This window comes from Vombatus ursinus, unplaced genomic scaffold (genome assembly GCF_900497805.2).
Source record: "Vombatus ursinus unplaced genomic scaffold, bare-nosed wombat genome assembly UNPS02015066.1, whole genome shotgun sequence".
NCBI classification, from domain to species: domain Eukaryota; kingdom Metazoa; phylum Chordata; class Mammalia; order Diprotodontia; family Vombatidae; genus Vombatus; species Vombatus ursinus.
The window spans coordinates 8,329,304-8,400,648 of NW_020954844.1; the positions used below are offsets into that span (position 1 = coordinate 8,329,304).

The 71,345-nt window shown below is 45.6% G+C and overlaps 2 protein-coding genes and 1 long non-coding RNA gene across 4 annotated transcripts; all 3 read right to left on the minus strand.

Moving 5' to 3' along the window:
• Positions 1-5,015: 5,015 nt before the first annotated feature.
• Positions 5,016-26,099, minus strand: PANK2 (pantothenate kinase 2). Its single transcript, XM_027846110.1, has 7 exons — positions 25,766-26,099; positions 17,235-17,587; positions 12,009-12,262; positions 11,265-11,441; positions 9,992-10,115; positions 6,718-6,901; positions 5,016-5,099 (listed from the first exon to the last, which is right to left on the minus strand). Exons 1-6 carry the CDS (start codon positions 26,097-26,099, stop codon positions 6,881-6,883), a joined length of 1,263 nt encoding a protein of 420 aa, XP_027701911.1. The 3' UTR covers positions 5,016-5,099; positions 6,718-6,880.
• Positions 26,100-49,830: 23,731 nt separating this feature from the next.
• On the minus strand, positions 49,831-50,964 carry LOC114031104. Its single transcript, XR_003567697.1, has 2 exons — positions 50,274-50,964; positions 49,831-49,934 (listed from the first exon to the last, which is right to left on the minus strand). It is a non-coding gene; the product is annotated as an uncharacterized LOC114031104 (long non-coding RNA).
• A 3,987-nt stretch (positions 50,965-54,951) lies between these two features.
• Positions 54,952-70,748, minus strand: MAVS (mitochondrial antiviral signaling protein). Of its 2 annotated transcripts, none has more exons than XM_027846119.1 (8): positions 70,663-70,748; positions 69,592-69,709; positions 68,023-68,152; positions 67,608-67,782; positions 65,955-66,214; positions 64,895-65,045; positions 59,014-59,261; positions 54,952-58,058 (listed from the first exon to the last, which is right to left on the minus strand). In XM_027846119.1, the coding sequence occupies exons 3-8, from the start codon at positions 68,137-68,139 to the stop codon at positions 57,543-57,545; spliced, it is 1,467 nt and encodes a 488-aa protein (XP_027701920.1). In that variant the 5' UTR covers positions 68,140-68,152; positions 69,592-69,709; positions 70,663-70,748; the 3' UTR covers positions 54,952-57,542. The 2 variants fall into 2 exon arrangements, with proteins under 2 accessions (XP_027701920.1, XP_027701918.1); XM_027846117.1 differs by having other exon boundaries at positions 65,955-66,217.
• Positions 70,749-71,345: the final 597 nt, after the last annotated feature.

Below are 71,345 nucleotides of genomic sequence, written 5' to 3' on the forward strand. Positions count from 1 at the left end.
AATCCCTCAAGACTCTGTCTTGGGCCCTCTCTTCTCTAACTATACTCTCACCCAATGACCTCAGCTCCCATCATCCAATCACCTTCATACAGCAGACTATTCCGGGCTATAGATCCATCCCTAATCTCTGCCCTGAGCTGTCGCAAATCACCAAATGCCTTTTAGACATCTCAAACTCAACATGTTCTAAACACAACTCATCATTCACCCAATCCCTTTCACCTTCCCAAGCCACTTCAGTCATCTGAGTTTGCATCCTCAGTCTTATTTTCAACCCTTCACTTACCTCATATATCTAGCCCACTGCTTAATCTTGTTTCTCCCTTTCCAGCTATCCTATGTTCCCTTCTCTCCATTCATACGACGACCACCTAATTCAGGTTCTCATCACCTGGCCTACAGTTAGATCTGTGTGAACAATGAATTACCCTAAACACACTATTTGATGTTATAATTATGCAAAATATGTTGAATGGTTCCAGCCCAGTGAAAACATACAATATGAATTCAAATTATTTGCACCAATCTGGTAACTAGTTGACTCAAGTCTCTCAACCCCGTGCCAGTTCTTTTCCTAAAGTGTTCCTCTAATCATGCCAATCTGCAGTGGCTCTCTATTACCTCCAGGACCAAAGACAAAATTCTGTTTGGCATACTCCCCTTCCTCATCTGCCTCTCGGCTCCCTTCAAGTCAGTCTAGACTCCACCTTTGGCAAGAGGCCTTTCCCAGTTCTCCTTCCATGCCTTGTCCCAGAAGATCAGCTTCCACCCACCTAACTTGCCCCTAACTAGTTATGGTTCATATTTATTTCTAGAAACCCTTGAGGTTGGGATCCTTGGCTTTTCTGCATCTCCCCAGTGCTGGTGCCTGGCAGCCAAGAAGCACTTAGTGCTTTTCTACTGCCGGAGGGTAACTTGCCCCCTTCTCACAGACCTTGTGCCAAAATCAGGATCCATTCCAGCGCAATGGTCTTTCCACTCTAATACACCATGCTATCTTCTCAGTAAAGGCTTTACAATTCCAACTGAAGATGACCACAGCTAGTTAGCTTGAGAAATTATCTTTGGTTTTTTTCCCAGTAACAGTAAATATCCCATGATTGCTCACCCCCACTCCCATGATAATAGCAATCATTCTTTCCCCTCAGAGATACAGATTAATTCAACAACAACTTAAGAGAATATAAAAATAATTATAAGTGTTTCCATAGTAAAATTTTAAAAGCTGCTTTACAAAAACAAAGTTTTTAATACATTATGCATCATAAATTCAATATTCAAAACAAAAAGGCCAAATTCTTGGCCCTCTCCAAAACTTTCCAACATTCCAAGGCTGTGTGTATACAGGTGTACAAACACTGATGAAGCAGGCAAAGTAGAGGAATGAAGGGTAAAAAGGAGATGGAGGGCAGGCTCAGGCTCTGTGACTCTTGCTCAGAACTGCTGTGGTCTGAGTAAAATACACAATTGCACCAGGCCACACTATTTAAGAATTTACATAGGCAACAAGATGGACAGAAAAAAAATAAGGCATATTCCTTGGGGTGTCTGGTCAACTGAAAACACTGCAAGTCACTCTCTGGAATCTTTTTCTGTATGTGTTGTACTAATCTAATGCAAGTGGAAAAGCGTGGACACCAAGCAGCTCATTTCAGCCAACAGCTACCAAGTTTCCTGATCACGGCTCTGCATAATCACTTCCATGAGAAGGCATCATCACTTCTGCTGATCTTTAAAACTTTCTGAAGAGGCCAGGAAAATGGATTTGTGAATGAAACTCTCTCAGCAGTTAGTGCTAAATAGGATGACTGCTTGAGAATAGCACAGATATAGCACCAGAAAATCCTGACGGGGTTTCTAGAGATGAATTACTGTGCTCAATTCAGGGGAAAAGGGAATGGGCTATTTCAGCACACTGTTAAGGAAGCTCATACTCAACTAGTGGTAGGAATCAAACTGATCAATAGCATTATACATTCTCTCTCTCTCTCTCTCTCTCTCTCCAGTATTCCAGAACAGTACTTGGTAACAAAATAGTGACCATGCTTTTTGGTGAGACTCAGATTAAAAACTAATCACAAGAGACTGAAAGATTGTTACCCATTCAAATACAAGCAGAAAGCAGATCTTTGTTCCTTTATAACCCAAAAAATAAAATTAATAACAAAGCTTGGGAAGTCCTGTAGGGGGCAGGGAAAGGAAGGAACAGTGAATGACTTGTTTAAGAAAAGTTTTACTCAAACAATTAATAATTAATAATTGTTTTTTAGAACAAAAGTTCCTAGTCAGGAATATTTGCTTAGACAAAGTCCTCTGGTACCTAAATTGAGTGCCAGAACTTCATCAGCCTGGGCCCTCTTTTGCAACTGATGCATAATTACAGCATCAGCACCAACAAACTAATGCCAAGGTCCCACTCACATGTCAATTCTAGGAAGATCAGTCTTGGACTCAAGTCTTATAGGGCACTGATATGGGAAGTTTCCCTTGATACATATAAAAGAACTTTCCCAATCTCTTCAAAATTCCACCAATCAGCTCTTTTCGACCCCCAACGTGATTTACCTGACTTCCTATTAAGTGCCCAAATGCCTTCCTTTAGAAAGCTTTTCCTCAAGGAGGGGGAGGGAGAAAATGCCACGCACAGAGTCTGAGAAGACAAGATGGAGGAACACAAATCCAAGCAGGACAGCACTTTGTGCTTAGAAGGAACCCATCAATGCCCTACCGGTTCCAGGCTAATAAATGGCAGTAGTGGTCACTGTCAAACAACTCTTATGCAGAGTTGTTAAGTTTTGGGGGCGGAAATTATTGTGATCCTGGAATTTCAGAAAATCCAGTGTTTGAGCTAATTAGCTTGTTTGGTTAGACCCACCAAACCTCCATATAAAGTTGCAAATTCAAATAAGATTTAATATTTTTTCCTCGGCCAGACTCTAAAATAATTTTTCTTCTGATTACTTCTCATTATTCTCCAAAGAACAGCAAAGTATATTTTCCATAGCTTACAAAAAATATTTCTCTGAGGTTAGATTTGCTTTTAGTGAATTTCAAATAAAGCCTCCAATTAATTTTCTACTGAATCTGAAGTAGTCGCCAAGTTCCCACCTCTTGACCACTTGTCAATTTTATTAGTTGTTTGCCTTTTTGGATAACCTAAATAAAGCCTACATCAGACTTTGCTTTAACCATTAGTTCATTCACATATAAACTATACAAACTACATACACGTACACAAACACTGCCACTCTTAAGAAGAAATGCTTTCAAAAAATACTTTAGCGCAAGATTAAGAAACTGTAATGTAATCTGACAAATTGTCTTTGTAAAACATACTAGTTTTTAAAGTTGAGTAAAACGACACACAAACCATTAAACCCCTAGGACTGAGTTACACAGAACCTTTCAGAATAAAACACTTTTTAAAAAGGATACATGTACACACATCATAGTTCTGCCTTGACATTCTCTTCAATACAAAAGCCTAAAACCAACACTTCAGTAATAACATGGATAGAAAAGACTCCCAAGAGCATCTATACAAAAGATGTGATTAAATTAGAATACAGACAAGGTGACTGACGTTTAACATGCTGGATGAGACAACGAATGGCTGCCTGCTTGAAGACAGACCAGCTTTCCAGAAGAGGCTTCGAGTGACACTATTTCCCACATAGCAAGTTTAACGTGACTTTACTGAATTAATTTAAATGGGATACTCAATGAATGGGCAGAGTCTACCCCTCTATATTCATTTCTTTTAGAGATTTCTCTTGGCATAACTCAAGATTTCTCTTCACAACTTAAAAAATACTTCTGTCCTTTCTCACACTCTGATTCAGGTCATAGTCTATTATAAAAGCCACTGGAATACATCTTTTTCTTTTTTTAAGGGAAAAAAAGTCTGCATATTCCATTGTGGTTGTGAAGGGCTCTGGTAGTAACTTCAGACAACAGATCAGGGTAATTTCAACAGCTCCAGGAGAGCGCCCACTGCTCCAAAATAACCCTAGAAAGGCAAAAAAGCCAAGATATTTATTAATAAGGTACACCAAGACTTAAACGCATGTTCCTATAATTACTAAACTGAAAGCATAACTGGAAGAAAGTGAGGGTAGTGGGAATGAGACTATCAAATCTACTTTCAAGAGTAGTATCATGTAGAAAAAACAATGAAACCTTATTTCATATGAAGATTATTTCCAGTTGTTCAGCATGGATTAAGATTTCTTATATCAAAGAATATCCTGCTTTAGACATATAACTTCACGAATGGCAAGGTAACCAAACAGAAAAGAAGAAACCACCATAATGACTGTTTTATTTTAGTGTGGCAAAGCAGGATATTTCCTACATAATTTCTCTATTTCAGCCAAAAATCGGGGATTTTATTTTTCCATGCAGCAAAACAAAAAACTACCATGTTCAGTTTTATAGCTGCATACTTTAGACTATCCATTGTCCCCATGTTGGGGCCCTTCTCTGAAAGAAAAACATTAACGCTCATTATTTTACTTCTACTTTAAACCAATGAAAAACTCAAAAATTAATTTGTGCCTCAAAACATTAACAGAAAAATTTAGGTTATCCTCATCCAGAGAAAGAACTCAGGACTCTGAAAGCAGGTGAAAGCATACTATTTGCTCTCCTTTTCTTTTGTTGTTTTGTTTTGTTTCTTCTTTCTTATGGTTTCTCCCATTAGCTCTAATTCTTCTTTACATTATGACTAATGTGAAAATATGTTTAATATGAATGTATAAGTAGAGCCTACACAAGACTGCACACCATGGGGGGGCACAGAGGGAGGGGGAGAAAATTTAAAACTCAAAATCTTATGAAAGTGAATGTTGAAAACTAAATATAAATAAATTATAAATTAAAAATAAAATATATTATTCCCATATTTAAAAAAAAAGAAAAATATTAGGCATGCACTTTAGTTTATATATTAATGCTTTTTTAAATGGGCTTACCTCATGCTCTGAAAAAAGTGCTTTCAACTGCCCCTTGGACCAATAATCCAAAGCATACGCAAGAAGTCTCATGGAAATGGTATTAACTCGCAAAAAATTTCCAACAAATACCACCTGGTTAATGTTCTGAGCACATTAAAAAAAGGCAGTTAGATTTCAACATGGTTTCCATACCATTTTAAAAACCACACCCAAATGGCATATTTTATTTTTGGTCATCTTTAAGACTATTTAATCAGGTAAACATATTTTTGGGGGGGGAGGTGGGAGGGGAATTTAAAAGAATTTGAAAGAGCCAGGCTGATATTACTGTTCATGAGCTTCTATACTATTTTATGAGGCTTTCCCAGTTCTAAGCCCACACTTCACAGCATGCCAGAAATGAGGAAAGATATCTCTGCATAATGTAGCCTTGTCTAATATATATATCATATACTCAAATTTCCAGGTAGGTATCTCCATCTCCTTTCCCTTATGTATAAAAACAAAGGGTGTCAGACTAAATTATTTTAGATACCTCTCTCAGCTCTTATACTACTTTAAAAACAATAAAAAATTAAAATGAGCAAATTTCAATTTATGGTAGAAGGAAAGAAGAAACACACTGATATACAACGGGTTTGTTTGTTGTTGTTGTTATTGGTATTTTTCTTTTGTTTTGGTGGAGACAATCAGAGTTAAGTGACTTGCCCAGGGTCAACACAGCCACTAAGTGTCTGAGGACCTGATTTCAACTCAGGTCCTCTTGACTCCAGGGCCAGTGCTCTATCCACTTCACCACCTAGGTAACCCCCTAAAATGGAATTCAAAGCTCACATCTTCCTTTAATAAATATTTTGATAAAGCGAGAAAGTCTCATAAAGGCACATCAGGGACATTCTCAAATACAGGGTCCTCATCCTTTTAAAAAATGTCTACTCCTCACTTTCTAAAGTGAAAAGATGCTTGGAGGGGGTGGGCTTCCTATTTCACAGACATAGCCACACACTCCCGAAACTAAACACTGCTAGGTTAGCAGCCACTAAAACTGAAAAGCAATTTGTCCAAAAACACACTGCAACAAAAGTAAAACAGCAGAACTGACTCCCCAATTCACTTTATCTAATAGTTTCTATCCATCATCAGGAAGGACTGATTCTTCCAGTGAAAAAGGGTCTTGGCTTATTAGGATCACAGCATTCGAAGCCAAGAGATCCTTATATGTCAAGTCCTTGCTTTGTAGAGAGAACATTTGCAGAGTGGCTGGAATCAGCACTTCCCATCAATGATTTTACAATTTAAAAGATTTTATACAAATAAAGAAATTTTCATAAACCCTAACCTTTATCTGGTTACAAATTCTTTCTTATCCACAGCTGTCAAAGTTATAGTCTCCCATTCTCTTCTAATTTTATTTTGGTATGACTTGTAATATTTAGGGTATTATCTATTTGGAATTTGTTACAACATATGGTAAAAGATACTGGTCCAAGCCTATTTGCTCTCTCCCAGTTTTAACCAAATAGATTCCCTTGCCTAGTGGACAGAGTTCTTGGGGTTATCAAACACTTGACTGCTATGCTGGTTTGCTTATCTAATTCATTCCACTAATCTACTTTTCTACTCTTAATGAACGTAAAAAATAAGTTTCATGTAGAGGGCAATAGAGAGGTACACTCAATTAAAGATGAAGCCCATTAGAATAGGAAATGTGTCATTCATTGGATTTATACTCCCAGAACCCAGCACAGTACTGAGTACGCACTTAGCAAATGCTTGCTGATTTATGGTAGGCTGCAATGTGTAGCCAGTGAGAAACACCAAACATGTTCCTTGCCTGGAGCACCCCAAGCAAAATTCACACGGCAAGATCAGGAAAGACAGGTAAACTGGCAGAGGGCTCTTACTGGAACAGGAAAGGAAGGCCTTCAGTCCACTAAGTTGATACCCTGTATGCAGTGAAGTTATGGGAGGACATGCCCAGGATGGGCAAGCATGAATTAGACTGTGATCTGCATAGTTAGAGAGAATATAGAAATATCTTCCCCCATTAGAATATAAGCTCCTTGAGGGGAGGGACTGCCTTGCTTTTTCACTTTAGGCGGCACAGTAGATAAAGTTTTGGACCTGGAATCAGGAAAATCTGAGTTCGAATCCAACCTCAGACACTTACTGGGCAAGTCATTTAACCTCATTCATAAAATGTAGATAACAGTAACACCTAACTCCCAAGGTTGTTGTGAAGATCAAATGAAATAATAATTGTAAAGTGCTTAGCACATGGCAAAGCTATATATGAATGTTACTATTATTACAACATAGTAAACACTTAATAAATGCTTGTGGACTTAACTCCCAAATTGACGAGATCATGGATCCATTTTAATATATGTATATGACATTAGTCTCTCAAAGCTTATGTAAGGAAACAGACAACAGTTGAATATTAGCCATGAGGAACACATACAGCATGTAAGCTAGCCCTTTACAAGGGTTTTCCATCACATGTGCAATGGACTCAATAATTTCAAGAAGGCAAAGATTTTCTACACACAACAAGCGACACTGCTTAGAGTTCAACAGCATAATGAAAAGCCAATGGGAAGACAACAAGGACTCTAAGCCTAACCTGATGCTGACCAAGTACGACAGCTGCTTCTGAAGTGAACAAGTAAACTAACAGACACTCTGTCCAAGGCTCACCTAATTTTTCATATAAACATATACTCTTGGGGCAAGACACAACCTCTCCTCACTTTCTTCACCTGGGGTGGGGGAAGGGGAAAGGGAATTTAAGGTGAATGTGAAAATCTCCTTTAAGGTGTCTTCCAATTGTAAAAGTCCATGATGTCAGTAAAAACCTGGGTCCAAACTTCCTTTTTTTCAATTCTAATTTTAACTTTAATTTTAAAGTTGTAAGCAAGAAAGATTATATCATATGAGCAAACTAAAAAGCCAGAGTATACCAAAACAGTCAAATTACTGAAATAAAATTGACATAGTTCATCTGCTACATCTTAACGGGATACGAACTGTCACTTTGCAGCATGTCAAATTGTTTACAAAAATGAAGTTAATACACTGTCAAAGCAAGGATTTCCAAAATTGGCTAGAAGGGGAAGGAAGGGAGAGAAAGTAGAATAGAAAAGGCAGAGAATAGAGATAGCGATTGTTCCGTTCCCCCTTCCCCAAGTTTAAGTTTGGGGTTAAAAGACTGAGCCGCAGTCTACTCTGGTCTTAAACCAATCCAATTTCAGGAGCTGTGTGCCAAACATCTTAGTTCCCAATATTAGGAAGTGGGCATCCCTGTTAACCAGGAACTCTCAAGAACAATGGGGTTTCAGGTACCCTCTTTTCAGTCCTTGATGACAAGAAAATGGATCACTCAACCTGTCCCCAAAGGAGACATTAGGACATCTAGGGCTCATTAAGAAAATAAGGTGACAAATAATATCTCCCTCTAAGATAAGCAGCAAAACGAAAATTTGCATGTAGGGCTATTTTGTTTTGGGGGGGGGGGGGATGCGCAGCACTAGGTAATGGGGTTAAGCAACTTGCCCAGGGTCACATAGCTAGTAAGTATTAAGTGTCTGAGGCCGAATTTGAACTCAGGTCCTCCTGACTCCAGCACCCAGTGCTCTCTCCACTGTGCCACCCAGCTGCCCCACATGGGACTTTTAATTAAAGCCTACAGCTACTTAAAACTATCAACTGGAAGAGAAAGGGAGAATAGGGGTTAGCAAGCCAAAGAGCAGGATACTAAAACAGCAGCACTGTCAGTCCCATGCAATAATGCAATTACATCATCAGACTGCTTTCCTCACATCAAGCACTAAAGGAATAGAAACTCTCCAGGCCTAGGAGAGTGGACAGCACAACACAAGGTCAACTCTGAAACACACAGCACTATGAAGACAGGAAAAACGCCTGAGTGAGGCTATGTAACAGGGATTCTTGGATAGCCAGAAGGGCCTAGACAGAAGAAGTATTAAAATATGGGAAAGAAGTAGAGAAAGTCAAGGTGCCAACAAGAAAAACTTTCCCTGCTTTGACTCAAGCTGGTCATTACTTCTCTACTTTCCACCCTCCTACCCCTGTAGGGCAGTAATCATTTGCCTTTTTAAAGTACAGCTCTCACCTGATCTTACTAATATCATTATCCCCCAAATCTCTTCTCATCTACCCAGATATGTTCTGCTGTAGCACAATCTAGAAGGAACAGGTATGGCTGGTAAGATGAGACCTGTCTGTGAGTGACAGATTCATTATCAATAAGCTGTCAGAGCACTGGTCTCTCCTCTACCCTCTCACAACTTGTCCCGTTGGGAAAAATAAGCTAATGTATGAGAAGAAAATAACTGACATTTATGGAGCACTTTAAGGTTTTTTGATCCTTACAACAGCCCTGTGAGGTGGATACTACAGGTATCACCCCCATTTTACTGATGATAAACTGATGGCTTAAGTGACTCACCCATGGTCACACAGTTAGTATGTCCTGGAATTCAAACCCAGGTCTTCCTGATTCCAAACCCACCCATGATCAGATTACTAAATGCTGACTTCAAACAGAATTCTCAAATGTAGGAGGCACACCCTAAAAGACTAACTCCTTCTTTAACGTTAAGCTACAGAGAACTACTATTGCCCAAATGAAGTGAAGATCCGTCTTGGTTCTTTCATAGCCCTGTACAATGCTGCTTGACATCAATGCAACAAGGCAGCACTGTAAAGAAGCTGAAAGCACCAAGAGAGAGAGGCCATCCAGAGTCTCCCAGGGGTGATTGACCCCGTTTCCATGCTCCCCTTCTTCCTCCACCTCATGACAGCTTCTTACCTTCCCACTTCACTGTCACTCCCCCACTGCCAGCCCGCCCCCAACACCCAGAGCACCTGCTGACTTCTTCCTTCTCCCTCCCCCTTCTCCTAAATGTCACTTTCATCCTCATTAATGCCAGAATCTGAAAAATGCCCCACGGCATGTGGGAAGTCTTCTTTCTTTCCCAAAGTATAATAAAGAGATTAGTTTCTTTTATTACCTCATTGAGAGCACACATTCGTGCTATTGAGCCAATGTTGTTGGTGATGGTGATTAAGGTGGCTCTGGCCAGGTCCTCTTTAGTGACGGCCTCTCTTTTCTCCTTGCTCACCATGTTTCCAAAACTATAATGAGAATATTGAAAACCCAGCACTATATGAGGGGAAAAACAAGGCAGTGCAAAAGGTATTTGAAACTTAGTACAATCAAACTCAATTTTGAAAGAAATAAAATTTTTATTTTAAAACTGCAGGACAAACAGCCAAAGAAAAAAATTTCTGTTAACTAGAACACGAAGGTATTCTAAACAAATAGGCAGCTATATAACACGGTTGCACTGGAATTTTATGATTAGCAGTAGAAAATCAAGATAATTCAACTGGGCCTTTTCTTTGCTTATCAACTCAGTCCACTGAAGTTCATTAGGCCTCCTTAGGCAAGGTCAGAGAAAAAGATTCATTGCCCTGAACCACTTGGGTTCAATTCCCTTTCTTGTTCCTTTACCGTCCCCAATCCCAAAACAGCATATTTCTTGACCAACTCAACTACACAGTTTTTCCATTTGGATCGTTACAGCAAGATGTGTAACACGAATCTGCTGGCCAGAAAGAAGCAAAAATGTCTATTCCCTCATTTCCATAAAGAGGGTTTAATGAATGCAGGAGAATCACAGTTTCTAGTCAATACTTCTGGAATTCCTTGAAGTCAAGGTATTTAAACAAACAATCAGTTTTCTCTGAAAACCTTAAGAGGAATTACGGCTAGTATTATATCTACAACTCTTTTTCCTTTATTATATATATTTTTAAAATGAATTTTTATTGATATATTTTCACATCATCTAAATTTCCTCCTAGTATTCTTCCCTTCTCCGAGATCTAGCCAATAACAAAAAACGTTTTATTCAAGAGAAAAAGACAAGAAAAAAGGAGAAGAAACCAATTAATATACTGAAAATCTGAAAACATACACAATGTTATGTGAACCTCCCACCTCTACAAAGGAATAAGGAGGACATACCTACAATTATCATGGTACTAGAAAAGGTAACGTGGACAACTATGACTAGAGTAATACAAATTCAACACTGCCAAGACAATGAAACCATAATCTATGACGTAATCACATACCAGAAAAATTATCCAAAATTTGTATTTAAAGAAAAGTTACATGGTCACATTTTCAAGTACTTAAGACTAGTCACAAAGTTGACATAAAAAATATTTTATTCCCAAATATTTTGGGGTCCCCATCTCCCCCACACCCAATCTTACCTAGAGGCTACAGCCCAGCCTGGCAATGAAAATCTCTCGTAGTCCCCTCCGTAGATGTCTCGTACTAGTTTATCCACCTTGGTACTATCTCCACGAGACGCCATTTCAAGAGCCTCTTCAAAAGTGGTGCAGCCAGTCAGAAGACAGCAAAGACCAAAAAAGGTTCCTCCCCCAAGACTTTGATTAAAAAACAAAACAAAACAAAAGAATTTCACACGTTGCATCATTCTCTCTATACTTCAAACTGAAATACAGACTGAAGGCTGAAGTAGAATAAGAACTTCTTTATATAACTAAAAACACCTCCCCCCCAGATAGATACCATGAACCCCCACACCTCCGTTTATCCAAAGAATTCAGAAACAGAGATGCCAGTCACATCTAAGAGCAAACCACACAAAAATGTTCATGTTTAAGACAATTCATCTCCATGCTCACCATTTATTCATCCATGCCAACAAGGAAAGGAAGGAGCAAGTGTCCTAGCTGGCGCATCACCTACTACACATTTTGCAACTGAACAATCTTACAACATGCATATCATCTCAGACTCAGACAAAAGAGTGTCAAGAGAATGGGAACTCTGAACTTTTAAGAAAGTTAAAGGAAAAAGTTTGGGTATCAACAAAGAAAAATCTATTAGATGATAAAAACAATTTAAAATGTTCTCGAAAGCATACTTTTCAGTACCTTAAAAAGTGAGCTAACATTATGTTGATGACTGTCTTTATTAACGGACCTTACCTGGTACCAGTAACACGTTTATAATTATCTTTGGAATATACTGCCAAGATGCTAACCCCAGAGCCGATGTTCACCAGCAGAAGAGGATATGGATTTTTCAGATTGAAGGGTAACTTCTGACATTTTTCAGAATCAGCTGGGTTTTCAAAGTAATAGCACTGTGACCGTCCATTGAATCCAACAGAATCAATGTATAAAATTCCTTTAATTAAGCAGTCTAGTTCATCAAGTTTGCAAAGCTGAAGATCACCTATCTGTAACAAAATAAAAAAATTAGCTAGATTTTTTTAAATGCTAAAGGTAAAGTCAAACTCTTTCAACAAGAGTTCCTCCCCTGCCCCCACACTGAAACCAAGACTAGTCATGAAAGTCTATTACTTATGGATATTTTATAGAAGAGAAAGGGCAATCTGTTTGGGGAAGGGAACAGACTAGGCAGTATGATGAAATCTAAACATTCTGCACACCTAAATATATTCTGCAAAATATATTTTTTGCTCAAACAGGTCTGTTAAGCTGTTTTTCTTCAGTCAAAAACAAATGTGTCTTTATCAAGTGGCCAAGTAGAAAACAAGTCATTCCCTCATATGAAAAATAAATTTTAAAAATTACTAAAGCAACATGTCTACTAAAGAATACCCACAAATAATTACACTTATAACAGAATAACTAAATTCCACTATTCAGGTTAGTATATTTTCACTGAAAAGGGCATCGAGAAGCAGAAACCAATGGACAGTTAAAGTACAGTTAAGTTTAATACTGTGAAATCATCCTCAAAGGTCAGGAATGTAGCCTGATGATACTTAGTTTATTTCCAATAATCTAAACAAAATGTTTCCAAGTTTAAAAAACATATACCAAAAGCATCTTCAATAGATGTGCAGAACTAACAAGTGAGAGAAAAACTGACTGAAGTTGTCCTCAGGCCTAAGTCAGATGAGAGCTGAATTAAGGAAATCAGAGGATACAATAAGACAGTTTGAGGAGATGTGAACTTGGCCTATGGACCTACTGCCTTTGAGTAAGCTGGCTGAGAGGACTGGTTTCCTAGTTATGAGCTAACAACTCTGCCAGGCAAGGAGAAGCATACTTAAGGCACGACACTCCTCTGGGGATGACAGACAGAAGTTGAGGTGCCTAAAAAGAGATGAAGAGCTGGAGACCAGCTAAAGCAGAGTCAATGCCTAACAGGGAATAGGGCCAGCAGAGAGCAATGCAATGACACCACCAGAATACACAGGCAGCTATTCGGGATCGGAGGCACAAACTGCCTTCCTCTCCCTCTATGACTGTTCCCTGCCTCACACATGATCCTTACACCCGTCCCCTCTTTGCAAGGAGGCTATGTCTATTTGTGGGAGTGAGCTCAAGGTGCATAAGGAAAATGTTTTGTTGTTGTCACTACTATGCTACTTCAATAAATGCCTCAAGAAAAAAACACAGATGATCTACTACATTCAGAATATCCTAAAAATAAATGAATGGTCATCTGTCCTGTCAAACTTCCTATGGTTCCTTAGTTCCTGACAACTAATTAAATACTTGAGGTTTTTTCTTATACGTGACAGAAATCCATTTTGTTGATGTCTAAACACCTTTATTACTGTTTGTGGAGATGGAAAACTTAAGCAGTGACTTTTTATATTTCTTCACATTCTTTGCTAGACCAAAACCAACTAACTATACTTCATTAGCACCTATAGAGTCATTGTTTTTTGACCCCTCAATAATACCGCAAACTTTTTTTTCTTTAGCTTAATTCTTAGCTACCAAAGAGCAAACATTCCACTGCTCAGAGATTACTCGACTCTCATTCTGCTTAGGGTCCATTATGACTTTTCTGCCATGTTGTGTCTCCCCAGTCTCTCCCTACTTTTTACCTTTCCAGGTTGTTGGGTGTCCTGAAGTGTTCTGCCTTGTACTTATCTCTACTGAACTTGCTCCTATAGTACTATTTTGGGTCATTCTGCCGTCAGGTGAGTGACTCACACTTTGAATTCACTAATCCAAGTTACTGAGAATAATATAGGCACATCCCCCTATTGAGTAAACTCAAGATGGCATACAAACATCTCTATTTACACAAAAGGTATATGAAGATTTATTTATAGTTTCACATTTTAAAAATTTGCTATAACATTTTATTAAATATCTAACTCCCTTTCCATTAACAATTCAGAAGACCCACAACTTCATCAGTTGAGTATCACACCTCAGTAGATGGTCAAAAACTTCAGCCTTGCAGCTAACCTAATGATGAGCCTCAAGCTCCTTTACTGCATTAGACAAGGTTTCATACTCTATTATTACCTCTTGACATTTACTACTATACAGGATATGTCCCAAAAACCTTAGTGCAATTAACTGCACAAAGACTTTTGGAACACCCTACAGTTTTTGAATGACAAATCTGATTTCCCCACAATTCTTCAGGAATGCAGCTATTGTGTAAAATGAGGCATATTTGTTCCAAATAAAATCAGCCCCAGGATGAATCCCTGTGGGGCTGGCTCTATGTAGACTACCCTTTCCAGACTGAGATTTTTTGTAATTTTCCAGATGATTTAGACAGCCACATAACAAACTGTGATGAATGTTATCTTAGAAGTTTCTTGAAAGAAAAAAAGGGTTATGGCAAGCACGTGACATCTGCCCTCCTCATCATCACCTCTCAGTTTAGTAGTCCAACACTCAAGCACTAAGTATTCATGACATTATAAAACAAACAAGAAAAAAAAAAATCACTTTAGAATCATTAATGGGATTCTATCACCTGAAAGAAGGGATGGAGGACCTCTAAGGGTCACTAAATGGGGGGAAGGGGGAATTGGGAACTATGTAATTAAAAGGCAATTTAACTTAGGATTAACCCTTTTAGCTTTTAAAGAGAAAGAGAAATAATTCATTTATAAGGTTAGATGCTGGAGAGCTAAAAATCACAAATCACTTTTCACCAGTAATAGTAGAGATTAAAATGTCAAGGCAAACCATTTTCTTACCCTTAGGTGACTCAGAATGATGGTTAATTAAAAGCAGGCCCTAATAACTTTTACAAATGCCCTAAGTAATCAGACAGCCTAATCTCCCTGCAAAAGGAAAACAAAAATACTCCTCTATTTAAGACAAGTCTGGGCAGCTAGGTGGAGCAGTGGATAGAGCACCAGCCCAAGATTCAGGAGGACCTGAGTTCAAACTTGGCCTCAGACACATAACACTTACTAGCTGTGTGACCCTGGGCAAGTCACTTAACCCCACTGCCTAGCCAAAAAAAAAAAAAAAAAAAGACATGTCACCACTTGGGATGCTTCTTTGTGTCCTTATAGTAATTCAAGGCACTTTGAAACATACACTTATGCTACAGCAGGTTTTTCTTGAATGAAAAGTCTATGTTTTAGCCTTTCAGGGCACAACTACAAAAAAATGACTCTGCTTTGCTCTATTTTCACACCTATGGGCATGAATGGGCCCTTACCAGCACCTGGCCTACAGTTCAAACAGGAGACCAGTGCTGACATGCATAATGTCTGTAAGAGGAAGAAGAGGACAGGAGAAACAGAAGTGGACTCAATCAGCCAGGCCTCAGGCTCAGAGCCCAAAGTCCAAGTCCCTTCCCTTCTTGAAGTCTCTTCTCCTCACCTGTAAAATAAAGAAAATCCCCATAGTCCCCAGCCCACAGTGCTGTCAGGTTCAATGAGAAAAGGATGGAAAGAAACAAGTATTTATTAAGCCCTTGCAATGTTTCAGGTAATGTGCTAATCACTTTACAAATATCATCTCACTGGAATCTCACAAAAACCCTGGGAAGAGGGGAGATATGCTATTATTATCCCCATCTTACAGATGAGGAAACTGAGGCAGCCAGAAATAAAATGACTTGCCTAAGGCCATATGTATCTGAGGTTGGATTTGAACTCAGGTTGTCTTGACGCCAGGCCCTTGGTACATTATCCACTACAGCACAACTGCCTCCAGGTATATAAAGTGTTCGGTGAATGTCACCTATCATCATTGTAATATATTAGAAGGAAATTCAGAGATAATTATAGTCTCCATTTTAAGTCTTTATTTCTCCTCTAGAAAAGCTCAAAAGTTTTAGACCAATACACCAATTCAACCCCAAAATTTTTTGCTCTTCCGGGAGAATGTAAGAGGAAGGGAAGAAGAGGTTATCTAATCCACCTCCACAAACCATTCATCTCCTCATTGCTAACCTCCATTACATTTGTTTTCTATAGAATTAGAATACTGGGAACTTAGAAGGTCCTTAGAAACCATTCAGTCCAATCCTTTCATTTTACAGCTAAGGTGACCAAGTCTGAATAAAATCACAAAAAACCTAAAATCCAGATCTCCTGATTCTTATTCTATCTTCCAACTTTTCTTTCTTTCTCTCTCATACTTGCGCTCTCTCTCTCTCTCTCTCTCTCTCACACACACACACTCTTTACCCAGATAACAGAAAACAAAACAAAAGTAAGTCCTTACAGTCTAGAAAGACTAACATGATCAAACACATTCACTGAAGAACACTGGTCTAGCCCAGTATTTAGACGCACAGTGTTCAATGAACCAAAAAGGAAGGACATATAAATCCCTTTTTCTTTGTGTGCAGTCTATAACTTAAAGGACATTAGTTTCAAGACTTAAAAATGGAAAAGATGTTTCAAATGATAATTAAGTTTGCCACATTCTTTTTAACACCTGACTTAGGTGAGGCTGAGTAGGCTAATGTTATTAAAATACTTGTTTGTTTGAAGACACAGGCAATATTTGTCCTCTTTCAATTACTATTTGCCTGTTTTCATAAACTTTTTAAAATAATATTGAGTCATTTGGTAACAATTCTAGAAATAACCTAGGAAGCATAGATTATCGATTGAGATATATGGTCTAGCTTTAAAAACGGCTTTTCAAGTATTTCCTTCCCTGTTTAATTTTTTTATATGTCCACCATACAGAGACCTATACTTTAACGGCTCTGATTCTTGCCATCATACATGAACAGGAAGCCAAAAAGTTGCATTTATTTAACAATCCTACTTTTGCTATTGGTTTATTGCCAAATCAAATTTTAATTTGAACCTGACTTGAAAAAAAGCTAAATTTAGAAGACTAGGACTTAAACTAATTAAGCAGATGGAAATGCTTCCTCCATTACCTACAGTACTATTTTAAAATAAATTATAAAACTATAAATTGTATATAAGCTAAAAGAATGCATACTGTAAGAAAATCCTGCTCAAATTTGTATGCTCCACCTCCGGTGGCACAAAACACAGTGTGGAGACTTGAGAAGTTTTTATCTCTGCCCATTTGAATAAAAGCAGGCATGTCATGAGTAGGAAAACGTATAAAGTGCAGATTGCCTTTACGTCCACACAAGGTCAGATCCTTCAATTCAAGGTGGACATCCCGAATGCCTGTGGACCCATATGCCTCATTTGAGGTTAGGTATTTCCTAATGCTTTTAAGACTTTCCACTTCCTCTTCCTCTTCTTCAGCAGTGATATCTTTGGGTTCGAAATAAACCAGCTTGACCAGGGTTCCACCAATATCCAAGCCAAACCACGGAAAGACTAAATGGGAAATAAAAGGGAAAAAAAGAAGAAAAAATTCTTATTTTTTTCTGCAGCTGCAATAACCAACAATGATAAACTGTAATTCGTGCCTACCAGTTAAACTAAGCAATCTCTGTTCACTCCCTGCAGTTTACAAGGGGACTGTGGACTGCAAAAAATTTTAATTGCCTTATTTTCAACACAATTGTGAAGAATAATCTTATTATGCTTATTATACTCTTAGCATAGGCAATATTTGGTGAATGCACTATTGAAAAAAGGTCAAAACTTAAAACACTTCATTAAATAGAACCTCTTGACCTATATGTATTTTTACATCTAAATTGGATAGTTCCTCTCATTTTCATATTTAATTGGCAAATCAAGAAAACATCAAATTCAAAAAGTCATATTCAAATCAAACAGAATGTACTTAAAAAAGTCATCTCGAAGGCAGCTTTTCTCTAACTATTGCCTTAATTAACTTTCAACAGTCAAGAAGATATTGTGATGCTGAATAAGATGGTTAAAATTTATCCATCAGGACTGGGTCTAAAAACAACTAAACAGAAATTCACTTCAGAGTACAAGGAAAAGTTCATGGTGAAATGAGACCTCAGAATCACATATGAAAGCAAATAAAACAAGCACAAAGGTCAAATTTAGAAACTAGGGGCAGTTAGGTGGCACAGTGGACAGAGCACTGACCCTGGAGTCAAGAAGACCTGAGCTCAAATCCGGCCTCAGACACATATCACGCACTAGCTGTGTGACCCTGGGCAAGTCATTTAACCCAAATTGCTTCACCAAAAACAATTAAATAAATATAAATTTAGCAACTAAAACTAGCACTCTGTATACCTGTATAGGATGATTTAAACAATGTTATATTTCCAACAGTTTCTATTACGTATCTAAAATAATGAATCACAAATATAAACATTTGGGAAAATGGATTTAGTACAGTTAACTATTGTCCTTCTCCCTCCCTATCAGTCTAAGGGAAGATCTATATAGTTCTAGTTTAACCACAAACTAATGGGGAGTAAGGGTAATAGTAAAATTAAGTTCCAGTGCATTGAATTGTCCTCTCAGGTCACCAGAAGATATCAAAAATGCCATGGCTTAAGTTTGCAGAGTCTAAGCAAAAATTTACTAACAACAGGAACTGAGTTTTGATTGGGCAGGTTCAGTTTACCTAAAAAGAGGATTTCAAATTTGAATGCGAAGACCAGGAAAAGTAGGAGAAAGCTGCCAGCATCTACAATTCACAGGACTGAAGATTTAAAGCTGGAAGAGATCATTTTACAGATGAGGAAACTAAACCCAAAGACATTTGATGTAGTAAAGAACAGACCTGGGTTCCCAGGTCCCCTACGCCAAATCTAGCACTCTTTCTGCTACGTGCAAAGAATATACTTGGAAAAGAGTGAATACGGAAAAGAATCAGCCAAAAGTAACACACCACACACCTTCCCTGGGTCTCCTCCAAGCTTATACAACACTTTGGCCTTACCCTCATTGCTCAGATAATAAAAACAACTAACATTTATATAGCTCTTACCAAGTGTCAGGAACTGTACTAAGTGCTTTACAAATAGTTATCATTCCATCCTCCCAACAACCCTGGGAGCTATTAGTCTCATTTTACAGATGAGGAAACTGAAGCAAATAGCGGTTATGAGACTTGCCAAGGGTCACACTGATAGAGTGTCTAAGGCCAAATTCGAACTCAATTCTTCCTGACTCAAGGCCTGGCACTCTTATCCACTGTGTCACCAATCTGCCTCATTGAAGCCCCACTGATCATAGAATCAGAACAAAATTACCCACATGTGCAATGCAGCATTGCTCCAAAGGATCATGTAAACAGGGGTGATCGTAGTATTATTAAAATACAAATCAATCAATCAACAAACATTCGTTAAACACCTACTATGTGCCAGGAGAAAACAAAAGTGAAACTGTCCCTTCAATTCAAGGATCTTACACTGATATTACGTACAGAAAGGTTAACAATGAACTAAACGACATACTGTTGTTTTATTTGTCAACTTTTAAGGAATATACAAAAGTTTTGTTATTTTCTTCTCCCATCCACTAAAACTCCCTCAAAATCTAGCCAAATTCACACCACAGAACAAAATCTGATATACAACCTCTCCAAAATACTCCATTAATATGGTTCAAGAAAAAAAAAATTCCTACTTGACCTCACAATTTAATTGAGAAACTGGTAATTATTTTAGTTCCAACCCAAAAGAAAGCTGCTATACAAAATAAAATTTGTATGAAAGTATCAGGAGAACTAATAGGAAAGTTAAATCATTTCTAAATGGTAGAAAGGGTTTGGGTCCCTACTTGCATTCCTTTAGGCTTAAGATCATTTTTTATTATGAGTCATTCACCTCTAAAGTCAGTTTTCCCACCCTGGAGTAATAAAGAACATAACTAGTATGTATTTTTAAAAATGCATGTTCTGCAGTCATCACATGAACACATCTTCTGAAAGTACAGAAATATGAAATGCGGAAAGCTCTAACTAGGTTTCCCTTTCGTGACTGGATGTTTACTTTATTCATATATGTAAAATGGAAGACTAGAGATTTAGCATTACTAAGACTCACCCTTGCTAAAATTCCAGAATTTTACTCATTTGACAAGAGTGTGTCCCTACACAAATGGATCTAAAAATCTGAAAGCTATTTACAGCAAACATGTAACTTCTAAAATGTCTGTTTAATAATACAAGGTGTCCTAAAACCATTTTAAGCTTGAATAGCTTAAACTGCACTGACAATTTTGGGACCTCCCATTTTTGTTAATTACATCAATCAAACTAATTCTTCCTACCTTAAGTTTCTATGTCTGTAAACTTTAAAATACATACATTATTAGAACTTGTTAGATTTCTTTATTGTTTGAAAATGGCTACCTACATATACCTGAGAATTCAGAAATACCTGCCCCCTGGCTTTTGACAAATTAAACATCAAAATAATTTCACATGTTGAATTTCTCAGAAAAACTAAAGTAGAAATACTTCAGTATCAAAGAAAAAAGATACTGAAGGGAAGAGGGCGGATAACAGACAAGTTACTATATACGCCTCTTCGTGGTTTCTGATCTTGACAATGGGTCACGCTGTTCATCCTCACAAGAAATGACAAGGTAAAGGGTCTATTAGGAACTAAGCTTCTTGATGGTTAAAATTTATTCTTTGTAACTTATATAGTTCCATTATTTCCTAATGTTTCACCAGTCAAAGGGCTCAAGAAATATTATGACTATTGTTTGCTTTATAAAGTTAAGTCAAAACAGCATTAATGAATCTATTAGATTATTCATATCTCCAAAATCCAAGCCAAAACTGCCTAATTGTCCTTGATAAGCTGTTAGTTGCAAAACTATAAAATAAAAACAATTAGTCTTCACACTTTTATCTCCCTGAAATATTTCCTTTTAACTTATTAAGTATCATAGCTGCCCTTCCACTAATTTTTGTAGAATTTTAGTGTTTCTTCACATTAGAATTTTCCCTTTAGAACAGCTAAGCTTCTGAAATGAACTAAGGCCCTTAATATTCCAAATTGTTTCTCAATGGAAAGTATACAGTTTATCTTACTGATAGTGAGTTAATGTCCCCAGTGTTTTTTAAAAGCATATCCACCATCCTCAGGGAAAAGGTATAATCCATACACATTTCCATTAAGTTTCAATATGCAACACATAAATAATGTAATCAAATAATGAGAGATGGTTATTTCTGCTTTCACAAAAAGGGTAGTAAATCAAGAAATCAACATTTATACAACACTTCATGTGGTATAACATCAGTCTCCAAGAAAGCTTTTGTTGGGAAAGAGAAGCACAATATAACATCATTCAAAAAAACAATGCAATGAGTTTTTGAGAGTATACATCTTAACTGTTCCAATTACCAGCATAAGCACGTAAAGCAAAAAATGCTCCTTAAGACTCAAAAAGACAATTACTACGTAAGGATAAGGAGACATCAAGTTATGAATCCTGAGAGACTCTGGGTTAAAGCTTTAAACTTTAAAGCTTTAAACATCTTTACTGCTTTTTAAAGAGCCAATTTGGGAAATCCCTCCTGCCCTCCCCTTTTTTGACTGCCTGCAGTATTGAATTAGGTTTTTTTCCTCTTCTCTCTATAATTTAAGTTTAAGTAAGAAGCATCTGATAACATAATATACAGTTCTTTTTGCTTGTCCTCTCTCCAGATAAACAAGAGGGCAGAGATGCTGAAACATGGAACCATATTATTACCCAAATGCATGATTCCTATGTGCAGACCATTGAAGACCCTAAAATACAATACACTGTACCATTTTACTACTGCATAATTCACTTTCCTTTTGACTATATTTAGATACTGTCAATATTTTATATTCCTAGTTTTATTTCTGTAAGATGACAGGCCATGTATGCTTTGGGTTCGTGTACATCTAAAGATGGCAAAACACTCCACTTAAAAGAAAAAAGCCTCTTTAAATTCTCCACTCATTCTGTCACAAGTGCTGGCTAGAGTTTTCAACTAAACTGGAGCATAGCAAGAGAATGCAAAGGACCATGGCATCTCACAACACACCCATGCTTCACCATGCTCCTCTTTGCCCCAATTCAACAAATATGTTATAACTTGGTGCAATTCCTGGCTCTGTAGTAATAGCAAGATGAGAAAACAAGGGTCTACTAAGTTGGTATGTTCAAGCTTCAAATCAAATTTCTGAGGTTCATTTTCTAGAATAGAGGGTTAAAAGCCATCCCAAGAGGAGTGCAGTATTTTAAAACCATGTCATTAACTGAATTGCCATACTGCAGCAAGCTTGGCCATAGGAGCTTTAGCTCCTGGACGGCACTCCTATATCTATGCCACGTGGGCCCTCCCGCTTCCATCTTACCACTAGTCACACAGCTGCTTTCCTAGAATCAGAACTCATTAAAGGTTTGCCTCCCAGTCCTCGATTATCTAGTCTATCTAATCTTATCCCTGTACCAAGTGAGCTCACATTCTTCTCTCACTTCTTATTCACTGCAAAGACTTACACTCTCACACACTAATTTTTATCAGTGAGAAGGCATGAAAGCACCTCCTATCCCACAGGATGCTTTAACAAATTCTCAAAGAGAAGAGTGAAAAAGTTAGTCATCATCATCCCCTACCTAAACCACGCCTGTCTCCCTGCTTGTGCTCCTTCTGTCCTCCTCTCTTTGGTGTACTCTTCCTAGCTACTCTTACCCCATCAAAATACTACCCATCTTTCTGGGGGCAGCTTTGGTCCTAGCTTCTCCATGAATACTGTGCAAGACTACTTGGGTGAACACCACTCTCTCCACTCCTCGAAACTCCTACAGCATTTCTAAGTTTATATCATTCACTTAGGCACTTACCTGTTCTAATTATTTCACATGTATTAGTTTTCTCTCTCCAAATGAACTATAAACTTGCATGACAGAAACCTTATTTATTAATATTCCAAACCTGATTTATCACTCAGGTAAGGAAAGAACATTTGAAGAAATAAACAAAGGGTGGTTCCTCTCCTGAGCATGACTCACCTGATCTAGCTGGAAAGAAACCCTAGCTTGATAACTATATCCTCTGAAACTCATTCTCTAGAATACATGGAGCGTAGTAGCTGTGAGTTTACTCCCTCAATTTCACATGGGATTAGGAAGTCATGCTCATTACACAAAAGCAAATACTTCAAATATAGACAGCAGGCATTTCCTACATTAGATATGTATAAACTCACTTCCTAAAATCGCTTTTTTAAAGTCACCCCACAAATCTCCAAACATTTTAACCTGCTTATGAAAACAAATATCCACATTCTTACAGGGTTTGACCAAAGTCGAAATACCTAAGGGTCCAGTTCCACTTCAAAGCAAATGGCCACAAAACAGTGGGCCACCACACTATTTTTTAACTTAGTAAGTCCCTGAGAATTCATACCCACAAACAAACATAGAAGCCAGGCTGAGTTCAAGTCCCAACTCAGACACATACTATCTGCCCCCAGGTAAATTATTTAACCTTGTGTTCTAGGCTACACAATTTGCAAGAGTGGAGGGAATTTCCTCACTTGGGAGCTCCCCATACTAATGAAATCACAAGTCCAGACCCTATCCTTACAGTAACGATGTTTCTTCTCCATATGGATGAAGGGACTCCATAGCATTACAGAATCTTTAAGGAAATAATTTATTTTTATCACCTAATTGGGGTAAATCTAATTCTTCACTCCTAAAACACGGATGGGGAAACAACATGGCTATCTTTCAGAATCTGTATTATTAAGATAAGGAAGGAAAGACTAGCATTAAAAACATTCAACTTTACAATGCAAAATAGACCTACACTCACCAAGCCAACCTCGGAGATCAAATGAAATGTTAATGTGTTTGATAAAATTATAGCTCATGGAGACCATACAAAATGAATACCTTTAGATAAAATATTGACAACACTTTTCACTCCTCCCTCCTCATATTCTGCACCAAAAATTTGGTCATGACAAAGAATCCTGATTAAGCGACTAAAAAGTTAAGTTTTATGCACTGAAATTAATTTAAATGTGGTTAAGTTTAACTAGCCATTTTGCTATTACATATTAAGTTTCTAATTAATCATTTTAAAATAAGAAAATTTAGTGTCATGTAATGGAGATTATAGCAAAAAAAATCACATTGTGAGGCCATGTCTTTTTATTGTAAGTATAAATAACACATCTGAATTAAGAACTAGTTTCATCAAAGCAGAGACATAAACAGAATTCTCCTGGATGAAAGAATCAGGAGTCGGGGAAAGCCGTGTAACTAGATCACAAAACACTTAAGAAAGGGAAGAATAATTTGGGCTCAGGATGTAGTATTTAAGATATAGGTCTTTGTCTATTGGGAAAAAGTAAGTGAGGCTCTGATGTACAGGATCCACAAGATTAGAAGCATTTGTCAGGCTTCGAGAACACTGTAAGAAAACTCTGGGAAACATGATCCATATCTCAAAGGGGATAGCTAAGAAAGGGCAAGCACGCTAGTGAGTAAAAATGGTCTCTCCTAGTTCAGAACAAGAGCAGCTCAAGGGGCCAGTGCCACCTGGGAAGAAGTGTGTTTCTCAAGGAAAGGATTTTTAATCCCATGGAAAACAATCATCTAGGGAAACGCGTGGAAGATCTACCTTGAGGGTCAATGGACTTGGGCGGGGAAGGGAGGATTGGGGTGAAGGGCACCAAGGGCTAAGCTACCCAAGGCCCTCCCCGAAACCGAACAGCAGCTCCAGGGACCTCGAGTGCTGAGCCCCTGGAGACCCCCGGACAGCTCCCCTCCTCATAGAGAGGGTCCCCAGCCCAGTTCTCAAGTCCAGGCAGATCTTTCGTCCCAGAAAAAACTAGGTGGAGAGGTTGCACAAGCGACTCAAGGCTGGGACTGAATTAAAGACTCCTAAGTCCCTTCCAACTCGGCCAAGGCACTGCCTGGGTCACCCCCCCACACACAAATACACCTTACCCCCACCCCTCCAGGTGACTTTGGAGATTAGCAGCGGAAAATGGAGGGGAGAAAACGGGGGACACACAGAAACTGGAGCTAAAGGTAAAGGGTTTCGAGATTTTTCGTAGGGGAGAGGAAAAGAGGTGGAAAGAGCAAAGGAGGGGGAAAGAGGGAAGGCGTGGGGGAGGGTGGAAAGAGGGCTGGGGGAAGAGAAAAGAAAGGAGGAGGCAGGGAAAGTAAGGGAGGGGGAAGGAGGGAAGGGGTGGGGGAGGGGCAGGAAGAGCAGAGGAGGGAGTTGGGAAAGCAGGGGAAGGGGAGAGGAAAGGAGGGGGTGGGGAAAGAGAAAGCGGAAAGAGGGGAGGGGTGTGGGGAGAACAGAGGAGGAGGTAAAGGGAGGGGGCGGGGCCAGTTTCCGAAAGGAGGGGGCGTGGCGAGCAGAGGGAGGGGAAAGGAGGGGAGGGCGTGGCGAGCAGGGGAGGGCGTGGCGAGCAGAGGAGGGAGAAGATGCGCGCGCCAGCGCGCGGCCCCGAGGCACGCGGACGCGCGGGCGGGGGCGCGCCCCGTCTCCGCCGGCCTCCGCAGTGGGGCGGGGGCGCGCGCGCGCGGGAAAAAACGGCGGCCTGGGGCTAGAGGAGGCAGGGGGCCGGAGGGCGGGGGCTGGCCGGACAGGGCGTCACTTACGCGGCCGTTTCTTCTTGAGGGTCTCCAGGCGCTGGCGGGTGCCGTGCGTGGCGCCGCTGTAGAAGCCCGGCCGCTCCCGGTTCATGCCGTCCGCCGCTCCCTGGCACTGGTTGTCAACCGCCGCGGCGGCGGGCGAGGGCAACGAAGAGGCGGCCAAGGTGCTGCTGGCCCGGCGGCGGGCGGGCTCCCGCTTCCGCGGCTCCAGCGCCGGCCCCCCGGGCCCCGGCTCTCCGGACGAGGACGACTCGGAGGCCGGCGGCCCCGGGGGGGCGCCGGCTGAGGCGGCGGCCCTACCTTGGTGCTCCATGGGCGCCCCGGGCCGGCCTGCTCCCATCAGTTGCAGCCTCCGCCTCTCCCGCCCGAGCCAGCCCCCCGTGCCCACCGCCTCCTCCTCCACGGTCGCCGCTACCTCAGCCGATGCCCCGCCCTCCGTGGGGCCTCCTCCCCGTGCGCCGGCGCAGAGCGAGCCAATCGCGGAGGCCCACCCAATGGACTCCCGCAATGGGGGATGAGTGATTCCATCTCTATCCAATGACAGAGGCGCAGAGTGGGAGGGGGGAAGGGAGGCAAACCAGCAGGAAGGGAAGGAGGGGGTGGGTTGGGGACCGAGAAAGGCACGCTCTTATCCAATCGGCTCCGGAGGATGGAGACCGACGGAGGGTGGACCCAATTGAAGCGTGTCCCCGCCTCCCATCGTCCCGTGGGCGGGAAGACGACTGTAAAGGGAGGAGGTGGAACTCGGCGCTCCCGCCTATTCCAGGCTCCCTCCCCTCGGCGGTACCTGCCCCGCCCCCTTCCCGCCAGGCGCCCCCTCCCCCAAACTCTTCCCCCCATAATGTCACCTGCCAAAAATAACTTCAACCGCCCCCTAAAATAACGTCACCCCCAAACTTTTAAAACCCCAGGACTCCCGCCTAAAATACCTTCCTAACTCCATCACCTCCACAGCCCCCACAATTATCCTCCAAAATCCAGCTCCTTTATGTTGTAAACTCACCCCCTCAAACGTGCCTCCTAAAACCCCCAATATTACCACCCCAAGAAACCCTTGTAAAACCCCAGGACTCACACCTGAATCTCTCCAGAAATGACCTCCCAAACCCCAAGCCTTTATAGGACCCCAAGATTAGCCACCAAAAGCGAACCCCTTTTGCAAAATAACCTCACCCCAAAAAAGTGTCTCCTAAAACTCCAGTTCCTATGTTACCAGCCCCCCAAAATTCTCAAATCCATCCCCCACAAAATAATCTTGACCTCAAAAGTTAACTTCCAAAAGCCTGCCCTTTTATGAAATAACCCAGCTCCCCATGACATAACTAGCCCCCAAAACTTAAAATACCAGCCTTCCATAACCTAATCCCAGCAAAAATGACCTCCCAAGCCCCAGCTCCCCATTACATTGCCCCCCAAAGTTAACTCCCAAAACCCAGCCTTTTATAAGCTCATCTATCCCCAAAAAGTACCTTCTAAAACCTCAGCTTCCCATAATAGAACCACTCCCAGAAAACATCTGAAACGCAGCCGGCCCCTCACAGAACCACGGCCCTTCTAGACCTAGCCTAACAAAATAAGCGCAAAAATGACCAGAGCCTCCCAGTAAGGCTTGCCCTAAAATCCCTCCATCTGCTCGGACATCTCAAAATTCATCACATCTCTCCATCCTCTGTCACTTCCACAGCTTATCGCCTTCCCTTCTGAAAGGAAAATGCATGCTCCTAGAGGGCAGGCCCTGTATGGAGCACAGAGCCTGGTACAGAATGTCCTAGTTTCAGAAATATTTGTCTAATTGGATTTACAGGCATTTTCTTCTTCTGCCCTCCTCCACACATCTCAGCCTAGCAGCTTCCTCCCTTGGAATCCTGTCCTGCCTTATCCGCCACAAGGAAGGAGCCCCACACCTTTCCTCAGTCCATTCATTCTCCAGAGAAGCAGCTAGGTTGCATGGTGGATAGAGCTCTAGAGCTGGAGGCAGGAAGACCTGAGTTCAAATCCAGCCTCAGACTCTTACTAGCTGTGTGATGCTGGGCAAGTCACTTCACCTCTGCCACAACTCTAAAATGGGGCTACTAATAGTACCCCTTAGGGTTGCTGAGAGGATTAAATGAGATTATATTTGTAAAGTGCTTAGCCCACTTACTGGTACACAGTAAGTGCTTAATAAATGCTTATTTCCTTCCTTCCAGAGGAAGGTGGGGGCTGTTAGACAAGGAGACGTCTGGGATGAAGCCCTTTTTCAAAGAACCTGACCAGTAGCCTCCCATCCCTTTAGGTCCCACTTTTATGTTATTCAGCTGTTTTCCTCCCTGACTCCCATTTCATCAGAAGATCCTCCTCCCAAGGGCTAATCCCAAGACCTAGCTAAACTGCCTTCAACCAGCTCAGTGGCAAACCTCCCAACAATGGGCAGTCATTTGTGACTTTGGGTCTTAAGGTGCTTTGAAACAGCTAGTGGCAGTCCAGACTTTTTCTGAGCTGGCCATTGTAAGGCCTGTTGACTGTAAATACACCTCTTCCTATACTTTGTTTGTTTGTTTTCTATCCTTTCTGCATTGGTGAGATGTGCCTGGCACTGGGAGAGAATAGAAGGACTTAACTTAGTCTCTATGGCAACCACCAGGAAAGAGGTGGGTTAGAACTCCTCCAGCCTCCCCAGGGTAGAAAAAGTGCCATCCTAGGTTTTTTGAGAGTTGGGTGGAAGGAGAAAGTAAAAGTTTCTTTGCCTAAAAAAAGCACGAGGATCCCCTTGACCAGCTTATTTGCTCCCTTCCCCAACAAATAGGCACCATCCCTCCATCCACAGGAAACATGAAGACAATTCATTGGGCAATATCTGAACAAATGGTGGTATGTCAATGGAATGGAATACTAAGTACTGGGCCACAACAAAAAATGTATGAAGAATTCAGAGAAAGTTTGGAAGACTTATATGAATTGAAGCAGAACCAAGAAAACAATACACAGAGACCACTATAATATAAAGGAAAATAACTTTGAACATCAGAAAGAAGATCAGTGCGAGGATCAATCTTAATTCTGTAGGACTGATGATGAAACACATTGAAAAGTAGAGTAGACACGCAGGAGGAGGAATGCACGTACTATCAGACATAGAACGATACCAGTTTGTGTTGCTAAGCTGATCTTGTTTGCTACAAGAGAGAGTTTGGTTGAGTGTGGTTGGACAAGTCATTTCACCTCACCAGGACTTGATTTCCCCATCCATAAAAGGAGATGTACTAAACAATCCTGACCAACCTTCAGCTTCAGGCCTCCCTGCACCTGTCCTTTGACAGTAGAGGAGTGGCGCCATCTACTCAATGATGAACATTATCACACCTGGTCATACTCTTCACGTCCCAGTAAGAGCTCTCACTGAAACCTGGCTTTCCCGATGGCTCACCTTCCCTGCCCATCCTTTACAATACTGGTTTCACCTTCACTCTGCGTTGCCACTTTCAGGTTCTCCCCTTTATCATTCAGTAAACTCTCTTCCTTCGAGGTTCATGTTATTCATATCTACCACACAATCAAAATCTTGGTAGCCATTGTCTACAGACTCTTCAAGTCACTTCTTCCTTCCTCAATGTGTTTGATATGTGGCTTACAATCTTTCTTCCCCAACTCCTGCTCTCACACTGGGGGACTTCAACATACACATTTATTCTCCTTCAAATACCCTAACCACTTAGTTACTCAACCAACTCACCGTCTATGAGCTACTCCTCCACCTCACCTTGGTCACACCTTTGATTTTGTCATCATCGTAAAGGTACCACCTCCGTGTTCAAGAATTCTGAAATCCCCTTATCCAACCGTAATCTATTGGCATTTCATCTCTCTCTCTGTCTCTGTCTCTCTCTCTGTCTCTGTCTCTGTCTGTCTGTCTCTCTCTCTCTGCCTTCCCCTTATATAACACATTTCATCCCTTGACTCCTCAATTCTCTCCCTGACCGTCTGTCTCTCCTGCACTAGCCACTCTCTCTTCTTCTCTTCATCTTGACTCCTCAGTGAGCCAATTCAACTCTACACTGTCTTCCTTTTTTGAATCCTTATCCCCATTATCATATCACTGATTACCCCAGTCAAGCTTAGCCTTGGATCACTCCCACCAGTCATTACCTTCACACCTACACATGTACTGCTGAATAAAGGTGGAGAAAATCATGCAAGGCTCTGGGACCACTAAAAATTTGTGTTAAATAACCTCAAATGGGCCCTCACTGCTGCTAGGCAATCCTACCATACTTTTATCAACTCACTCTCCCACTCTCCACGACAGCTTTTCCAAACCTTTTCATCCCTCCCATGGCTCCCCCTCCCCCGCTCTCAGCGGAGACCCTGTCTGGTGTTTTATAGGAAAAAATTGAGACCATTCACCATGAGCTCCTTCTCCTCCCCTCTTCCTCACCTCCAGTCACTCAGATGCCTTTAGCCACTCTCTCCTCATTCACTTCAGTCTCACATGAAGAGACGGCCTTGCTCCTGATCAAGGCTAATCCTCCTATTGTCCAGGCCTTCCCATTCCATCCTATCTCCTCCAGCAGATTTCCCCCTCTGTCATCCCCATTCACTTATTTACAATCTCTCCCTGTCTACTGCACTGTTTTCCACTGCCTACAAGCATGCCCAGGTCTCCCCCATCCTGAAAAACCCTTCACCTGATCCCTCCATCCCTGCTATCCTCCTATGTCTCTTCTGCCCATCATGCCTTGCTTTCCTCTTCCTGTCTTCTTAAGCCCTTACAATCTGGCTTCCAACCTTATCCTTCCACCAACACTGCTGTCTTCAAAATTACCAGTGATCTTTGAATTGCCACATTCAATGGCCTTTTCTCTATCCTCATTCTCCTTGACCTTTCTGCAGCTTTTGACCCAATTGATCACTCTTTTCTCTTTGACCCTCTTTTGTCTCTTGTTTTTTGGGACACTGCTCTCTCCTGATTCTCCTCCATCAGTTTGACCTCTCCTTCTGTCTCATTTGCTGTATACTCCTCCAGATCACACCCTCTACAACCTATATATAGGTGTCCCTCAAGGATCTGTCCTAGAGCCTCTTCTCTTCTCCCTATACTATCTCACTTGGTGATTTCATCAGCTCCCATGGATTTAATTACCATCTCTATACTGATGATTCTCAACTCTACCTTTTCTCCCCCAATTCTTACTTGTTTCTCTGTAGAATTTAATGTATTTCTATATTAAACTTATGTGATTAACCTTCCTTTGTCTTTTTTTAGAAAAGGCAAGGTTCATCTGATCCCTGTTCTCCCTACCCCTTCTTCCATGACTGAATACTCTTCTCACACAATTATGAAAAATAACAAGTTTCAGCCCCTTCTTTCTCCTTTCTCCTTTCTCCTTTCTCCCTTCTCTTTTTCTTCTTAAAACCCTCAGAATAAAATCAACTCACCCCCAACACCTCTGTCTTTCTTGTTCAACTCCTTCAGTGAGGGATATTTGTTTCTCCTTCCCCTATTATTCTGCACTTTCTACCTCCAACCCTGTGGGCTACATATGTCTCTGGTCCGTTTCTGGTCTTTTTTTTTTTTTTTTTTTTTGGTGAGGCAGTTGGGGTTAAATGACTTGCCCAGGGTCACACAGCTAGTAAGTGTCAAGTGTTTTGGTCTGAGGCCGAATTTGAACTCAGGTCCTCCTGACTTCATTTCTGGTCTTACTGGGAAGCTGTGGGCTTAACTGCCTGAACTGATGCTAGTTTGCTGGTGATTCCCTTTCTTATTGCCCAGGGGCTTCTGGTTAGTTTTTGTGTAGTTCTGGGATGGAGTGAGTCACTTACCGTAGTTTCTCATTGGATTTCTTTATCATTATTCAGTCTGGCATAAATTTCAGGATTTTTCTGGAGTAGGTATATGAAATCTGGATAATCTGACCATCTATTAGCTTTTACAAAAGAGTATTTACTGAGAAGGTCCAGCAAGAACAGTAGTTACAAAACAATCCCAACAGTTCGGGGCCATACTCTCCCCTTACACTCAAGGTCCTTGGGAAAAGTGGGCTCCAAATATAAAGTACAAAGGTAGTGAGACACACAGGTAGTAAACATATGGGGCCAAGGGTTACCTTGTGACTCACGGACCTATGAGAGAGTTTAGAGTGAGATTGTGGGGATGGGAAAGTCATTTCATTGGTCCGCTAGGATGGCCTCTTGCATGACAAGTTATACCAGCTCAAGTGAAACTATTGCTGAACTGGCCCTTCCCCAAAGTTGTCTCCTTTTGCTACCAGATCCAGTGTTCTGGTTGTCAATGGGACCTGGGAGGGCTTGGAAGCATCTCTCAGTCTCACTAGTATCACCATTCCTTCTGGCTCTTCAGCCAAGAGAAGTCTCTTCAGCACTCTACTGTACCCTCCTCTAAGGCTTGAGTAAGGCTTACCCAGCCTCCATGTCTTGGACAGAAGCCAAGCAGAGGTAGTTGCACGTGCTCTCTATACCCTACCAGGAAAGACAAATCTGAGCATGATCTAAGGACTGGACACTCACTGGCTATTCCTCTCATTACACCCCTGTCTGGTGTCTTTCTCTGGTTTATCATCTTTCTGCAGCGTGCCTGGGCAGAGGTCCCCTGTGGGTCTTGACAGTCTTTGCTACATTGTCCGACCCCGTACACCAAGGTTTCTTAACCCTTTTTGTGCCATGGACCCATTTGGCAGACTGGTGAAGCCTAGGGACCCTTTCCCAGAATAATCTCTGTTGCTGACATTCATATTTGAAGGAAATGCTAAGGTAGGGGTTAGTGAAAATAAAAATGTAATCATCTTCTTATCCAAGTTCATGGACCCCAGGTTATGAACCATTGCTAATAGCTCATAGCATCAATATAGCTCAAAGGTTTGCAAAGAACATTACAAACATTATCTCTTTGCATCTTCACAACAACCCCGCTCTTCTTCATGGGAGTCCCCTCTTCAACACCATTTGGCTAACTTTCCACCCCTCTTTTCTTCCTGCTCCATCTTCCTGACCTTGGACTCTGCCTCTGGGTCACTTGGCTCCACTTGGTGAGTTTTTGTCTCATCTTTCTGATAACCAGGCCTCCACATCCTTCCCAGGTATCTCTCCCCCATGCCACACTATCAACCGCATACGCAACATGGCCTTCACGCCCCCTTTATGTTTTGCATCCCTGATTAAAATAGAAGCCCTTTGAGGCCAGGTACTGTTTTGTTTGCTCGTATTTGTTGTTTTTTAATTCATATTTATTTTCATTTCAGTTCCAGATTCTCTCCCTTTCACCTCCCATACTTATCAAGAAAGTGGGAAAAACAAAACCCATTACAAATATGTATAGTCAAGCGAAACAAATTTCTGCTTTTAGCCATGTCCACATATATAGTATGTATCCATATGTATGCATTTATGACTCTATATGTGCATATACAATTCAATCTGCGTTCTGTGTCCATCAGTTCTCTATCTTGAGGTGGATAGCATGTTTCATCACGGATCCTTTGGAACTGTGGCTGTTCTATTATCTTGATCAGAGCTCCTTAGTCTTTCGAAGTTGTTTGTCTTTACAATATTGTTGTTTTTGCATAAACTGTGTTCCTGATTCTGTTCATTTCACATTGTATCAGTTCATACAAGTCTTCCCAGGCTTTTCTGAAACCATACCTTTCATCATTTCTTACAGCACAACAGTATTCCATTCCATTCATCTACCATATCTTCTTCAGCCATTTTCCAATTGATGGGCATTATGCTTGTTTGTATTTGTATTCCTAATGCTTAGCACAGTACCTGGCACATAGTTTACACTTAATAAATACTGACCCAATTAATCTATCTTATCTATCCATCTATCTATCTATCTGTCTGTCTGTCTGTCTGTCTGTCTGTCTATCAGTCTTAACAAGGAGTCCAACTAACTCCACAACAGGCAATGGGAAGATGCAATATGCTAAACTATACGAAGTTTTGACCTTTCTCCAAGTCTATCTTACAGACTGGCAAATATTTCCACTACTTGGTATAGTTTAGCTTTCCATTGTTCCACTATCCTGTGTGTTCCCTACACGTCAAGTTTTTTTAAAAATTTTATTCTGAACTTCAGAAATAAAACGAGCATTTCCGTAACATAGTAGGATAGAAAAAAAAATGATTGTACATGAAATTGCAAATCTGTTATGTATGACTTGCTATTCCTTTTAAAGATATAATAAAGTTATCATGGAACTTCTTTTTTCCCCTTTTTTTCCTTCTCCTCCCTCTAGAGATGGCAACCCTTAGATACAAATAGGTACTGATATGTAAAATCATTCTATGCATACTTCTATTTATCAGTTCTTTCTCTGCATGCAGATAGTATCTTCCTTCCTTGGCTGAATTTCTTGGTAGTGAACTTGAGCATCATATAAAGCTCTCTCCTTCTTTCTACTACAACCTCTTGTCTTTTGGAAAGTTAGCTGGACTCCTTAGTGAACAGGAGAAGAAAGATAGGAACTAGCCAGCCAAGCTTAGAGATCTCATTCAGCATTTGTAGAGCTCGTAACAGCTCTGAAGAGGATTCAGATAAAGAAGAAGCGATGTCCCACAGGGTTGGGACATAGGAGAGGGGAGGGTTAACTTTCTTTCAAGACAGTTATAGCCAGAAGATAGAGCCAAATAGCCCATGGGATACAGCCCCGTGTCAGCAGGCCATCAGGTGAGAAAGAGGGATAGGACTGTTCTCTTTAATTGGGACACTTAGGAGCAAGATTGGAGGTGCTAAAAAGATACTTAAACTCAACGCAAGAAAACTTTCTAAAAAGGGATGTTCCCCAAAGCAGAAAAGATTGTCTCCGGAGATAATGAGTCTAGTTCACGGGAAGACTTGAAGGAAAGGCTGGATTGCTCCTTTTTTTTTTTTAATTTTAAAATTTTTTTTTATTTTTAGGCAATTGGGGTTAAGTGACTTGCCCAAGGTCACACAGCTAGTAAGTGTCAAGTGTTTGGTCTGAGATCAGATTTGAACGCAGGTCCTCTTGACTTCAGGGCCAGTGCTCTATCCACTGTGCCACCTAGCTGCCCCAAAGAAATGTTTGTTTGTTTGTATGGGTAAGGCAATTAGGGTTAAGTGACTTTGGATTGCTCCTTCTGAGTGAGGTTGGAGTGGTGTTGGTGCTGGGGTTTGGGTTTCAGCTAAGCTCTATAGGGAATCCAACTGTGAGATTCTGGGAAGGTGTGATTTTTCCAGAGTTCATACTTCCCACAGTGTGTGAATCTCTGTGGTTAAGGGAGTGGTCAGAGGCTGATATAAATTTCAGAGGAGCCAGAGCCTGAGAGGCAGACCTTCCTGGAGCTAGAACCTGGCAAAGGCAGTACAGCAGAGAAACTGAGAAACCTAGGCTTTGAAGGAACAGGAGGACAGTGACACCCATCAGGGAAGTAGGAGCAAAGACTGAATGGAGACTGTTCAAGGGCATGCAGGACCTTCTGACCTGCCCAGTCTGTGGGGGCTTCTTCAGTGACCCTGTAACAGAGCATTCTGGCAATACCTTCTGCCTGGATTGCCCTCCTCAAGAATCCCAGCCTCCATACCTCCTCTATACCAACTGGAAGATGCAGAACATGGTACAGATAGCCAAGCAGCTGAAGCCATTCCATGACGAGACCCAGTCCATCCTAGAGGAATGGTGCATCAAGCATCAGGAATACTTGAGCTTTTTCTGTAGAGAAGACAATGAGAAAATCTGCCTGGTGTGCAGGTACTCCAGCCTTCATGAGGGCCATACGCTGACCTCACTGGAAGATGTAGACATAAAACAAGAGGCAGATGCGCCAGACACAGAACAGAGTAAGTCTGTTTGCTGAAAGGAGCCTGCAGTGAGCCAAATCTTGCTCACTCCCAGATTCCTTTGCTGGTGTTTCCTAGCTGACCTTGCTGAGCTGCACACCCCAAACCAGCCTAAACCATCCTTGCAGTCAACTGTTCCAACAAAACGTCCTGCTTCTGTGCCCTGCTTGTTCCTGGGAAGACTGGCCATTCTTTTTTCCTGACCCTTCCCCAATCCTCCCCTTTTGGTTTTCAAGCATAATCTCCCCAGCCTCTCCTGGGCTGTGACTCCTTTGTACTTTGTACTGGGGGGCCTCGAGACTGGTGTCTCATTTTGCTCCTAATAAAACTTTTCTGCTGTCAAAAAAAAAAAAAAAAAGACCGTTATAGCCAGCCTGGGCCATCCACAAGACAAGAAGTCACATGAGAAGTTCCAGAACTTTTTGGCTAGTGATAATTGAGTTAACTTATGGTGCTTTGGGAAAAATGAAGGAAATGCTGAAGCATGGAGCCAGATGAAATCTATTGCTGGAGGACATGAAACAGGGCCTTATATGTGACTGCAACATATGGTACACATTATAAAGTGTATCTGTGCTCTACCACATACTTTTCCAGCTGAATTATTCTTTGTCACTATACATGCTAACATGTTATTGCTACACATGTGTGTGTTCTGTTTCTTCACATGATCTATGCGTCTGATTCATGTTGCCACCTATAATGTCATTCTAAATGTCATGTGTTGCATGAGATGTATGTTTCTGGTTTACCATATGCAGCATTCTCATGCATATTATGTCGTCTCACACCACAGGGTGGGGACAGTTTTGGCTGAGTTCCTTGGCCCTGAACGCTAAGACGTGTGCACGTTACATGCTCTGCTCTGTAGTTTGGATAATTTCCTATGACTGTTATGTGCTTGTTCATGATGTTTATATTGAACACTTAGGGAAGCAGTGTCCTGTTTTTTAAAATGTATGTTCATAGAAGCAACATGGTAGAGTAGGTAGAGAGCTTACCTCAGGGTCAGGAAAACCTGGGTTTGAGTCTAGTCTTTGACATCTGTTGGCTGACTTTGGGCAAGTTCCTAAACCTCTCTGGGAGTCTGTTTCATAGAGTCGTAGATTTAGAGCTGGCAAGGACCTTGGAAGTCCTCAATTTCAATCCCCTTATTTCACAAAGAAATCAGTCTAATCTAGAAATAAATAATATATGCTATTGTTGTTCAGTCATACCCAACTCTTCATGGTCCCGTGGACTGTCCGTGGGGTTTTCTTACTAAAGGTACTGGAGTGGTTTGCCATTTTCTTCTCCGGTAGATTAAGGCAAACAGAGGTTAAGTGACTTGCCCAGGGTCGCACAAAAAGTAAGCGTCTGAGGCCAAAATTGAATTCAGATCTTCCTGTCTCCAGGCCCAGCACTCTATCCACTGAGCCACCTGGCTGCTTCCTGGTACCAGTATACCCCTATATAATTTTCACGGACTACACATTTTCACAAGGGGGAAGATGTAAGAGGAGCATTCTGTCCCCTTTGTTAAAAGTCTGCCGTAGCATTTTCTGCCCTTTCAGACTCTTGAGTTGTTCATGGTTAGTGAGAAGAGGATACTGATTCCAGACACATGGACCTCACTTGAGAAGAGGACTTTGGCAGCTAAACAGAGGGACAGAAAGACACAGTGGCATCTGAGTTCCTTCTGTCCTGCTGCCACTGTCCACCACAGATTTGTGACAGACAAATCAACACAACCGTGAACTTTTGGCAGACTGAACACGCCCTGTTGCCGGCTGGGTATTGTGCAGACAGACAGGGAAACGGCAGAGGAAAAAGCCTTGAAACATGGAAGAGAAATTCTGTTCCTATTTGCCCAGTCAGCTGCAACCATGTGACCCCAAAGTTTCTCCAGAGCTCTCTGGTCTAGTCATGGTTCTTAGGAACATGGATGAAGAGCTAGAAGGGCCTTAGAGACCACCCAGCCCAACTCCCTCATTCAACAAGGGGAGGAAAGCAGAACTCAGAAAGATGATGTGATTGCAAATTCTGATCCACACAAGGACCAACCATCATTTCAGAGGACAGACGATGAACCATGCAACCCACATTCTTTTTTTCTTCTTTTTTAAAAAAAAAATATTTATTTTTAGTTTTCAACATTCACTTCCTCAAGATTTTGAGTTTTAAATTTTTCTCTCCCTCTCTCCCCTCCCCCCACCCGAAGACGGAGTGCAATCTGATATAGGCTCTACTCATACATTCCTATTGAACTATTTTCACATTAGTCATGTTGTAAAGAAGCATTAGAACCCATGGGAGGAACCACGAGAAAGAAGAAACAAAAAAGGGAGCAAATAAGATGCTTCAATCTGCATTCGGACTCCATAGTTCTTTCTCCGGATGTGGAAAGCATTTTCCATCGTGAGTCTTTTGGCGCTGTCTTAGATCCCTGAAGGCACTGTGCTTCCCCGAATTTCCCTACTGAGTTGATGGGAGTGGCCTCCTTCAACTGGCTATGTAGCCAGAACAGGCTGTTTTCCAAACTGGCAGCCTAGGACAGTCTCACCTTGTTTCTGGCCACATCCACCAGGTAAAGATCACATACAGTGTACCCACGGTATGGGAACCATGAACTGAATAGGGAAGCTGGGAATCCCTTCCTCTTCTCTTCTTTTATCCTTTGGCTCTAAAAAATGGGTCAGGGGTATTTTTGTTTCTGTTCTGTTTCATTTTTCCTGTTTCAGATGTAGGTGGTAATCCCCTCCACACCAGGAGCTCGTGTCATAGCAGCCTTGGAGACAAGATTGTAGGTGGGATGTTGCAGCCAGCCAGCCTGGCAGGAAAGCCCTGAGAAGCCAGGGTGTCTGGGAATCAAACCTAAGGGGACTTTGGATGTAGAATTTGGGATTGTGTTATATAGGAACTGAGCTAAGCTGGTTACTATGACTTATTACATCTTTGAAGTAAATATTTCTTTTTAAAAGCTAATCTGAGCACCAGTCCTGAAGTCAGGAGGACCTGAGTTCAAATCTGGCCTCAGACCAAACACTTGATGCTTACTAGCTGTGTGACCCTGGACAAGTCACTTAACCCTAATTGCCTAAATTTAAAAAAAAAAAAAAGCTAATCTGACTGTTTAAGGGTCAAATGAATTGGGGTCAGGGCCTCCTTCTACTTGAGGGCACACCATTGGATGTGGATGCAGGAAGCCATGGCAGAATCTAGTACCCCAGGGTACTGGAGAACCCTAACATACCTGGACTTTAGACAGTGGGGGCCAGAGAGGTTAGCATTACAATTGTAACCATAGAAAATGCTATATTACCAATAAAAAGCCCAGCCTTTGCCTAGTGTTGCTGCTTCAAGTGTTCTAAGGGGAGGTTTTGTCTTCTAAGGGAGGAGAGTGGATGGGGGCTGTGTCTTAGTTCAAATTGTTCATTACTCTAATCAGAGAGTATTCTTTTTTTCAGCCTTGCCTGGAAACGAGAACAATGTTGCTAGTTGTCAGTTGTCAAATTCTCCTTCTGAAAAAAGGATATTGGTCTGGGCCTGGAATTCCCAATGAAATAGAACGTATACATTTGGAGAGCAGCTTGAAAGACTGAGTAACTGGAATCAGGGAGAACACACTGAGGCACATGAGAAGTGAAATTACAGAACTTTAGAAAGGAGTTTAATTTCTAAAAATCATTTTCCAGTAAGCGTGTAATAGATTCAAATGAGTAGTTTTCAAAGATTCACCAAGTAGAGGCTCCTAGGGGACCTGCTTCAGTGAATAGATCAGGGGTGAGGAACCCGCAGCCTCGAGGTCACCTGTGGCCTTCTAGGTCCTCAGGTACGGCCTTTTGACTGAGTCCGAGTTTTACAGAACAAATCCTTTTATTAGGGGGTTTTGTTCTGTGAAGTTTGGATTCGGTAAAAGGGCCACACTTGAGGGCCTAGAGGGTCACACGTGGCCTTGAGGCTGCAGGGTCCCCACCCCTGGAATAGACCTTCTGCTCACCTTTTGATGGTTCTAGGCTGATAGATATTGTTCCAGACCTTGTAAGAATTTTGTTCTTTTAAATCATTGATACTACCACTTGCCATCTCATCCTCATAATTAATTCGTTTGACAGAATTTTTACCTTGCTAGTGTGCAGGAAAAATAAATTTAGTGCTCATGTGAATTATTTTGAATTTTCAGATGTTCCAAAGTGATTCATTTCAACAAATATTTATAAAATACCTACTGTGTGCAAGGCATACCAACCCTGCTCTCAGGGCATTTATTGTCTAATGGTGGGGAAGACAAGTCCCTTCAGAACTATTATGTCATATTTGTTAGACATGGTCAACATGGAAATTTTGTTTCCCTGACATTGCATATTTGTTCTAAGAATTTTCTTTTTCTTTTTCAATGAGGATGTGGGAGGAGAAGAAATTGATTTTTATAGGCAAATCAATAAGCATTTATTAAGCACATTCTATGTGCCAGGCACTGTGCCACGTGCTGAGGATACAAAGAAAGGCAAAAAAAACCCCCAAAAAAACCCCAAAAACAAACAAACAAAAAAACCAGTCCCGGCTCTCAAGGAACTCACAATCAAACGGGGGAAGACAACATGTGAACAATCATGCACAAAGAAGATGTCGTTAGAATACGTTGGAGATTATCAGTAGAGGGAAGGCACTAAGATTGTGAAGGACTGGGAAAGACTTGCAGAAGATGGGACTTTAGTTGAGATGTGAAAGAAAACAGGAACATTAGGAGGCAGAGAAGAGGAAGGAGGGAGCTCTAGGCACAGGGGACAACCAGTGAAAATGCCCCAAATTAAGCGACAGAGTTTCTTGCTTGAGGTACATCAAGACCCATTTCACTGGAGTGTAGAGGATTTAGAAGAGAGAATGGTGTAAGAAGACTAGAAAAGTAAGAGGGGGCCAAGGTATAAAGCACTTTAAAAGCCAAACAGAATGTTTTATATCTGATCCTGGAGGCAATAGGGAGCCACTGGAGTTTATAGAATGAGGGGGATGGGGCTTGATATGACTAGGTCTGCATTTTAGGAAAATCAATTCAACAGCTGAGAGGAGTGACTACAGTAGGGAGACTGAGGCAGAATTTAATTTTTATAAAGAAATATTATGTAAAGGAGTGAGATACAAGGTCCTAGGAAAATACTACAAGGAATTCGAGAAAGGAGAGATGAGCTTTACCTGAAAAGGGTACTGGGAGGAATCAAGGAGGAGGTGGCATCTGAGATGAACCTGAGAGGAAGTCAAAGTCTCCAACTTTAACAGAGTCAAAATAAAGTGGTTTCTTCAAATCCCTTCATAATCGTGATCAAGGGCAAGGCTGAAATCCACTAAACTAAAATGGCCAATTTTCATTTCATAAAATTGAACATGTAAACGAAGAATGCAGGAGTGATGTAGCATCATGGAAAGAGAAGTGGGCTTGGAGTCAGGAAAACCTGGGTTTAAATCCCACCTCTGCTGGGAGTTCCCTCTATCAATAAAGTCAAAGGTTCAGTTCCTCTCCTAAAATTGAAAAGTTTTGCACAAAACAAAAATCAATGTAATTAAAATTGGAAGGGAAACAATTAACTGGGGAAAGGAGGAGGAAAGGTTCTCTGATAAAGGTCTGAAATCCAATATATATAGGAATGTGATTCAAATATATAAGAACAAGAGCCATTGCCCAATAAATAAAAGGTCAAAGGATATGAACAAGCAGTCTTCAAGGAAAGAAATACAAGATATCAACAATTATATGGGGGCAGCTAGACGGCGCAGTGTATACAGCATTGGCCCTGGAGTCAGGAGCACCCGAGTTCAAATGTGGCCTCACACCATACACTTGACACTTACTAGCTGTGTGACCCTGGGCAAGTCACTTAACCCCAATTGCCTAAAAAAAAAAAATCATATAAAAAAACTTCAAATTATTAATAATAAGGTAAATGCTCACTACAACAACTCTGAGTTTCTAAAAAGGAAATTCACAACTGATGGAGAGTGTTTGAAAATCAGGCATGTTAATGCACTGTTTGTGAAGCTATGACTGTCCAGTTATGCTAGAAAGTTATTTAGAGCTATAACCAAAAAGGTCACTAAATTATACATACTGCTTGACCCAGAAATAACCCTAGAGATAAAAGAAAGAGAAAAAAAATCCATTTATACAAATATATTCATAAGAATACTTTGTTGTAGCAAAGAATTGGAAATTAAGAGGGTGCCCATCAATTAGGAAGTGACTGAACAAGTTATGGGTTATGGCAACTGAAAGTGACGGAATACAATTATGCTGTAAGAAATGATGAAGGCAATGGATTCAGAGAAACTTGAGAAGAGTTGTATGAACTGATGAAAAGCAAACTCAGCAGAATTTATACCATGATTACAACATTGTAAATAACTTCGAAAGACTTAAGAATTATGGCCAATGCAAAGGCCAACCATGATTCCAGAGGACTAATAATAGGCAGACAGGCAAACCACAAATATATATAGGCAATTGAGGTTAAGTGACTTGCCCAGGGTCACACATCTAGTAAGTGTCAAGTGCTTTGTCGGAGGCCGGATTTGAACTCAGGTCCTCCTGACTTCAGGGCTGGTGCTCTATCCACTGCGCCACCTAGCTGCCTCCTAAACAACAAATATTTAATAAGCATTTAACTATGTGCCAGGCACTGTGCTAAGCATTTGGGGATACATACCAGCCAAACAAAAGACTATACCTGCCCTCAAGGAGCTTATATGAGAAGACAACACCAAAACAGGAGGTGAAAAGGGTGGGGAGGAGAAAGTACCCTGGAGGGGACGTGGTGTCAAAATCAGGAGAGTGAGATACACCGCAGGGAGGAAGCAGAGAAGCATGGACAAAAGTCTAGAACAAGACATATTGTCGGATGAGGCCAATGTGTGGATTTTTTTTTTTGCTTGACTATGCTTTTTTGTCCAAAGGATGGGATGGTTTTTTTTTTTTAAATCTGGGGGCGTGGGAATTATGTGGGAAAGGGGGTTGGTAATCACGATGGTAAAAACCAAGGAAGAAAAGAGTATAATTGACACATTTTTTTAAAATCCCAGAATGCTTGGAGGGTTCTTTAGGGGAATCTCCCCTGAGAGCATGAGAATCCCTTCAAATTTACCAAACAGCCTGGGGAAAGGGGAATGGAAAACCATGTGAGTGGTCCATGTGCCCAGGCAGATTACAGACATATAGAAGCCCAGTATACTGAAATTAGTGCAGGATTTCGAGTCAGAGGACCTGGGTTTAGATTTCCCTTCTTATCCTTAACAGGTGTTTTACTGCGCTTGGTGACTTCACCTCTTGCCTGGAAAATGGGGATTCGATTCAATTCAATGAGCTTTTATTAAACACCTGCTAGTGAGGCAACCCTGGACTTACAAAGACAGAATTGAAATAGGCTTTGTTCTCAAGGAGTATAAATCATACTAGGAGAAAGCAACTTGTATGCAGATAACTTAGTTTAAAATACAAATGAAGTAGTTTTGTTATTTCAATCAGGGATCCCTAATAACTTGGGGGAGGGGATCAGTAAAGGCCTTATCTAGGAGCTATAGTGAAGAGACAGTTTATCAGAATTGGAGGTGAGGAGGGAGGATGGCTAGGTGGCGCCATAGTGCATGGGGCGCCAGGCCTGGAGTCAAGAAGACGCATCTTCCCGAGTTCAAATTCAGCCTCGGACGCTCAGTTGTGTGACCCTGGGCAAGTCACTTAACCTTATTTGCCTCAGTTTCCTTATCTGTAAAATGAGCTAGAGAAGGAAATGGCAAACCACTCCAGTATCCTTGCCAGGAAAACCCCAAATAGGGTCATGAAGGGTCAGACGTGACTGAAAAAGGATTCAACAACAACAGGTAGGACATAGCAGGTAGTATCAGGTATGGGTGACAGCATATGCAAAGGCCTGGAAGTGGGAGATGGCATATAAGCAATGTGGAACAGCAGCAAGTAGGCTAGTGTGTGTGTGTGTGTGTGTGTGTGTGTGTGTGTGTGTGTGTGTGTGTGTTGAGGAAGGTAGGGGACAACAATACCTGCATTACTGGGGAAGGGAAGGAAGCCTTTCTGGGACTCACTTTCCTCTTCTGCAAGATGAAAGTGTTGAACTCTGACATTCTATGAGGGGTGGGCCTGCCTCCCCAAGGCAGGCAGTAGAGGAATCCAACCCACCCCCACACTCCTCTGTCTCACAAACTCCGGACCAAATGACCTTGAAGCAGGAATGGCATCCTTAAAGAGGGGCCTATCACTGGGCCTGCCATCAGTGAATAGCCATTGGATCCCAGGCTAATGACGTCTCAGCCCCGAAGCCAGTAAAATTGGAGATTTTTAAAAGCCATGATTTCAGCAATTACTGCAGTTTCTTTCTTCCTTGGCTTCTTCTTGTCAGGTCTCTGGGAAGATGCCGACTTCCAACCAGGCATGATGGGAGGGAGGAATTTTTTCCCCCTTTTCCTTTTTTCTTTCTTTTTCTTATGCTCAGTACAAGCAAACTGATTGAATAAAAGCCAGAGTGTGATTGCCAGGAAATTGACAATTCAGGCTGCTGGGAGGTGACAGGTGGGGACTGAATGCTCTTCCCCCTTCTCCATCACACAGGCTGAGAGCAGGATGCTGGGGGTGGGGGGGCAGAGGAGGAGGACGCCTCCAGCTGGAAGATCCCCCTATCCTCAAATAACTCACCCCCACCCCTGAGCTGAGTGCATCTGAAGAACGGAGAAAATCCTAGAATAGTCTCAGTGGCAAAGGACCTTGGAGAGGATCATTATCATCATCTCACAATTACATAGCGCTTTAAGGCTTGCTTTGTACTTTATAAACACTATCTCATTTGATTATCATGATAACTCTCTTGTGAGAATTGAGGGAGAGCAGAAGTTGCCACAGTTACTACACAGCTACGTGTCTTCCTTCACTCTCATCATCATTGTGCCCATTTCATAAATGAAGAATCTGAGTGTCAGAGAAGTTAAGTAACTTTCTCAGGGTAACACAGCTGTGACGTTTGAACTCAGGACTTCTAACTCCAAACTGGGCATTACCTCCTCTACGCTATGATGGAGGCCACCCCTGTAGTCCAGCCCCCTCACCTTGCCCATGAGGAGGCAGCTAGGTGCTGGACGGAGTGCTGTAGCCAGAATAAGGACGGCTCCAAATCCAGCCTCAGACTGGATCACTAGCTGTGTGACCCTGGGCAAGTCACTTGCACTCTGTTTTCATCCCTTTCCTCAACTGTAAAATGGGAGTAATACTATCACCTACCTCCCAGCATTGTTGTGACGGTGAAATGAGACAATGTTTGTAAAGCGCTTTGTAAACCATAAAACACTACCCAAATGCCCTCTAGCTTTTCTGTACCTAGCATTCAGTACAACGTCTGGCACGTTATCATTGCCAGTTATTGAATTAAATCGCATTGAATCAAATCACATTTGGGAGTACTTTGATTATAGTATTACACAGTCTTCTCCCCTCAGTTCTGTAATGTGTGTATGTGTGTGTTTGTGTCTCAAACAAGATTGTGAACTCTTCAAGGACGAGGATTTTGTATTCTACTCTTCCTCCCCCATTGGAAGCCCCCAAGGCACAAACTGTTTTATTTAATCTGTGCCCCCTCATGCTTAGACTGTCCTCAGCACATAACCAAGGCTTAAACACTTTGATTTCAGCTTGCAGATCTGGAAACTGAGGCTGCGAAAGGTAAAACGATTTGTTCAAAGTCCCCCAGTGATTTAATGTTGAAGCCAAGACAAGAACCAGGACTGCCCCAATGCAAACCTTCCCTCTCATCCCTTTCTGGTTGACCGATGTCCATCAGTGTGATTTAGCGAAAAGAGGACTGAACTCGGCACACCTGGGTTTGAGTCTGAGGCTTGGTAGTTGCGAGATCTTGAACACGCCACAACTCCACTGAGCCACAGATTCCTTATTTGTAAGATGAAGATAAAGATGTTTGCATTTATCTACATCCCTGGGGCTGCTGGGAGGAAAGGCCACTGAAAATCTTAAAGCAGTGTATAATTTGCAAAGGGCTTGGCATACAGCAATTCTATGGGTGTGATTACCTACAGGCATTATTATTTTACAGGGAAGAAAGCTGAGTCTTAGAGAGGGTAAGTGGCTCCCCCAGAATCACACGGCTAGTGTTAGAGATGGGATTTAGACCTGTGTCTTCCTGACTCCAGGTCCAGTGCTCTATCCACTTCCCTGGCAGTAGAAATCTGAGTTATTATTGCTACATTATGGGATACTGAAGGAAGTTGAGAATGGGAAGGGAGTGTGGGGACAGGGGTGTGCTCGAGTCAACTTGAACCAGGGAAAGCTGACTGTTAAATTTTCAGCGTGAGCGTGTACACTTTGGATATCCGAACTGCAAATCAGGGCTTGATTTAGTCTGTTGATTGTCGGAGGAAGAAAACAACGGAAAAAAGCGCTGTGCAGATTAAATGTGCCGTGCTTACACTCCCCTCCCAAAGCTGGTTGTTAAACATTTACCAGCGCACCACCGGTTGGAACTCAGCTTTGCCATGAGAAGATGAGGCACAGGAGCTCATGACCTCCCCTCACATGTTGTCGATGGAACAGATCTGAGATGGTTCCCCGTAGGAGGGAGTGAGCTGGGGGGTGCTGTGTAGATTTGCTCCCACTCAGCGCTGGGGAGCTGAACCACGTGATTCAGATGGCAGGTTTTTTTCAAGCCAGTTCTTCCTCCTCCTCTTCCTCCCTGGGGAAGTCACGCAGTTGGTGAGACTGTCTGCCAATGGACAACATTTAGGGAGAGTGATCTCCCATGTGAAGCCCACTCCAGGGCACTCTGAGGAAGGTGGGGAAGGAGACGGGGGTCATGGTTCCTCACTTTTCTAATAAGAGAGACGCAATCTTTGTCCTCAGGAAGCCCATCGTCAGAAGGGGAAGGATTCAGAGAGTGAGAGGATTCAGAGCTGGAAAGAAACAGAAACTCTCTAGTCCAGTCCTCTCATTTTGTAGATAGGGAAACTGAGGGTCTCGGCAGAAGTATCATGGCAAAAAGGATGGACAGAAAGTCAGCATTTTAATGCTGCGCAAGCTTGGGCAAGCTACTTCATGTCAAGAGGTGTCCCAGTAGATAGAGCTCTGGGCCTGGAGTCAGGAAGATCCGAGTTCAAATCCACCTCAGATACTACCTGTGTGACCCTGGGCAAGTCACTTAACCTCTGCCTCAGTTTCCTCAGCTGCAAAATGGGGTCTATAATAACACCTACCTCTGGGGGCTGTTGTGAGGCTCACATGAGATATTTGTAAAGCGTAGCACAGTGCTTAATAAACGCTTGCTACCTTTCCCCTTCCCTTCACTGGGCCTGAGGTTACATATCTGTAGAATAAGCAGGCTGGAAGAAGTGACTAGTAAAGTCACATCTTCGGGGCTTCTGCAAAGTCTGGAAGGATTGTGGTCTGCACAGTAAGGCCTTGGAAGGGGCCAAGAGCCAGAAAAGTGCCAAAATACAGAAACGTGTGGTTGGAAAAGGCAGTGAGCCAGGAATGTAGCAAGAGAGAGGAGTGGAAAGCACATGGAGTGGAAACTCATGGTAGAACAATGACCAGAAGCACCCCGACTGGGAAGGCATGAATGGACTGCAATCTGCACCGATGGAGGGAATGCTCATGTGCCGAAAGAGGGCGGGAGGATTCCCTAGCCTCAGCGTGGGTCTTGGCCATCCATTTCACAAGCATGCCACGAAGCACAAAGGGACAGAGCAGGGGAGTGTGGTTGACTCAGCACAGACTACCCCCATTGCCAGGGGAAATGAATCTGAGGGGGCAGCTAGGTTGCACACTGCATAGAGCACTGGCCCTGGATTCTGGAGGACCTGAGTTCAAATCCGGCCTCAGACACATAACGCTTGCTAGCTGTGTGACCCTGGGCAAGTCACTTAATCTCATTGCCTAGCCAAAAAAAAAAAAAAGAAGTCAGTCTGAGTCCACAGTTCCGGGACGGAGGGAGGGTCGGAAGGTCTGGAAGGATGATAGTAAGCAGCCTTCAATGTCTGGGATCTCACCCCGAACGTGACTGCCTCTATCTCTGGATTCCCACAGTCTTGTGGTTTGGAACTGTTATTTCTGTGCCAAATAAACTGAATCCTTCACCCTAGAGCGGTGGAAAGAGTGACAAACCAGAAATAGGGGAGCCCCAATGTCAGTCCCAGCTCTGGTGCTTTCTGGCAGCATGTCTCACCCTTTGGAGCTTTGGTTTCTCAATCTCTCAATTAGGGTTTATGACACATACCTAAAAGGGCTGTTTTAAGGATCAAATGAGTTGATAGATGTAAACGTCACCTACAATCACTTCCACCATTCTGAGGCTCAGTACCTTCATCTGTAAAGAGTTGGTTGTATCAGACTAGCCTTAAAGGCCCTTCTCAGCTCTGGTCTTCCATATTGCTCATCAGTCATAGACTGCAGTGGGGAGGAACCTTCGGCCTCAAGGGCCTTCTAAATCCTTAAGTAGGGCCTTTTGACTGAATCCATCCTGGTTTACACATTAGCGAATACATAAGGTTCCAACCATCTACCTCCCAACCCAAGTTGAATCTAAACTATTATCCTCCAACTCAACTCTCAGGGGCCATTTGTACCCCCTAATCTTTCTCTGGCCTCTCAATTTCCCTTCCCTTTCCCTGTCTACCACTAAATCCGAGTTAGTAAAAACAACAGCTGAGAACATGTTAAAGCTCATAAACCACTGCCCCTTTTGATATTCACAACAAACCTGTGAGGTAGGCACACAGAGATGTATTATTGGCCCATACTGCAGGTGAGGAAACTGAGGCCCAGACAGGAGGAAGCCCAAAGCATCACAGGGTAGTAAGCAGCAGAACCAGGATTGGTCTTTGACTCCAAACCCTGCATTCTTTCCCTGGGATGACTTTGGTAGGGGTATTGGAACCCTGGGATTCTAGTCTTGACTTTCTCTCGCTGGGCTTTCTAGTTTCAGGGCCTTTTTATCATGAGGCATTTGGATAATTATTCTAAGTTTGTCATTGTTATGTTGTATAATTACTATATCTCATTACCCTATCATATAATCATACAGCATTACAAGATTTACATTCTATCTTACAATATTGCACGGTCAGGTGCCAGGTGAGGATGTACAGAGCATGAGGCCTTTCCCAGTTCCCCCCACTCCACTGCTAGCACCTTCTGTACATTCGTACATAAACACACATGTATACATATGATCTAGAATGTATATACATGGTTTTTTCCATGCCATGAAGACAGGGACTGTATGATATTTGCCTTTGTATCCATAGCCCTTGGCACAATGCCTAGCAAATAGTAAGTGCTTAATAAATGCCTTTTCATTGACTGATACATGTTAAGTTACATGTCCAGTTAGTGACTGGCACAGAATTTTGACTCCTATGTTCCTCACTTCAAGCTGACTAATTAGCTGGTAGAATAGGGATTGGAACCACAGTCTGACTGGGGCAAATGAATGTATAACAAACTTCTGGACCAACAAGATATGAAGGGGCAGGAATAAATACAGGTGAAGAGCCAGACACATTACTAATTATGCCAAAGCATGGTGTGGTGTTGAGGTACCCACATAAAGTGGGGATAAGCTTTCTCAACTGGGTCAGGCTCTGCCCATCATACTGTCTAGCTGATACATCTTTATTAATTCAACAAACATTTATTAAATGTCTCTGATGTGCCAGACACTGGAGATAAGACAAAGAAAAAAACAAACAAAAATGAGGTAATCTCTGTCTTTGAATTTACATTCTATTAGGTGAATAAAACATGCCCCCAGGAAAGTAAATATGAGGCAATGTTTGGAAGGGGGAAACATCAGTGCCTCAGCAGTATCAGGGAGATGGCATCTGGGCTGAGCCTTGAAAAGAGTCATCTAAATTGGAAATACGGGCAGTTTCTGGCTACAAGGTGATTGGAACCACAGAATTCCGAACGGCTGTTCGATGGCACTGGCAGAGAATAGCAGGTTATAGTAACAACTGGGTCAGACTTCTTTCCTCTTCTGGCCCTCCTTTTCATTGTCCTTCCTCCCTCCTAGCTGAAAGTTAGCTACAATGTTCAAACAAAGATGGGAACCGTGTACTGTTCAGGAGCTCTGTGCTAGGGGCGGTCCATCGATGGGTTTCCCGGTTTTGGAACATGGTGACCAAAGGGAGGGTTTCTTTTAAAATGGGAATTACTGCCTCAAGTATCAATGGTTCAAGAAAAAATAAGGCAAAGAGGTGATGGATATGCTATTGTGGCAGAATAAGACACAAGAAGCGATGTGTATATAATATTTTATTGGGAGAAATAAGGCATTGAGTGGTTTACCCCAGGAACAATCTTTTTCGGCAAGACCACTGAGAACAAGACGTTGTCAGGTCCTCCTGAAAGATAATAACGATATAATTATGTAAAATTTTCAAAGCACTTTGTATACATTCTTACTTTAAAACCCTATAGCACAGGTATTACCATCTCCATTTTACAGATGAGGAAACTAAGGCTTAGCAAGACTAAACAACTCGCTCAGGGCCATGCAGCTAGTAAAAAATTAAATTAAAAAAAATAAAAGAGGGTTGTAAGTCTTCCCAATTCCAAATCCAGCATGCTATCCACTACATAGCCCTTTTGACCCACTTACCCCAATTCCTACCCTCGACTCCTCCCAAAACCACTCCCTCCCCCATCCAGTGTGTGTGGAGTAACATATCCAAGTTCCCAACCTGCATCCAGTCCTGAGGAATGAGCAGAGAATAAGAGAAGCACCTTGAGGCGCTGGCCACAACATTCCAGTCAAGAGACTGGCCCCTCAGCAAGAATTCTTTCTCCTGCTCATCTTTGCAACTCGGAGGAATGTGGGTGCCATCTGCACCAATCAGGAAGCCAAGAGTATCACCAGCTCAACCATACCTGTCACATAACGTAAAGATTTCTTTCTCAACCAGCTTTTAGAGCAGGGTTGTTTAACGCGGAGTTCCCAGACCCCTTAGAGAGTCTGGCTAGATTTCAGGGGAACCGATGAATTTGATTTTTTTTATATTTTGATCATTATTTCCATATAATTGGTTGAATTTTAAAATATGGTTATGAGAATGGGTTCATAGGCTTCACCACTGCTAAAGGGCTCCAATGTGTAACAGAGGTTAGGAGTCCTTGCTTTTAGAGTCTCAGGCCAAAACTCTGGAAAAAGGCAGGGCCACACTCCTCGACCACTCTGTCCAAAGGCTTTGTGGTTCACGGGTAGGGCAGAGGAAGCAGCGTGGGGTTTGGAGTTAGGGGCCCTGACCTCCAATCCCACTCTCCGGCCTATCCCAAAAGCTGCTAACTTCAGGATTCTCCCGCTCACCTGTTGCGTGTTTCTCCTGCTCGGAAGAATTTTAAGAAGAAACCAATTCTGTCCAGGACTGGTGCGGCTCGAAGGCATGGACCAAATGACCTCTGATCCCTTTCAAACCAGTCACAGAAACTCAGAGTTGGAAGGAACCTCAGAGGCCACCCCGTCCAGCCGACACTGAACAAGGACTGTCTCTGCAACGCCCCTGAGCAGCAGTCATCCAGGATTGGCTTGAAGGCTTCCAGGAAGGTGAACGACCCACTTCACTTTCAGATAATTTCGATCCCTAGGTCACACCTTAACCTGCATCTCTGTAACTGACTCTAGTTTTGTTCTCTGGGGACGAGCAGAAGAGCTCTATTCTCTCTTCCTCATAAGGGCCCTTCATATATTTAAAGACAGCTATGATGTGCCCCCCATGTCTTCTGCTGATTAGGCTGAACGTTCCCCATATGGCGCCAGGCCCTTCATACACATTCAGCCTCACCACCCCCCCTAGCATAACCCACCCTTGGGGCCGGGATGACTCATATTGATCGTGGGTGCCAGTAAGGATGGAGGTGGCCCTCCCTTCCAAAGCTCTCTCACCACCACCCTCTCTCGGTCCCTGAAATCCCACCATTTAACTTCATCCCTCTGTGTCATGCACTGCCCTCCCCAGGGTCTTCTTATGAAATTCAACCATCCACCAGCGGGGAACCCTAACAAAGTATGAGTGAGGTCATCAGAGCTCTTCTTCCAGAGGGAGGGATAGACAGCTGTGAGGGCCATGTGCTCCTGAGAGGGAAGAAGGATCCTGGGACCGGATTTAGAGCTGGGTGGGGTCTTGGAGACCATCAAATCCACACCCCTCACTCTACAGATAAAGAAACCGACACCTAAGGATCTGTGTCTGGTCCACAGTTAAGGGTAGGATGGAAAACCTTGGATTCGGAATCAGAGGTCCTGGGTTCGCATCCCAGCTCTGCCTTAATACCTGGGTAAGTCACACCCCTCTCTGGCTTTCAGTTTGTAAAATGAAAGGTTTGGCCCAGATGACCTTTAGGGTACCTTAGGGCTCTAAATCTAAGATCTCCTCGAAGGCATGAATCCCGGAAACCTCTTCCGAGGGGAGATGGAGAAAAGAGAACTTTCTTTCCATTTTCCTAGGATTAAGGAATTTTGAGCTGAAAGGTGCTTCAACAACCATCGAGTCCAATCCTGTCATTTCACAGATGAGGAAACTGAGGCCCAGTGGTGACATGACTTGCCCAAAGTCACACTGGTAATAAGACCGAGGCGGATTTGGACAGATGTCCTCCGACCCAAATCCAGACCCTTTCCAACAGGTCTGGATCTCGAGAAGAGGTTCAGGGAGCCGGCCTGGTGGAAGGAAACTCATTGTGAGGAGACAGCCGAGACCGAGAGCCCCGGAGGGGCCCCCAGCCCAGTCACTTTCCCCCGGCAGCCCTCTGCGGGCCCCAAGACGGACTGGCTCCCGGCAGCCCATGCCCACGGTAAGGCACACCTCCAGATCTCCCATTCCGCGAGTCTGGGTGGGGATGTGACCAGGGGCCACAGAGTTGGAGCAATCCTGCCTCCTCCCCCCGCCTGCCACGGTCCATCCCCAGGAACGATGGAAATACTCAGAGTCACACACTCCGGGAGCTGGCGGGCACCTGGCGCAGCCCGCTCGTTATGCGGCCGACACGAGGACGGCCAGTGCGCTCTCCTCCCTAGTTCGTGGGTTACGTAAGGAAGGCCTTTCCTCCACTCCTCCGCTAGGGACAACAATGAGTTAACTGCGTGCGTCACCAGTGGCGTCACTAGTTACCAAGGAGGTTTGGCATCTGGTTTTTGCAGCCCCCAGGACCCCAGGGATGGACGCCCTGGGGAGCCACAGATGCAAAGTCCTAGGTCAGGAGGGCCCTTCCCCCCTCCGCCGGACCCCCTCCTCCCTCCAGCAGCTTCTGGAAAAGTCAGAGGACTGGAAAAGGGTGGAGGTTCTCTATCACTGAAGTCTTTCCCCCTCCATCCCCCTCCCCGCCCCCAGTCAACGTGACTTACCGTTTGCAGGAGCCCCCTTGGGGCTGGGACCCCAGCCCCTTCCCTGATGCCCACGGAGAAAGCAGCAGAAGGGTGGGGGTGGGGTGGGGCAGGGGACACGGCAGAAATCCGAGCCCAGGAAGACGGAAGGGGGGAGGGGAGGAGGGTCGCGGCGAGCCGGGGACAGCGAGGCAGGGGCCCCCGCACAGAGATGGGGGCAGGAAGGGGGACAGGTGAGGCGGGGGACAATGAATGGGGACTGGGGGAAAGCCGGCAGCGGAGGCGGGGCGGGCAGGGAGACGGCCGAAGGGAGGCTGCGGACAGCGGCCGGCGGCGGCCCACGAGGCCGAGCCGGAGCAGCGCGGGCGGCGGAGCAGAGGCAGCGAGATGCCGATGGAGAGAAAGCAGCTAGAAAAAGGGGAGGCGAAGGCAGGAGCGCCGGACAGAGGGGGCGGAGGCAGCGCTTGACTGCGGGCCAGGGGCGGGGGGCTCCCGTCACTCAGGCGGGCGGCCCCGCTCATTGGCCCGGACCAGCGCCCGCCCCCGGCCCGCGGGGAGGGGGAGCGGGGCCGGCTGCGGCCCCGCCCCGCAGCCGGGGAGAGCGCAGCCTCCCGCAGTGCGGGCCGGCCTCGCTTTCCGCAGCCTCGCGCCGCCGCGCAGGGACAGCAACAGGATGCCTGCAGAGCCGAGGGCAGCCTAGCTTTCGGGGCGCCCCACGGCCTGGGGTGACTGCCTCCCGGGGCCGACCGAGCCCACTTGGGGTGGGGAGCTCATCGTGGGGACCCTGCAGGGAACTCCATTGTAATGCGAACCGCACCCAGTCCCCCCTCCCCCCCTTTAGCCTGGCCACCCACCAGCTCCAGGAATCCAGCCCCGCCCCCCAATCTTCGGTGGGGCCCGGGTCAGGTCCGGAGGAGGGCGGGGCCTCCCTCAACATGCAACAGGGGGTGGGGTGGACGCTGCCCGGCCCTCGGATCTTGGCTCCACCGCTAGGAGAGCTCGGAAGGGCAAGGGGGGGAGATGCGGGGGGCCCACTGCCTGCCCTCTGCAGGGCGCACGCAGCACCCCCTCTTTCTTGGCGCAGGGACGGCAACAAAAGCAAACCCTGCTCCGACTTCTGACCTAGCAGGGAGGTTCCGGCCGCCCCCTCCCACGCCCACCAAAAAACACTCGTGGCCTTTCCGGAGCTTTGAGTGTGGGGCGGGCAGGTCCGAGGCGCAGGACTAGTCCCTTCCGGGCGTGAGCGGGAGGGGCCGTGCATGGACGTCGAGACTGAGGGATGTACAGGAGCGAGGATGAGGGTGAAGGTGGTATGGAGGAAGGGGAAAAGAAACAAGCATTTATATAGTGCCTGCGATGTGCCAGGCACCGTGCTGAGCGCCATACAAATAAAGAATGGGGGGACAGCTCCTGAGTCTTAGATCTTGTCCAGACCCTGCCTCTTAGATGAGGGAACTGAGGCACAGAGGACTTGCACAAGGTCATACTAGGAGTAACAAAGTTGGGGTTTGAGCCCCGGCTGTCCGACTCCAAATCCAAATTTACCTCCACTAAATTTCCTCTCACCTTGAGGTACGGGGAGCACCAAGATACAACGGGAGGTGCTTTAGTTGTGACCTTGAGTCACTGCACCGCTGAGCCTCAGTTTCTTCACTTGTAAAATGGGAAGGCTAGACCAGATAGTTTCCGACAACTCCGAATTATCCCAAAGATTAGTGCTACAACCTAGGCCTTGACTCCTGGGAGTCAGGGGTGAAAGGGCCAGCCCACCCCCTTGCTGGTTCTGTGGAACCCTCTACTAGCTCAGAATTAAGCGCTGCTGCAGTGAAGGGAGTGACCCGACAGGGAGGAACGAGGGAGCTCTGACAAATGGGGTCTAACACATTCCTTCTAGAAAACGCTGCCCACCACCCTCTCCTGTCCATGTCCTGACTCAGGAAGGGCTGTGCCTACCTCCGCCTGCCCTCCCCCACCCCAGGTGGAGCCGGACCTCTCCAGTCACCCCGGGAGTCCTGGCAGCCAGTGAGCGTCACCTCTTGCTGTCCATTTCTCCAAACAGCTTTATTGTAGATGCCAGCAAGCAATCACAGGGTTCCAAGCACAAGACAACCAACCCTTTCCTGTCAGCCTCTTCACTAAATGTGTGGGAAAACGGACTGTAGCAGGGTCCTGGGATAAGGTGCCAGGTGTCCATAGCACGAAAACTGTGCTTCCAATGCCCTCATCTACAGGTACTGGATTGAAACGGGTTGTAAGGAGAGGAAAGGAGGACCGTGGGGTTCTCCATGCTTTGGGCTCCCATCAGGGGACTCCTTGGGGATAAACAGCCTGACAGAAGGCAGACTGGGACCCACAATGCAGCCCCTGGTGCATTAGAGCAACAGTGCTAAGTTCCAGCTTAATCGACACAGCATAATGTGGTGGGCCCTAGTTACTGGGGAAGGATCTGCTGGTGTGGGGCCGAGCTGGGGAGATTTAGAGATGACAGGAAGCCCTCCTCTCTCCTCAAGACCGCAGTTTTCCACCCCCTCAATCCAGTCACTCCTTCATGCCAAGCACCTTCTCTACGTCCACTAGACCACAGAGTGTGATACGGCCCCTCCTCTTTAGGTACGCCACACAAGTGGATGAAAGGCACACACAAGCCACGGACAACACGGGCTGCCACTGTCAAGGTATCTCCCTGGAGGTAGGAAAGGAGTAAGGCCTTGGGGGGGGGGGGGAGAGTCACAGGACAGCACAAGCCCAGAGGGCAGGGGCCAGCTTTGTCTGGGATCCTGGCCTGGCACACGCTCCCTAGATGAGCTGCTTACTCTACATCTGAATCCCAGCTCTAGTCCTCACTGCCAGCAAGGCTGATTCTGTCCCCTCACTTGTGCTGCATGAAGGCTGGACCAGACCCTGGTCCAGGGCTGGGGACCCTGTGGCCTTCTGGGGCCTTGGGTGCAGCCTTTTGACTGAGTCCAAGTTTCACAGAACAAATCCTTTTATGAAGGCGATTTGTTCTGTGAAGTCTGGACTCAGTCAGAGGGCTGTGCTTGAGGACCCGGAGGGCCACACGTGGCCTCCAGGCCACAGGTTCCTCACCCCTGGACCAGGGGATCTCTAAGATGCGAATGATGCAGTGACGGCATGACAGGTCAGAAGCAGGGCAAGTGGAGGGGTAGGCAGTTCAACGGGCTGAGTGGAACCCTGTTAGGAAGGGGGTGCTGGCGCTGAACACCAGATAGCTAGACTGGATCCCACAGGAGACGGGGCTACGGTGACCCGAGGGAAGCAGATGCTAGAGGTGGGCTGACATAACAGACCTTAGATCATCCAATCCCCTGACTTTACAGTTGAAGAAACTGAGGCTCAGAGAAAGCAGCCTGCCCAAAGAAATAGAAAAGTAGCCAAGTCAGGATCCGAACCCAAGACTTCTCATTCCCTGTCCAGTGGCCTTTCTACCTTGTGCCAGGGGCAATGGGACTGGGAAAGGGATAGGCATGAAGCAGTTGTGAATGAATGGGATGGTGACATGGAAGTTTTGGGAGTGGGGGATAAGCAGCACTTGGGAGAAGGCACGTGCCATCCTTCCTGGGCTTGGGTTTTAGCCCCATGAAGCTGAGACAGAGGCAGCGTAGAGAAGGCCTCTCCTGTGACCACCACCCAATGCCAGCTCTTGAGGCCGGACTCCACACAAAGAGGCCTCCTTGGGAAGGCACAGGGAGAGGCACTATGCCCGCTCAGCACTGCTGGCACATGGGCAGGGCCACAAGGTTTCATTTTCAGCAGGGGGTTCGGGCACAGGCTGGCCATCGTGGTTAAGGCCTGACACGTTCCCCGTTTCTTACGAGGCTCTCTTCTCTCCCCAACCTGTCCCAGCTCCTCAAGGACAGGGCCCATCCCCTCTTGCTTCCTTGGCAGGCCTAGCACAGGGGGGCCTCCACAAGAGACCCAAGTACCAGTGGGAGGTGGGGAGGAGATGGCTAGGGTGGTCAGCCAGCATTGAGAGGGCCTCACACATCTGCCTGGTGGAGGGGCTCTCACTTTCCTGAAAGACGGTCATTCATACGATGCCGGGATACCCTCAGTGCCAGAGAAATCTTTACTTCCCAAGGCAGCTCACGGCTCGGAGGACTGCAAGGTTTGGTCTCCTGCACCTCCTGTCCACGAGAGCCCCAATCCAGAGACGAGGTCATTGTGTCTGCCCCCTTCACTAGCCAGGGATCGAGCTGGATAAATGAATGTTAGACCTCAACCAACAGGTTTCCCCACATCCCCACTCCAGGCCCTGTCTCCCTGCATCAAATGTCTCTCAACCACAGAAGAGTGTGGATGGCCACTGCAGAAGCTACAACTGGGCACAAAGCGTGTGGATGGGGGATGGGAGAAGTGCACCCAGACTACGTTCAGGGCTCTCAAGGCCTATGGCCCTTAAATGGCATCTCATCTAACCCCCTCCTTTTTATGGAGGAGGAAGCAGGTTCATGGCCCTAGGGGCCAGCCCCACTGGTCATGGTCAGATGACCCCATGAGCACAGGGCTTCTCCCTCCAACTCAGCCTGCAGCAACAACTCTTCCCTGCCCCCAGATGGGGGGCTGGTCACAGGCTGTGACACTTGAGGGGGAGGGAGGGGACCCTGTTAGACCCTTATTTTTTGATGCGCTTATAAAAGAGGGCCAAGGCCACAGAAAAGAGAGCCACGGCCACAGCAGACCCCAGCCACACTCCCCAGGAGCCGTCCCTACTGGGATCAACTCCAGGCTGGGCTGCAGTGCCAGGTGTCTGGCCCACGTCAGGACCACTCTCAAGGAGGCCCTCACTGGGCCTCTCGTCAACACGGAGCATGAAGGTTCCCAGGGAAGGACTCTCTGAGTCCCCAACCTCTTTGGGGGGACCACTGGCTTCTGGTTTCCCAGGGGAAGGCACATTGGTGACTGAGAAGTAGTCATTCTCCTCGGGGAGATTCACAGAACTGCTGCTACTGATGTGGAGGGACTCACTCCCAGAGTCCCTGCTGATGATCAGGCGCTCAGAGTCACCGGAGTAGGGCTGGTCATCACACGAGTGAAGCACCCCAGGCTTGCTCACCTCCATCTCTTCCACATGGGGAGGGGGCACCTGGGGGACAGGGCTGGGGAACTTCGGGGCCAATGGCGGCGGCACCTGCAGGGAAACAGAATCTGGGCTGTCACTGGGACGCCAGGGCTGGACATCACCAAACGGGAGGGCCTGGGGCTGCCAGGGCCACAGGCAGAAGCAGAGACTGCATCAGGAGGCCTGGAAGTCCCCAAGCCTTCAGCCTGGATCATCAGCCCCTTTTGGGGATTGTAGCAAAGCCACTGGGTATTTGCGGAGGGCAGAAGGACGTGTGGATGGAAACAGGAAAAGGATCTAGGCCAGGGTCCAATGGGGGTCTCTTTAGTGGACCCCCACCCCCGTCATTCCCCTTTCCCCCACTTCTGGCACTCTCCAGACATGGAAGTCATTCAGGGCAAAAAATGGGGCTAAGACTCTAGGACAAATCCTGTCCTAAAAGTCAGGAACTCCAAGACCCACAGGGAAAAAGGACGTGCTGATCCCTTCCTGCCTGAGACCTGTAGAGTCAGCGGGGCTAGACCCCGACTTGTTCCTGGTCGAGCAGCCAATGAGCCTTCGGCCCCAAAGCTCTGCACACGCAAGGCAAGGTGAAGTCGAGATCCAGAGGCTGTGTGAGGTCAGATGAAAATAAGAGTCCTCTTTGGCCTAGGCAAATGAAGGCCCACAGGGGCCCTCTGAAGGAGCGGAGCTGGGGGTGCCATCTGCCTGTGTTTCCCAGGGCTACCCCACTTTCCCCAACAGCGAGTGAGCACAGGGGATTCATTCCATGAGGAGGACCCAGGCTGAGAGGATGAACAGGGCTAGGAAGGGCTCAGAGAAATCCCTGGAGAATGGGATCCTCCCTGGTGGGTCACTGAAGGGAGGCAGGGATGCTTGGGGGCCATCCCCGCCCTGTAAGGCCAGTGTCAAGGAAAGTACTTCTCAAAGTGTCCGCTGGGCCACCGGGTAGGGGGCTAAACCCAGAACCACTAACTCCCAAAAGAACTTGGGACATCTTCCTGCTGGGGGAGGGAGATCTTACCCTCTGTGGCCCCAGGATCCTGGTGGTAGGCTCTTTGCTGGCGGGCAGGCCTGTGCCGTGGATGGGAGAGGCAGCCATCAGCTGGTTTTCATTATCCTGTGAGGAAGCCGCAGCACGGGGGAAGGAAGCTTCAAGTGGGGAAGGCGGTGATTGGGGTCCAGATGTGGGGCCTGCCTTCCTGGAATGGGGCACAAAGGAGGCAGACGGAGATACGGGGCCTCTAGAAGACGGTGGGAGAGAGGCAGAAGCTGGGGGTGGAAACGAAAAGGCAGAACGCTTGTAATCGTATGTTTCTCCCAGAATGTCATGCTAGCCAACCTGGGCCTCTACATCATCCCTCTCCACTGGGGCCCCCTCCAGGCCAGCCGTCCTTCACCGCCTTCCCCAGCTGCCTTCTCAGCTTGGAAGAAAGATCCCACCAGCCCTGCAACCCTTATATCCCACTAGTAAGTTCCCTCTAGAACCTCCATTTGCATGTGACTGCCCCCTTGAGAAATGCTCACTGATTGGCTGACTAGGAAGAGGATTTGGGGCCATTCTCCATTGGGGTGAGGGGCAGGTGGCTCATGCTCGTGGTGCTGACTTCAGAGGTTTAACAGCTGATCCAGTCCAGATCTCCCAAAGGGACTGAGCTCTTCTGGGGTAAGGCCACGAGGAAGGCAGATGGCCACCACCAATGCCACCCATCCCACTGATACTTACCAAAGTCCACTGAGTTTTAAAGCTGTAACAGAATTTTGTGATCTTCCCGTCCAACTCTAACTCCCTGTGACATTCCCAACCTGTGGTCAGCTGGCCTCTGCTTGAAGGCCAAGTAACCCATTCTACTCGGTGACCACTCTCCCTGTTTGCATCTCCCCGACAGCTCCTGGCTCTGCCCTCGGTGGCCAGACAGAATCAGTCCCATCCCTCTTCTGTGGGCCCGCCGGCCTGTTATCCACTCCAAGATGGCTCTCGTGCCTAGCATGGTGGCCAACACCTCTAATCTCTCCTTCTCTTGAGCTTGGGAGGTCTGCGCTACAGTGGCCCAAGCCAATGATGACTGGGAATCCAAAGACCAGCACCTATATGGTCAGCTTGTCAGGGAGGGAAGAGGAAGGAGGGTCTTTGGGAAAGGCAGACCAGCTTAGGTCAGAAGAAATGGAGCAGGTTAAAGCTCCCATGCTGATCAGAATGGGATGGGGCCTGTTAAGTGGCTATGGCATTTCCAGCCTAGGTAAGATGAGGGAGACCCAATTTTGAAAAAACAAACAAAACCAGCTGTGATCTTCCCCAAGTCTCTTTTTCTCCAGGCTCTTCGCTATCCCTGCTTTGAAAGGTCAATGTGTTCCTTAAGACGAGATGCCCCAGACTAAACACCACACTCCTGCCATGGTCTGTGCAAAGCATAGAGGAAGGGGACGATCTAGAAGCTCCGCCTCTTCACACAACCCAGGACTGCGTGTGTTTTCTTGCTGGCACATCCCACTGTCGACTCAGGGCAAGTTTATAATCCCCTAAAACTTCCTAATTGTTTCCACTGTCTAACCATACCTTCCCCATCTTGTATTTGTAAAGCTGGGTTTTGGAACCCGTGTTCAAGCCTTTACTTTTATCCCTGTTGGACTTTATCTTCTCAGATTCAGATCAATCAGCCTGTCACTATCTTTGGGGATCCTATCATCTGTTGTATTAGCTTTGTGTCATCTCCAGATCTGATAAGTATACCATCTGTGCTGCCACTGACTGACCCACGTCACTGATAAAAATGCTAGCGCACACTGGGTCAAGCACCAATCCCCTGGGCACTCCATCAAAGACCTCTGACCTCTCGGTCTCCCCATTCAACCATCTGTCCAATACTCAATGCGTCTTCTAAATGTATTATCTTCTAGTCCACAGGAATTTATCCAGGGCATCCAGAGCTCCTTACTTGTCTTGAGTATTTGTTGCTTATTAGCTGTTTTTGTTGGGTCTTTTCCAATGCAAAGGCCATCCTCCTTTACAGAGAAAACAGCAGCAAAGAGTGGAGTCCTTGGATCACCTCTTTCTTGAAGCTGCTATCATTCCGGCTGACAGAAGCCATGGTCCAATGCTTCATCAACTCCTTCATTTTCTTCCCTTTTTTTAGGTTCGATTTGTGAATCCATTAACATAGGGAGTTCCTCTTGAGAAAATTCCTTCTACCAATGTTTGGAGTCACCTTTTCTGAAACTTACAGGCTTGGAGAGCTACCTGGAGCACTAAGGAGTTAAGTGACTTACCCAGGATCACACCTACAGGGTATGTATGCATGACTCAAATTCAGGTCTTCCTGACCCTGAAGTGGCTTTTATTCACTGTAAGTATCTTGTCCCAGGCTTTTTTCACCAGCCTCCAGCTCTCCTGATACTATTTGTTCATAACTGTGCCACACTCACATTCATCTCGCTAACATCTTCAGTGTGCCAGTCCCCTCAATATCTGAGTTGGTCAGAGAGTTTCCGAGGGACCCACATCAATCTCTTTGAACACTGGGAGTGGTTCCCCTTTGTGTCTCCAGAGTTTATTTTGAGTGTTTCCCATCTTTCCCGGGCTGACTTCTCCTATAGAATTTTAGTCCATGGATTCTCTCTCTCCTTCCCTTGAACCCTTTGAAATTTATTCTCCCAAAATCTAGGATGCAGGTCAGCCTATACCCAGTTATCCTCTCCTACTCTATTGCAAATTTTAGGAGGGAGCGGTCACTTCCCTTCAATGTGTCCATCATTTCCATCCCCACGAGTTCTTCCCTGTTAGTGAGAACTGCATACAAAAAAAAAGATTTCCCTTTTTTGTTGATTATTCCTCCACCTTTTGAAGAATAAAATTATCATTAAGGCAAACCAAAAAGTAGCCCTCATTCTGCTTTTGGTGGAAAGCTCTCCAGCAGATGTCTCAGAGAGCTGAAGTCCCTCATCACTGACTATCACGCCTCAGTGCCAGGGTTGCAGCCTGCTTCCTGAAGTCCTTCTCTATTTCCTCTTCCTGTAGAGGCGGTCCACAGGTCAAATCTTTTTCTGTTTCTCACTCTGCTGATCTTCACCCCGATGCCTTTCACAGTGCTTCTCTCCCCAACACCCTGGTTCTTGGATTTCCTCACAAAAAACTCTCTTCATATACAATGCCCTCATCCTCCCCCAGCACTGTAACTTATGGGGTTCTTCTGAACATGGTACTGTCTTCCAGAACTGGATTCAGGTCGTGAGTTTCATCCCCTACATCTCGGACAAGGTCAATCTGCTTCCTGGGTTAGGACCTTCCCATCACCTTGCCTGCCACCTAGACCCTGGGCACCTATGTACTGACCTCTGAGACCCAAGTCCTACCACCGGCTCCTTTCCTGGATCATCTCTCGTGAACTCCTGGCACGTCACCTGCTCTTACCCTTCCCCGTAGCGCCCCTCTGTGGTGCTGCGTTTGGCAGAGGTGCGTGGGCAGTCTTCTTCCCTTCTGATCCTTTTCATTTTAAAGCCCTTTTGATCAGACTTTCAAAACACTACAAAAATGCATTCTTGACAATCCTCGGTGCACTCTATTCCTGGCCAGGAGTCTGCTATTTTAAGCCACGCTTCAGGATTCCAAATACCATCCTCTGATGCCGTCTTTTTAATATCTGTTTACTTCCCAAAACAATTCTTCTCTTCTACAGTCCTCGTCTTCACAGAGTACCAGTACGGAAAACCCTACCTGTGTCCTTAGTCTTCAGTTTCTTGCCCAGGGTTCCACGATCTTTCGCACATGCATGCATAAACCGTATATACACATGCAAACACACATACAAATATAGCATTGCATGTCTGTATGCACATATGTACCACTATCTGTATATGTACACTTTATGAACATACACATTGTACACACACGTTATGCATTCACACATAAGTATATGTATATAAATACAAACACATATATTATACACACACTGTAGCAAAGCGGAACAGTGAATAGAACACTCAGCCAGGAGTCAGGAAGACCTGAGTTCAAATCCAGCTTCAGACACTTACTAGCTGTGTGACTGTGGGCAAGTCATGTAATGTCTGCCTCAGTTTCCACATTTGTATGGATGAGGATAGCACCCACTTCCTTGGGCTGTTGTGAGGATCAAACATTGTAAAGCTCTGTTCTGATATAACGCAGCTGGCCCATCACTGTCAGGCTCCCTGTGGTTGCCTTTTGGAGGCATCAGTGAAGTTCTTTCCACACCTCCTCTTCAGTGACCAGGTGAACCTATCCCTAAAACCCCTTCCCACCGTCCTCTTCTCTAGGTTCGATCGGCTGAGCGCAGCCGCTGTTTTGTGAGGCCTGTTTCTGCTTCCTCTGCTGAGGAGGAATTTGAGACTGCCACACACGTGTGGAGGCTCCAGGTTCCTGCAGGGGCAAGTTTGCTAGAACATTTTTGCAGCTGTTTTGTCCTTCCACTTTTATCTTTGAATGGCCATGGGATCTTGGCTGAGCTGGACCTCTCCTGGGCCTTCTGTTGCTTTATGGAGAGATACACTTTCTATATATCATCTTTGAAAAGATTTTTACAAGTTTTATGTTCTAAACCTGTTATGGGAATAAATAATGGAATAAGTCTATCTTCTAAATGGCTATTGCCTTTGTCTACTCTCTCTCTCTTTTTCTGCTCTGCAAAGAAATCCAGGGTCTGCTAATTAAGGCGCTTTTACTCTCACTTGGTCTCCTTGTTAGAGCAACTGATTCACGCCGGCTAAATTTCTGCATGACATTATTATAATTGGTGTCAATATCCTTTCTCCCATCCATTACCCCTTTTCCAGTTTCAGTAATTTGTTTGAAGAAGTCAGGATTGCATCGTTTCCATTATATATAAGCATATTGTTCTCATTTTTATCTTTTCACTTAGTTTTTTTTTTTGTTTTGTTTGTTTTTTACTATTTTGGATCTTTTCTCTAAAGTCAGTGGTCTGACTATACACACAGCTGAGAGAAGAATGACTCTTAAATCACTCAGTAAACCTTTAGTAAGTGCCTACTGTGTGCTAGGTACTGGATAATAATCAGCATGATAATACTACCAGCAAGACCTAACCAGATAACTCTAGCTACATATCTTTCACAGAGAGACAGAAACCCCCATATCGCAAAGAAAGGTCTCAAAATATGCTGGACATCTCGATCAATAAGCTCTACTGGGACCGACCCATTCTCACAATCTCCTGGACATCATTTAGCCAAAAAACCTTAAGAGAATGACAGCAGAAGACTGCCCAAGGCCCAAGACTGGTCAGAGCCCCTGACTTCTCCAGGAGGTCCTCCAATGGCCCAAAGCCCACCAGACAGCTACGGGCAGGACCGGGGCTTTCCCCGATCCCGCCATGACAGTCACACCAAATGACACTCTTAACACGGACCGGACCACAACAGGGCAAAGCGTGCTGGGTATGCCACCAGAGGCCCTGGGCCGGATCACGGCTCTGCTGTTTCCCATCATGGGACGACCCTCAGCACATTCCTGCACTTGGCATCTGGGGTGAGGGGCTCCTCCCCTTCCAGCCCCAAGTCTAGAATCCTAGGGAGATCATGGTGGGGACACCGACTGTGAGACAATACACTCAACTTTTCTTTTCTTTTTTGGCGAGGCAATCAGGGTTAAGTGACTTGCCCAGGGTCACACAGCTAGTAAGTGTCAGGGCCTAAGGCTGGATCTGACCTCAGGTCCTCCTGACTCCAAGGCCGGAGCTCTATCCACTGCACCATCTAGCTGCCCCTACACTCAACTTTTCTGAGGGAGTCCCAGAGCGACTCCCTCCCTCCACAAAGGCTATCTGTCACTCAGGGTGGCTTTCCCCCCAGTCTGCAGGAAAGAATGGGGTCTGCCCAGTGGAGTCCTAACCTCCAGGACTGACGAGCTATCCTACCTGGGGGGCTGTCACCTGACCCTCCGCTCTCTTTGCGGTGTTTTCCAGTGACTGTGGCAGCAGGAGCTGAGAAAGAAGAGTCTCCAGGGGAGCTTTGGGGGCTCCTGGATGTGTCCCCAGAATAGGCAGGATTCAGGGCTGCCCGTGGGACCTAAGAAAGAAAACATTAATAATGAATCCAGTCCTTTCAGAAGGCAACAATCTGAGACAGTGAGAAGACACTGGACTTCAGAGGCAGGACCCAGGAGCCCTGGGCAAGTCATCTTATCTGAGTCAGTTTCCTCATCTGTAAAGTGGAGAAAGTACTTGTACCATTGACCGAGCAGCTTAGAAAACCATCAAGTTCCCTGTAAATGTGAACTCTGATCATCGAGAAGCTTCCGGAGTGTGGTCATGTCCATGGGGATCCTTTGGCCCTGCCCTCCAAAGAAACCATAACAGCGGGGGGAAATGCTTCTCTGGTTCCCAGGTCTGTGTCCTCCAGACGTTAGGAATTAACATTTATTTAATTATTCTAATCCTCTTGAAACAAATGCAAATCTAGTATCTGGTCTAACTTTTTGTCCTAGTAGATAAATAGTCCCCCTTGCTTGCCCTCAAACATTTCAGGAATAAATGGGGAATTGGCTTCGCCTCCATTCTTTCCACCTTCCCCAACCTTTCTGCCCTCCCAGGGTCAGTTCAAATAGACCCTTCTGCTCTTGTCTTTCCTGACCATTCCAAGGCACACTCATTTCCCCCTTCCTGGAACACCAGCGGTTCTCAACTGAGCCTGGACCCCAAGTCTAGCACCTAGATTGTTCTTTAACCGTTTCTAGTCTTCCCAGACTGTCAACTCCCGATGGTATAAGATTCTATTGTATCCTCAACCTCGCACGACATACATACTTCTAAAGACACTTATTGGTAGATTCCCAAGTGCTCTTCCCAAGCCTTCCAGCTCGGGTCTTCATGGAAAGGTGAGAGCAGAGCAAACACCTGCAGTTCTTACTTCAGCGGTCTGGGGTCCCACCCTGAAGCCTAGAAGCCTTCATCCCAACTGGGAAAGGAAAAGACATACCTCACTCTTAGACTCTGGTGGCTGTGTGTCCTGGATGGGGGCAGAGTGGCTGTCCTGCCCTCCGTCTCTCTCCAGTTCTTCTGGGTAACCATTGTAGGTGGTGTCAGGCAAAGAAGGCCCTGGTTGAGTGGCTGGACTCCCACTGGCAGGTGGACGGGGCCCTGGGGCCCCAGCAGAAGGTCGTGGTGGGGTGTTCTGGGACACGGGCTGGCTTCTGGGTGGAACAGGGGCAGTGAAGCCTCCGGGATGGATTTGGAACCCTGCTGGAGGGTGGAGGGTGGGAGAGGAAGAACAAAAAGGCAGGCAGGGTCACAGTAAGGTCAGGCTTAGGTCCCAAAGGTCATGTAGGCCAGGCAGTAAAAAGCAGGCCATCTCAGTGGCCCCAACCAGCTCTACCAAATGCCCTTGTCTCACTCTGAAAAAAGAAAGCAAACTGGGGGGTTGGAGTAGCTCTCTAAGCTCTCCTGTGGCTTCCTATCGCCCCTCGGCTCACACACCAACCACGTCCGCGTCTGGCATTAAAGTCGCTCAGAGGTGGACGCCACCGACCTTTTCAGGCTCACCCGAATCACTTCCCTTCCTACTGGTCAAGGGACCCCTGACTCGTCCTTTCCTGTGATCTTTCATCTCTGGCCTCAGCACCTTGCTTTCTGCCTGAAATGCCCTCCCTCCTCACCCCCACCTTTGGAATCCCAAGCTTCCCTCTAAATTAAGTCCAAGGGAGCCCCCTGATCCACCCAAGCTACTTTGTATTTATTTTGATTTACTAATCTTTGCACTTTATTTCCCCAATAGAATGGAAAGCTCATTGAAGGCAGGGATTTTAAAAATGTTTCTAGATACTAAGAGCCTACTACAATGTCTGGAACATTTGTTGTTATTTGGTTTTTTTTTTTTGGCTAGGCAATGGGGTTAAGTGAGTTGCCCAGGGTCACACAGCTAGCTGGTAAGTGTTATGTGTCTGAGGCTGGATTTGAACTCTGGTCCTCCTGAATCCAGGGCCGGTGCTCTAACCACCGTGCCACCCAGCTGCCTCTGTTCAGCTGTTTTTCAGTGGTGTCTGATTCTCTGTGTCCCCATTGGGGATTTTCTTGGCAAAGATGCTGGAGTGTTTTGCCATTTCCTTCTCCAGCTCATGTTACAGATGAGGAAACTGAGGCAAACGGTGACGTGACTTGCCCATGAGCTAGTAATGTCTGAGGCCAGATCTGAACTCAGCAAGATGAGCCTTCCTGACTGACTCTAGGCCCAGTGCTCTGTGCACTATGGCGCCCCCTAGCTGCCATGCCTGGTACACAGCAGGGGCTTATAGATGCTTGAGGAACAAATAGAAGGATAGGCAGACAGACAAACAGCAGACGAATGTGACAGACAGATTACAGAAGGATGTGATAGACAGGATGATCAACAGAGAGAGATGATAGATATGATAAACAGAGATGGAGTAAACACACATGATATACATGGAGGTGGGGAGGCAGAAGGGGGAGATGAGAGGACGAGAAGGGAGGAAGGGTGCCGGGGCACAGGCACACCAAGGCTGTGGAAGGGAGACCCTGCTTTCCCCAGGGGAGATGACGTGTGGCTACGTGCCCCGGGTGGTGGTGCACAGTGACCTCCTGAGAGAAAGGAGACAACAGGAGGGGCACTCACGGGTCTGGTTGGAGGCGTAGACGTCGGCAACGACGTTGGCGAGGTCCGTCAGCTCGCACTCCCGCAGGGCTTTGATGAGACAGTTCACCCAGTCGGTGCGCTTCCGAAGGTGATCAAACAGTTTCCACACGCTGTCGCGGTTGCCATGGCGGTCAATGTAGGCGCGCAGCTTGTCCTGGAAGAGAAGGTTGCGCCCATGGCCTTAGAGGCCATGGTCCTCCAGACCTCCCACGCTAGCACTGTGGCAGCCCTCGCGACTGACAACGGAGAGCCTTTGCAGCTAGGGTCCAAGCCTGGGAGAGGCTAGGGCAGGATCCCCCTCCCCCAGGCTAGGGCCGGCGTCCTGGAGATCTAGCTGATGAGGCAGGAGAGGGGAAGAAGCTTGGGGGAAAGCTGCCTCTGTCACCTCGCCTACCTGGTCAGCAGCAGTGAGGCAGGGCAGGTGGGACAGTATCTCCAAGACATCGATGCGGAAGAAGTCGCTGAGGTGGAAGCGGATGTACTGCTCGGTCCGGTCCTCGGCCAAAGGCATGATCACTCAGGTCCTGGGGGAGAAAGGAACGGGCTCTGTGGTGCGGTGAATGTGGAGGGAGAGGGCCTGGGCCTGACCCCTGGCCCTGCCGCCTGCTATCCGTGCGACCCAGGAAGCTTATTCTCTTCCTGCTCTCGGGGGGGACCCCGTTAACTTGAGCTAAGTTCCTTTCAGGTTCTAAATCTGTGATCCCATGGAGAGCGAGTGAGGAGAGGGCGCTGGCTCAGCTACGGCCATCGACGGGCGCTCCAGCAGAGAGGGAGAATTCTTCAGAAGGTGAGGCCACAGAACCACTGAGGCTTCCCGAGTTTGGAAGGAGGACGGAGGGGGAGAGAGGAAGGATGGCGGTGGCCAGCTGATGGACTCCCAGACTGAGGCCGCCCCTTTCCAGCGAGCAAGGCCTGATGATCAGTGAGACTCCGGCTGCTCGTCTCCTGAAGACCTTCCATAACCCCATGCAGTCCAGGTTGGCTGGGAAGTCTGGTGTGGAGGCAGAGGGATGGACCAAATGACCTCTGATCCCTTTCAAACCAATTACAGAATGTCGGAGTTGGAAGGAACCTCAGAGGCCACCCCGTCCAGCCGACACCTGAACACGGATCCGGACGAGGCATCGCCAGCCTTCCCCTTGAGACTGCGGAGGGGAGAACCCACAGCCGAGGTCAATCTCTTCCACGGGCAGACCACCGTGTTAGCGCGGTTTTCCTGACATCAAACCTAAAAACGCTTCTTGGCGACCTCTGTCCTTCACTCAGAGCTCTTCCCTCTGGGGTCCAACAGCATAAATGGAAGCCCTGCTCCACAGATAGTGCCCGCCAAGTCTTCTCTTTACAGCACAGACCCCGTTCCTTTGAAAGCTCCTCACTTGCCACAACCCTGAAGCTGTCACCATCTTGGCCACCCTCCTCTGGACCATCATCCTTCCTAAAACATGGCCCCCAGACAACACAACACTGCCCCCGCATTCCCCCCAGCACCATCACCTTCTTACTCTGGAAAGCCACATTAGCTTTTCTAGCCGACGTACCTGCTGCCAAACCCCCACATACTTATCAAGGAAACTCTCAGTCAGTCATCTCTCTCCATCTTGTCTTGCTTTTTGAGCAGGGGTAAAACTTTTCATTTATCCTTACTTGGTCTAATGTTCCAGCCCACCCCCAGGATGTCACCCATCCCTCCCAGCATTGAGTCATCTCCAAGTCTGATGCTAAATCTATCCCTTCATCCAAGCCAATGACAAAAATGTTACCCGGCACAGGGTCAAGCTAAGATCCTGTGGCACTTCACCCACTGGTGACCGCCTTCCACTGAGACATTAATGACTCTTCTCTGTGCCTGGCCATTTAACTAGCTCCAAATTCACTCCACTGGATCATCATTTAATCCATAATTCCCTTTCCATAAGAATAGCATGAGAGAACCTGTCAAATGTTGCGATTCTGTGGTGCTTACAATTTCACCATTAGAGCTTCACTCCTTTGGACTGTGGTAGAGTCTTGTTTCCAGAAGGTCCCAGTTACCTTGGCACAGCAGAGCACAGCAGACTGGCCCCAGCTGAGAGCACTGCCACCTAAGGAGACGGAGAGAAGGGCATATTTTGGGGCTGCAGAAAGCACAGAGAATCATGCAGTATCACAGCAGAGCAATCTTAGAGCACAACACATGGCCCCAGGTGGGAGGGCCCCAAGAACAGGAAGTTTGTTATGATGTTCAGTGTTTTAAACAGCACAGTGACCAGACCATGGGATGCACTTTTCTGGGGAAAAGGGAAGATTGCTCTGCATCTTCCAGTCTTGGAGGGCCTCGCCTCGCTTTCTGACCCAAGAGCAGAAGCAGCTGCTCCCCGGCCTGACCCTCCGGGGACAGGAGGGGTGGCGCATTCCATCTAAGGGGGCAGGGGGACGTGGGGGAAAGGTCACTGGACCTGGAGCCTTCTTCCAAGAGGTCCTCGGTTCAAGTCGGACGGCAGCCCCGGAGGCCTCTGGGCCTCAGTGTCCTTCTCTGTAAAGCCTGAGTGCGTCTGGAAGGAAGGGCTGCCCAAAGCCCGGCAGGGCGGGCGGCAGGCGCGCCCCGGGCTCTGGGGACAAGGTCACGGGACGCGGCTACTCCGGGCGAGGCCACAGGGGCAGGTGCCCGGCCAGGCACGTGGCCGAGGCGCCAGCTGCCCCGGACACGGCCTGCACAGGCCGGCCACGGCCACGGCCACGGCCACGGGAGGGAGGACGGCCGGGAGGTCTCCTTCCAGGCCTAGGTGCCAGCGCGGAGCAAAGAACGACGGACTGGCGCGTTCCCCGCCCCCCGCCTCAGTTTCCTCCTCGGTCCCACCTGCTGCACTCCGAAGCTCCCCCTCCCCCACCCAAGGACCTCGGTCAAGGGCAGACGGGCCGCCCCGGTCTATATCGGGGGTGCGGAGCGTGAGAGCACCCCCGCCCTCCCCCTTCCGCGGCTGCGCCCGTGCCCCTGACCTCCAAAGGGCCGGGCGCCCGGTGGAGGGCCGGGGTTCCGAGACACAGCCCAGCTTACCTGCGGGCAAAGCCCCGGCCCGCGGCGGAGGCCGGCGATTGCACAGCCGCCCAAGGCTCCGACGCTGCCCCCGGGAAGAGGCTGAGAGGAGGGGGCGGCGGGCGGGGGCGGGGCCAGGCCAGGCCCAGGCCCAGGGCCAGGCTCGCGCGCCCGCCCTCGCGGCACCAGCCCATTGGTCGCCCGGGTGAGGGGGCGGGGCCCGGAGCGGAGGGAGGCGGAGGAGACCAAGGAGCGGGGGAGAGGAGGGAGCAGGCGAGGGGGCGGGGCCCGGAGCGGAGGGAGGCGGGGGAGGAAGTGAAGGAGGGGCAGGGAGCGGGGGTGGGGGCGAGGGACTGGGGGAGGGGACGAGGGGATGGACTGCAATGATGTGACAAAAATCAGGAAAAAGAGCCGACAGGCCCTGCCAGGCGCCACCCGGCGCGGCTCCAGACAACAAGTTACCCCAAAAACGGGCGTGAGGGAGGGGAAGCACTGCAGGAGGAGCGGGGCGGGAGGCGGGGCTTTGTTAGACTTGGAGGGGGGTCTGGGACATAAAACATGGCATGGCAAATGGGGGGGGGGGAGTCCTTGGGACACAGAACATGGCACGTCAGATGGGGGGGTCTTGGGACACAGAACACGACATGATGTGGGGGCAGAGGGAGGGGGTCGCACTTTAGGGATCGTCCCTGTGGGTTGTCTTC

Bases quoted from the DNA above. Each gene is read 5' to 3' on its own strand.
- PANK2 (XM_027846110.1), bottom strand. From the start codon at position 26,099: ATGGGAGCAGGCCGGCCCGGGGCGCCCATGGAGCACCAAGGTAGGGCC. The intron at 12,263-17,234 runs GTATGCATTCTT...ATTTTGTTACAG, and splicing joins TTGAGCAGGATTTTCTTACA to ATAGGTGATCTTCAGCTTTG. The intron at 10,116-11,264 runs GTAAGATTGGGT...TTCTCATTATAG, and splicing joins GGCTGGGCTGTAGCCTCTAG to TTTTGGAAACATGGTGAGCA.
- MAVS (XM_027846117.1), bottom strand. From the start codon at position 68,139: ATGCCTTTGGCCGAGGACCGGACCGAGCAGTACATCCGCTTCCACCTC. The intron at 66,218-67,607 runs GTGAGTGCCCCT...TCCACCCTCCAG, and splicing joins CTACGCCTCCAACCAGACCC to CAGGGTTCCAAATCCATCCC. The intron at 65,046-65,954 runs GTATGTCTTTTC...TTTCTTTCTTAG, and splicing joins CACCAGAGTCTAAGAGTGAG to GTCCCACGGGCAGCCCTGAA.